The following is a 72,089-nucleotide window of genomic DNA, read 5'->3' as shown; positions in this document are numbered from 1 at the left end:
GCCGCCTTGTTGGCTTCACCTGGCCGGTCGGACCATCACTGGCATCAGGGTAAACAGGTGGGCTGCCATCATGAGGGACTATGGTGTCATCAGGGACGTAGTCCTCGGCAGCCCCAGCCTCAAGGCCTGGACCTGTATTCAATTTTTTTAGTTGAATCAGCGGACACTGACCCAGTGGTGAATTTTCCAGGTCTTAGATTGATCTTATTTGCACTGTGGACTATACAGGCTGAGTCCTAAGAGGCTGTGCTGCATTTTGTGTTACAGAACCAATGCCAGGAAGAAAAAGCAGGAACAGGATGTTCTGTGCCTGAGCGTTGGCCAGTCCAACACTCCGATGGTGGCCCCAGAACCCCTCCCTCCTGCACTGAGTAAGCTCCTGGAGCGTCCGACTGACGGGCACCCTGCTTTTGACTTTAACATCCAGCAGGATGTGTCTGGGCAGGCTTTTCAGCGTGTCCAAGGCCAGCCTCCTATTCTTCCTGGTGAGACCCTGACATGCTCTGGTCTAGAAGGCGACGTGGCTTGTGCCACCAATGCCACTCCTGTGCTGGCTGGGCCCCAGACCACAGCATGGCAGTGAAAGAAAAAGGCAGAGGCTGAGGCCTCTGCCGCTGCCCATGGACAGGCCGTCCCCACGAAGCGGTGCAAGCATGAACGCTATGCCTGCAAATTGTGTGGCCAACCCAAGACTAAAGAGTTTGGACACAGCAGGTTTCGTGGGGTGCACTTCTGCGCAGCAGCAACAGCAGGGAAGACAGTGGAGCAGTGGATGGAGGAGATGAAGAGAGGAGATGTTGGACAGGGTCAGTGATCTGTTGACCACCCCACTCACCCCATTGTAAATAGTTGTATATAGTTTTATATTTATTCCTATTTTCATGATTTGTTCTGTGTGTTGTGAATGAGCACTGTTCCATAATCATTTGTACTTTCAAAAATAAATGAGCACTGTTTAATACTATATTATACTTCACAAAGTGAATGAGCCCTGATTTACATTTACCTGACACTTTTGTCCAAAGTGACTTACAATTATGACTGAGTACAGCTCAAGCAATTAAGGGCCTTGCTCAGGGGCCCCAAGAGTGGCATTTTGGCAGTGGTGGGGCTTGAACCAGCAACCATCCCGTTATAAGTCAAGTACCTAAACTGAGCTACCACTACTCACTGATTTATTTGCCGTTGTAATTCACAAAGTGAATGGGCAATTATTTAAACTGCTTTGTTCTTTAATGAAGTGAATGAGTGTGTTTGTGGTAATTAGACACATTCTTACAAAAGTTGCACTTGTCATTTTGATTAAAGTTTATTGTTCATCAAATAAATAAGTACTATCTAAACACTTCAGTTTCACGTGTAAATTAACTTGATGTTGACTTAATTGATTGTTAATTTAATTCTATTCTTAAATTAACATACACTTTTAACAATATATAAAAATTGGTATATATTTTTTTAAAAATGCAGAAAAACAATGTGAAGACAAAATTGATGTTCGGTTGTATGCATGCAAAAATTAAACAATCATGATTACAAAAGTCCAGGAACAGTGCGGATGAGATGGGGCGCCTCAGGAAGGGCCACCAAGGGCCACCAAACAGCTCTGGAGGGGCCCTGGACTGGCCACAGAAGATTGGTCCAGAACCACTGGACTCAGTCTGTTCTATGCCTTGTTTTCCTGTATGTTTACCTTTCATTCATTGAATAAACCAATATGACTCGCATCTGTGTCCTGCCTCTGCTTTATGTAAAGTGCATGTCACAGATTAACTGACCCTAAAAAAAGATGTCAACTCACTGCCAGGTCATTTGATACCTGGCTGTGAGCTGACATGCCAGAAATTATTGAGGAAAGCAAAAACAAACAGCATGCAGCTCATTGGTTTGCAGACAGATTGGATCAGCCAATGGACTGAGATTTGCCTGTGCAGGTGGATTTGCAAGCCCCAATGGAGGGACAAGGCTCACCTCCTTCAGATTTGCTCATCGCCTCATTCCTTTCATGAGAAGGAACTGGACTACTACTCCCTCATGACAGATCCCCACCTGTCTACAGGAGGTGTCCCCTGCCTGCCTGATGTCCCTCTACAGAAGGTGTGCTAGGGGTAAAAATGAAAACACTTGCAAAATGCTGCCTGAGGAGTGTGTGAAATATTTGACCTTTGGAGTTACCAGAATACCCTTGCCCACTGTGGGAGAGGTGTAACACACAAACAAAAAAAAACCTTCAGACTGATTTTTCAGGCTGTCATATTCTCCATCTACAATCTGTAAAACAAGTTCCAGAGAAGACCCCACATTAGGGAGTGTACAATCTGCCCAGCTTCTTTTTTTAAGTCATAAAAATAAACAAGTACATAATGTTTCAGTGCATATGTTTTTATTTCTTATGAAATAAAACATTTGTGTGCACCTCTAATGTCAGAAAAACAAAAAAAACCAAAAAAAAAAAACAGCAACAGTGCTTCACTTTCTGCTTTATGTCAGTGAAATCATATCTGAAGCTTGGCTATACCTGTATCAGGTATTGTCACGGTTGGCCGGGCATCCAGAAGGAGGGACATGCCCATTCCTGCTAGGGATCGTATTACATACCTGCCTCATTCCCAGTCCCCTGCCTACTAATCACTTTCACCTGTCCCTTGTTTTCTACCTCTATTTAAACTCACAGGTCCCGAGAGAAAGTGCTGCACATTAGTGGAATGCCGGACTACTCACTTCCACCCTGTACATCGCTACACAGAGTGTTAGGACCGAGTTTCATTTATTATTTGTTGTGGTTTTGTCACATATTTTCAATGGAGAATAAAGAGCACTTTGTCTCAACCCTGCCTCTCGCTTCCCCTGTGCGGCCACTGTCACAGGTATCAGGTACAGTGGTACAGACTCCAAGATTGGAGGATGATACTGACCACAAAATTTTCTTCTATGCAGTGGAAAGAGTCAAGAAAATCTGGAGCTTGAGGCAAAGTGTTGTTGTGCTTGAGAGAATACAGTGTTCCCCCAGAGGAGGTGTCATGAGCACATCAAATGAGCCACACAAAGTATGAGAATCATCAGTATAAGGTGCTCTCTGAGGGAAGACAAAACAGCTGATGTCAAGTCCATTGAATGAGCTGAGCCTATCCTGCTGAAAAACCCTTAAAGTTTCTTCAGGACTAGTAAACCAAGAAACCAATCCTCTGTTTGTATTACACAATGTTAAAATAGAATGCATAAGGAAAGGAAAGGAAAGGAAAGGGGAGGGGAGTGGGGGGAGGGGTGTCTAGAGAGGTGTCATGAAAGGTTTATGTAGGTGTCACTTGGTCATGTTACCCTTCACTAAAGTGTTAATGAAAGTTTTGATTGTCAACATCTTATATACATACATGTCTCATACCTCTCATGTCTAATATTGGGCTACATCACAAACTGTCCAAGGTGACATTTCCAAATTCGCAGGTCCATGGTCTGTCCTGAACTCTAAATAGTATCAGCATTTTAGTAGCAACTGCAAACTGTTTTAAATAGGCCTATGCACATTTTTAAAGTGAAATGGCTTTTTTCACCTCATTAGGCTTAGGCCCATGCTCTCCAAACTAGATGCTGAGACACCGGTTCACGCCTTTGTCAAATACGGAACACTTTACCTCAATCTCTCCATCCCTGCTCTCCACTTTCCTCTTTCAAATCACAACTTAAAACATACCACTTGTCTCAACATTTCTTAAAACATCTCTTCCTATTCGTATTTGTTAATTAATTTGTTGATTGTCAATTAATGCCTTTTCATTCTCTCAGTCTTTTTGATTGTAAAGCGATCTTGAGTCTGTGAAAGGCACTGTATAAGTTAAACTTTTTTTTTTTTACTTGAAATTGCAAATTGTATCTAACATAATAATTGTGAAGCTCCTGAAACAAACCACCAAAATGCTTACACAAACACACACACACACACACACACACACACACACAAAAAAAAACAAAAAAAAACAAACAAAAAAAACCCCTACCACCATTCAGAACAGGAATTGCCAAAGGTGAGGTTATCCAAAGTCTCAGAACTGTCCATGCTGCAGAATAAAACTTCTTATATCTTACATAAATGCGTAATATTTAGGACAGTTGCGTCCACTTCAGAAAAAAACATATTAAACAGTCATAACTGATACATGGTACAAAAATTGACCACCTGCTAATACAGCTGTGGAATTCGTTGTCTAGTGACTGGAGGGCTATTTGACAATCAAGGCACCTTTAGAGGTCAAGACTAGTCTGTTTAGAGCTACCTGTTTGCTTCTAATTAATAATAAAAAATAATATAAATAAAATGTAAGTGCCTTTCAGGATACTCAAGGACACCTTACAGTATTAGAGCAAGTGAAAACATGTTAAGTGTTATAAGAAGAGAATATCAGAGTAAAAAACAAAAATAATAAAATTATAATGCAGTGGGGAAATAAAATCAAATACAATTACAGATTACAATTACATTTTAAAGGTTACAGTAAGAAAATGGCAATACAAAACAACTATGATAAAATAAAAAAGATGTGAGGCAATAAGAAGAAAATAAGTTTTACAAATTAGGACTAGCATTTGGAAAGAGACGTTTTTAAAAGCTTTGTGAAGATGGATAGTGATGGCTTTGGGGTTCCATATCTTTGGGCATGCAACACTAAATGCTCTTTCACCATTAGAGCATAATTTGGCAGGACTAACAGAAAGCAAATGAGCATCAGCAGTTGCTGTATGCGATAATGGACCAGGAGCCAGTGTAGGTTTTTTAACTTGGGGGTTATGTGTTTCCATCATCTAGTGCACATGAGAATTTTTACTGCTGAATTCTACACATATTGGAGCTTCTTGAAAAGACTAACAGGAAGCCCAACCAGAAGCAAGTTGCAGTAATCCAGTCTGGATGTAATAAAATAATGTATTAGAGTTTCAGACACAGAATCAAGGAGTGAGGGATGCAGTCTGGGAATATTTTTAAGATGAAAAAAGGCAATTATAATGATGTTATTAATGTGGGCCTCAAGAGAGTGTAGAGTCCATGATAACACCGAGGTAGTTAATTTGAGTCACAGAGAACATCATAAAACCTGGGTTAGATAGGTTGGGTTGACGAATTTTCATCAGTGTGGAAGGTAGATGCTATGAGAGGGGCTTCAGATTTAGTACTATTAAGTTTGAGGAAGTTCATAGCTGTCCGGTTTTTAATGTCAACCAGGCAACTGATCAGTGAGTCAGGGGGCACAAGGAGGTATCAGAGGGCTTGGTGCAGATGTAAACTTGTGCATCATCAGCATAAGATAGTAGATTATGAAAAGAAGGGGGGCAAGAACTGAACCCTGGGGACACCATGAGTGAGAGCAGAAGTATCTGACCTGAGGCTACCCCGAGTGATGAATTGTTGCCTGTCAGTGAGATAAGGCCTAAACCGAGCAATTGCTGTGTCAGTGACACCAGTCCAGGTCTCTAGCCTATGCAACAAAATGTCATGACAGACTGTATCAAATGGTGCAGTAAGATCTATGAGGACAAGGATGTTCACTAGGCCAGCAACAGCTGCCAATAACAGATCCTTAACCTCAATTGACTTCACATAATTTTCAATGTATTTTATTTTTAATATTACTTGATGTTTTAGCTTTTTTTGTAAAAGTTCATTATAAATAAAGGTTATTATTAATATACTGTGTGATGCACTCATGCATGATATGTATAACTAAGAAATGTACAAAATAACTTGCTCTCTGTTAGCAATCAAGTACTGGTCAACTCTCCACTGGCTATTCGACTTATCTAAGTACCCCACCAGCATTGCGGTCAATTACCCATTTAGCTTATTTTCCCTTCATTCACTCTCTATAGTTTAATACAAGCTCTGCTAGCAAGAGGGTCTTGTCAAGAATGGATTTGACTTTGTTTCCTTATTACCAAATAATGAATACAAACTCAGATTATTCAGCCTATCATTGGGAGAATCCTGAATGTTATGGTTTTATTTTCAAGTGTTGATTATAAATAGGACATTGGTGACTATGCAACGCTTGCTGACTGTGATGTGCAGAGAAAGTTGAAGTCCAAAGGTTTGCACTGAGCATGCAGATGCTCAAGCATGCAGATGCAAAAGCAACGTTAACTGCCAATTCAGCACCATGGACAGTGATTATCTCACCTTTGGCAATGATTAGAGTATTAGAACAGTGTCCCTGTGTGGTTCTTCTGTGGGCTTATCTGCTTAGGAATATTTGGCTGCATTTGTTCATAGACACACTGTGTATATGTGTTGTGTTTTGGTAGTTTACATCAATTATGTTTAGCACAATTTGCAATTAAGGCAAAGGTGCTGATATTGAAATTTCACTTTTATACAATTTACACTGTTAATACAATTTGTAATTAGTACAGAAGGGCAGAACTTCAGAACCATGGACAGTTCTGCATCTTTTGATGACATCACATTCGGATAAACTGCGACACAGCCTACTGCCAAGATTCAAAGTTATTTAATCTCATCTTTATCATAAAAATTGTGTATAATTCTTAATGCACCAGAACTCATTAGAAAGCTCAATTTTATATTTCAAAATAATAATAATAAAGTCTAATTTAAGAAATTGTATCCTGATTGAAAATTGTGAAAATTGAACTAATATTGCAGCAAAAGCTTTAAACTAGCTAAGAAATATTAAAACGGTTCCCATGGTGATGTTCACCTCATGGTCTTTGTTTATGTTTTTGGTTTCCTTTCCTTGTTTCCTTTTTTTGTTTATCTGCAGGTGTTTCTTGTTGTATTGTAACCCTTCGTGTATTTAAACCCTGTGTTTTCTAGTTTATTTTCGTCATTGTTCAATGTCGCAAGTATTTTTGCTTCTGTGTTCTTACTGCCTTGTTTGCCTGTTTCACTGTTAGCTGTACTACATCTGTACTATGCTTCGTTCCATCAGCCTGTTTAGTTTTCTGTGTTTAGCTTTTGTGTTTTGCTTCTTCTGTTTGTTATGTACTCTGCCTTTGTTTCTGTATCTGATGCTGCTGGCTTTCAATCTCGTTCTGTGTCACTACAACACTTATGGATTTGCCCTTAATTAATATCACTATACTTAGTCCTACCTCCGTTCACCCACTGTTATAGTCTTAGAGTGAGAAGAAAAAGAACCCCCAAACAAATAGCAACAACAACAAAACACTTTTACATGGACATACATATGCACAGCTTTAAATGTAACTGTCTACAGTACAGCTGTACTGTATTTACCTTTTCACTGATCTCATTCATTGACCTCAACAATGACATCCATACAGTGTGTCAATGTTTTATTTATTACAAATAACTCAATATGCATTTTTAAATTCACAGATTCCCTCTAATTAGATTTGAAAAAGATAAAAGGTATTATTAAACACACGGATGGACTATAGAGCTATGTATGTAGACATTTCCAAAGCTGTTTTTTCAGCTGGAGGACATGGTGCACCTGAATCAACCATAAGAAAATGGCATCTCTTGGATTGAGTAAAAGGGAAATGGTATCTGACCATCAGCTAGAAGTGGCAGTTGCCCATGATGTAAGATTGCATGGTTGTTAGTAGCCTAAAAACATGAGTCTTGAGTCTCGGAGGTCTCGTTTGTCTATGATACAATAATCTAATTTGTCCCATGATTATATAGCTCTGATATATAGATTCAAAATGCTGACTGGTTTTTTGGCAATAAATGGGATTTGTGCATCTGAAAACTGAATGGTGGCTATCCATCACAGAGCTACATAGCTAAAATTGTCTTTTTTAAAGTTGCAAAATGTAGCTAAGTAGGTATTATTGAGAAAAAGACTGAATTATTAGGAACCCAGACACCCAAACCCCATACTTTGCGTATGTCGGTAATAAATTAAATATTGATCAGAATGAGAAGCTATCTATGTTCAGTGTCTCAAATGTCATGCTTGTGCATGGGTTTAACAACAAAAGGGTTGCTCATGCTACAGTGCTACAGGTCTGTATCATCACAGATAATAAGGTACTATACTACTAACATGAGGCTAAGTTTCAAACATGTTTAGGGATGCAGATGTAGCCCATAGAATGTGGGATCAGGTGAGGATGGACCACATGGACATTCTTGTGCAGGATGGACTAGACATTAATTGCTGGTTTTTTTAAATTATTTATTTATTTTTCTATTTCACTACTTATTCCGCTCCTTATTGTCTATATTGTTACTATTGTGGTGACTGTTGTCGGCCAGAGGAGGATGGGCCCCGCCTTTGAGTCTCGGTTCCTCTCAAGGTTTATTCCTCATGCTTTAGGGAGTTTTTCCTTGCTACTGGTGGCCTTGGCTTGCTCAATGGGGGCTTGTACTCAAACATTTGTAAAGCTGCTTTATGAAAACAAAGTTGTAAAAAGCACTATGTAAATAAATTTCACATGACTTTGACTTGACTATTTTGGCCTTGTGCCAAGAAAACAGCAGCACTTCATGCCAAATTATTACAGAATTGTGATCTAGATTAAGGTGTGAGACAGTATTTAGCTGGTTGTCTTTTTGGGAAGGCCAGCAATTAATCAGATATGAAATCGAACACTAAATGTTTTAATCATAAACATTCTACTTGCATTTTGCACAATATGTGAGTTCTTTATGAGCATAGGACATTGAAATGCACAGAAATGAAATGTAAACATTCAAACCTGTAACACTGGTGAGTTTGTTACACTGGTGAACAAGAGTGTTGAGTAACTACAGAGAGTTAAAAATAGCAAGTAAAGAAGCAAGAAAGGGCTGTAAATAAACCATGGAATGAATTAACTTAGATATTGTGATGGAAATTATTATTCGATCATGTATTATCATGTGATTCATATTTAATCATGTTAATCCTTTCTCTATGTAATCCTATATGAATAATTTAGTCTGCACATTCTGTCTTTGTATATTGTGTGAACAAAACGACTGCTGAATCAGCTGTTTCGTGATCTTGCATGTGTCATGCGACTAATGCTGTTAAAGAAGAACTAGCAAACTGTGTCTGTCCTGGTATGTGCAAAAGTGTTTAGCGTGATAAGGAGCAGGAAATGGGTAAACAGGATGACAGGACATCCCTTCCGGGATGTGAAGTTTAGATATAAGGAGCAGAGCGAGTCTACCCCTTTAGAGCTTTGCTTCAAAGTATTAGCTCTCACACAGCTGTGTTTTGTATGTCTTATTTTCTTTATTAAATTACTCTTTTAATCACGTCTGACTTGCTGTTTATTCAAAATTCCACAATATGCTACCACATTCAACATTATGTATGTAATATATGCACATAAAAGGGTTACTATTGTATTTCTATGATGCTTCCATGCTTATAATGATTTTGACAAATGTCTTCTTTTACACAGCAGGACACTGAGCAAAAGCACTCTCATTCTTCTCTGATTGAAGCCTTTCCTTTGTGTCTTACAGGTTATCATAGACTGTAAGTAAAAACAAGAGGAAATGCACCAATTTAGATTTGCAAATTGAGGACAAAAAAATATTTTATTGGGTAATAGTCCTATATGGTCTAATTACAGTATGCTATACAATGTAATAAAACACTGCTAAACAGAGGGTATAATATAGTTAAAGTTATTTTTAACATACATTATTGGTGCTTTTTAAATTGGCTGAATCTCAGGACACAGAACACATATCTAGAATGTTTTAGAATGTTTTAGGTCAGTATTCTCATAGCACAAATTAAGGAAATTTCAGTAATTTATTAGAGGATTCGGCATATCGAAACCTTCTAGGACATCAGCCAACATTGAAAGGACAATATTGTGACAGTAATAAACCATTACAATACTGTTATTCGGCTGTAATCAAATGTTTTATCATATGCAAAACCACTTTGAAGGACCCAGTTTGGTACAGTATTTACTATTGTTCAGTAAGTGGTGATTCCCTTAAACACCCAGAACATTCTTCAAAATTTACATCAGCATTATCATTACACAATAATACATCAAACATCAGATGCTACTGAGAGGCCAGTCATTAAATAATAAGCAATGCAGTTAGAACGGATAGGTAAAGAGAAACATAAACTTGTTATAATGGGCTCCACCTAAATTGCATTCTCACCTGTACCACCTCCTGAGTCCTGTCCAGGGGAGATGACATCATCATAGTCCTCTGGCATAAGAGCTACACCAGCACATGTAAACAAGTTTTAATGCCCATGAGCAACAAGTCTGACATTATAAACCTGTTGGTTCTTGTGCCTAGAATTTCATTATCACTTAGCGGATCCTTTTATCCAAAGCAACTTACAATTATGACTGAATACATCTTGAGCAATTGAGGGTTAAGAGCCTTGCTCAGGGGACAACAGTGGCAACTTGGCAGTGGTGGGGCTTGTAAATGTAATGTAATATAAAAATGTAATATAAATGCCATCAGACATTAGTGTCATTGAGTGTTATTAATGTGTTTAAAACTGACAGTGCAAATTAATGCAAAAATCAATAAAAATATCTTAAGAAAAATCATTGATAGCAGGTTGAAGTCATATCAGTCTTGCAGAAAAAGCTGCAAAACTTTGACTGCAAATTACAGTTACCTATTTGGGCAGTAGTGTGAGTAATGAAGTTATTAGTAGAATACATTTTCCAGAAGTATCAGGTGTCTGTCCATGTGTGATGTCATTATAATTATCCTGTAGGTTTTCTGTGCCTAGGTCACCTAAATCAAATACAATGAGCTGATAGAGTACTTTCAGTCATCATCTCTTTCATTTTAATGAAGTGAGGAATTAAACAAACTTACTTGTCGGACCACTACTGGTGATGGCATCATCATAATATTCAGTCTTTTCTTCATTGACAGATTTTGCTGTAACCAAAAGAAAAAAGTGAATTTCTTGTAAATCACTTAAAATAAATGTTACACCAAAAGAGAATTCTCTATGAGAATAAGCTCCAAAACTGCACAAGTCCACAAGGTAGTACACGTGGCTCACAGTAGAAGCTGTGGTATATTCAAACATGACAAATGTAAACTCGTCTATGATGAAGTTTAGAAATGAGATCAATCATGATGGATACTGTCATTAATGTAAACATGCATCATTTCACTAATTGTCGACAGGTAATTTACAGTACCTTCAGATGAACTGAACCTAACAGAGCAACAGTATTAAAGAGAATCTCATACTGAGATAACAAATATCAGGATATGTTTCCAGTCAGTTACCTATAGCAGACTGATTAATTAATACTATAACCTCTATAATTTTCAGTATTTCTCTGCGGGTTGTACCTGCCTCCCTTTCCTGACAGAAGCTCTTCACCAACATCTTCATAACCAGAATGTTGTACTTCAGAGCTGATACGTTCTGTCAGAGGTGAACAGAGTAATCATGAGATGTTTGAAATGTTAAATCATGAGTATCTATGTCTACAGATAATAATGAAGCTGGGTAGCTGTGAGAAATATAGAATATTTGACTAGCTGACTGCAGTCTTACAGAGGATACAGAAACATAAATTAGTCTGGTAAGTTACCAATGGACAACATTCTTGTTTTTGTGTGCCTTTATATTGTAATTGTTTTTACTTTAACATTTTTTTTTTAAATCCTCTCTAGGTTGATAGTTCTCAGCATATAAATAGTCTATTATTCAACACTTTATTCCATTCATTGTTTCTATATATTCTTGTAAAACTCCTTGATTTCCTATTGTGCATGAAATATACCATACATATAAACTTGCTGTAAGGGTTGGCACCAGGCCGAGGCCCCCTCTGGCCACCAGAGGGAGGCCTCGAGTCAACTACACCACTAATCAGGCTTAACACCCAACAGCTGGGCTATATCTTATATAAGCCCACTGATCAGGTCATTCAGTTTTGGAGCTTTGCTAAAGTTCTGAGCCAAGCTCCTAGCTGTTAACTGGAGGTCTGTGAGCCCTTGTGCTACACCTCACTTCTTGTCTGCGAGTGTGTTTGTGGTTTTACACGTCCCTTTCCCTCTTGAGTCTGTCTCTCTCCTGAGGCTTCCCTTAGCCATTCAAGATCCTCCCTGTTTTCTGGTTTTGTTTCGGAAGTTTTAGTTTGGTTTTCCCCAGTGCATCAAGGTTGCCATTTCTTCCCATTGCATCCTTTGTTCTCCCTTTTTCCATGCTCGGCGTGGTGTTTAGTTTTTTCCTTTTGTTTTACCTGATCCAAGATCTAACTGTTCTGCACATGGCCCACCATTGTTACCTGACCTGGGCTCAAGTCCACCTTACACTTGCCTTACTTTACAGTGATAAGACAGACCTCTATCATGCTACTGCTCAAATCTCTTAATGTAGCAAGAAGTGTATAGTGATAGTCACAGCTTCAAATGAACAAACGCACAAGCGCTCTCTTTTCCTCTCAATCTGTCATTCTCTCTTTATCTCTTTATCCCTCCTCAATATGATTGCCTGGAATATTACCCTTCCATATCAATCACACTTTTGAGCTGAGATAGGTGTGCTTTTAGTGATGACTCTGTGGTCAATCTCCTCATAGATTACTTCAGGCAGAGTCTTAGGCCTCCTCTTAGAGATCACTGGAGGAGAAGACAGACAGAAACATGGTTCCAGAAGATTGATGAGAGACTGAAGGATTAAGGAAACAGTAGATGATGTTTGAATATGTCCCACCTCTCCTGAGTACTCTGTTCTGGTAAACCAGCCCAGCAAGAAGCACTAAGGCCAGGAAGAGCACCACTCCCAGTACCAGCAGGACCACTGTAGGGGTGGACAGAGCAGCTGCTGGTGGAGGTATTGGATGACTGGTTGTTATCATCTCTGACTGATCATCTGGGCACGGAATTGCAGAAGAGAAACTGTGCAACTCATAAGTTTAATTTAAAAGTTTTAGAAAAATGAGAGACAGAAATGAAAAGACGACCTGAGATGGAGTTGGTGGTTACTTTGCTTGTAATAATAGGGGCCAGAGAGATGTCTTGAAACAGAGAGCCACATCAGTCAAGCGAATACAGAACTCACACACATACAAAATCAAAGTCCTAATTAATTAAGTCCCTAATTAAATAAATCTGTAATTAGCTCCAGTCTCAAATTTTGATTGCCCCTAGCAATTGCATGTCTACAAATATGATTGAAGTTACATTTCTTACCAGTAATTATTGTTTTTTTAAATAATTTTTATTGATGATGGTAATTATAATAGTAATAATGATGATAAAAATTCAATAGAAAAATCCAGCATTTCTTAGGTTGTTAAAAAGTCATACTCTGCTTTACATTGTCACTGACCAAATGTGTGCTTTACCCTTCTGACAAGCCAAAAATGCATTTAATTAATAATGAAGCATTATATGATGATGACATTCGTATTTGCTCATTTTTTGAACAGATGTGTATCGTATACTACTTTGATGAATAAGAGGGAGTGTTTGTATATTCAAGGTTGTACATTAGTCAGAAAGGAAGAACTTAATTTCTATGTTCTTCTCATTTGGTTAATTGTTTTCTCAGTTCTTTGCACCTCTTCCTCATGACTTAGCTTCTCCCTCTAAGGACGTGACAAAGAGATGCAAGGATGAGATGTGCGGACAGAGGGCTCAGTGACAAAACCTCTGCCCAATGAGAGTCCTTGCTTACTGAAACACCAGTTTAAAGCAAAATCACTTATTGATGATGTGCTGCACAGGTGTTTCCCCCATCACCAAGTTCAGTATCCAAAGATGCATAACAAGGTAAAATTATCCTACACACTAAACAAACATTGATCAAAACATTAAATATACAATTTGTATTTTTTAGCTACTGAATTTATTAATGCAGTTATTTATTGAATCCAGAACCATGAGTACCATCTCCTCTGACCTGCACAGGTGACTCCAGCATCCTCTTTGTGGGAGCAGTCAGTGTAGTTCTTCAGTGAATAACTGCAGTCCCACAGGTGAATCTCATCACCTCTGCACTCCACTCTGTTCAGCCAAATCACCCCTTTACCAGCACCAAAGGCAGCACTGCCATCAGCCCTCAGTGCCTTCCCACAGCCCAGCTGTCTCCAGACGACCTCAGCATCCCTGATGTCCCACTGATCATCACAGATGGAACCCCATACAGCGTTATAATAAACCTCCAGCCTCTCAGAGCAGCTTCCCTCTGGTCCACTCAGCCTGAGAGGCAGGTGAACTACACCACAGATATATGACATGAGGAGAAACCATCGCACAGGACAGTGTAGTAACACAACTGTCTGGGTTCAACAGATACCACATTTCTTGTCAAGTCTCACTGCATAAAGTACTGATATGGAGTATTCCATTAATATATACAATGACTAGTAGGATAGTCGAAGTCTTTGATGGGGAAATAAAGAGCTTTTCACATGTTTTTGTAAAGATTGCTGCTCTGCTGTGAGTATGGCAAGATAAATTATTATATATTTAACATTCAAGAGTATTCAATTATGAAATTCTCTCCGCTACTTTTATTGCAACATCAGACCTTGATATCTGCAAGCATCTTCACATGCACTTTGAAACCAAATACATGAAGAGAGAATCTGCCTACCTGAGCAGGTAATGTCAGCCACCTCATTGTGATTATTATAGCTGTTCTGCCTCCAGGGGTCAGATGGGCAGTGCCATAGAGTGGAGACATGTTTCCTACATTTCACCTGATCCAGCCAATTAGGAGATTATTCCACTCTTGCTCTGGCCCCAGACTCCCTGCCTGTTCTTCCACAGTTCAGTTCTTGACAGACCAAATTTACTGTTTTTTCATTCATCCCATTCACACACATTTCTTTAAAATCTGTTGAGAAAAAGATGTGTAGGCAAAATTCATTTTGTAAGTCTCTCTAACATTCTCAACCATTAAAATACCATCTGATTCTTCCTTTTTTTTTCTAAGTGAGAGCTTACATTTCGCCTTCCATATATACACAGTTGCTTTCATTGTCTGTTAATAACTGTTAATTACTGGTTTGTATGTTGCTTTAAACCTATATGAAACTCAGCTTTGTTAATATAAAAAAATTGAAATAGTTAAAATCAAAATAAAATGAGTGTGACTACATTGCATACAGTTTTGTGCCATCTTCCTTCAGAATGACCATATATCATTCTTGTGTGCTTAAATTTCAAAAACGTTTAGATTTGACTTTTGTCTTTGAACTGAGCATTTGGCAATTTTTGATCTAGGTTTGAAACTTTTGTCTACTTATGTGTCTTACTTAAATTCTTAGTGATCACTATTCAATTTAATTAACAAAATGACAAACAGCTGCAGTGAGCACACTTCACATGAGCACATGACCCCTACATCCTCCTTGTGTCTGCACTCATGCTTTCCCACAGACTGATACTTGCAGTTCCACAGGGACGTCTCCCTCCCCTCACACTGCACCTCATTCAGCCATATGGGCCCAGTTCCAGGACCAAACCAAGCTGGTACGTGGGCACTGAGGGCCACTCCACACTGTAGCTGCCTGCACACCACATGGGTATCCTCAATATCCTATGAGTCATCACACACTGTCCCTCATGAGTCATTGAGGAAAATCTCCAGCCCTTTTGCACAGTCTCCCCCAGAACCAACCAGTCTGATAGAGCTGTGAGCTGAGTTAAACACGCACGCACGCACACACACACACACACACACAGACACACACACACACACACACACACACACACACACACACACACACACACACACACACACACACACACACACGCTGTGTGTAGATATACAATTACACCTTAGATATGCAAAATAGTAAATTCTGTTATTTTATCCATACAAAAAACTCCAGGTTCATAAATCATAAATCATCACAAAATAAATGCAAATTCTAGAGGAGATTATTTAAGAATGTTACATAAAACACATACCAGAGCAGGTAATTGACAGCTGTTCCCTGGAGTTGCAGGAGAGGTCGAGGAGGTTTGCAGGAGTCCAGGAGAACTCTCCTCCAGCCCGGGCTGAAGTAAACCTCCACCTGCCACTCACACTCACTCCCTCCAGACAACTGCACTCGGCCGTTGTGCGGGATGCTTGCTTAAAGGAGAAAGTAAGGAATATGTGACCTTTATGTGACCTTTGCCCTCATCTTGAACAGTCTGCAAGAAAGGCGAATAGAGAAGTGATGGAGTATGACAGTTATCGTTTAACTGTTGCTGGGCAGGGGTGCAGCAGCAGGGAGTAACAAACTTGCTTTTAGCAGGAAAGAATGTTCAAGGACAGTTGGGAGGCCTGGCACCTGGAGTCAAGAGATTAGCTCATGAGAGAACAATGGAGAATGGTGGTGGTATATGAACTTATGTGAGAGAGAAGTTTGAGGCTTCTCTCCCTTGATGCATAAGGGACAGAACCACTAAAGCTCACTCATCTGCACATCTGGCTCAAGTCCTATTGATTTTTCCTCCAAAAATAAGAGAGCTGAATTGACAGCATCATAACATCCCAATTTACCATAACTCTGAATGCCCAAGTACCCCTAGAGCTACACCTTTACCCAAGATAGAAAGTAGTTAATAAAATGCCTGTCTGTACAGCCTTAAATATTGAGACTGTGTCTGAGTCTTGAACATTTATAGGAAGGTCATTCCATAGTGTGGGAGCTTTACAGGAAAAGGCTCTGCCCCCCTGTGGTAGATTTTCTTATTCTCGCTACTAGTAAATAGCTTGCACCTTTTGATCTAAGCAGATGTGGTAGATTATAATGCACTAAGAGTCCTCTAAGAAACTGTAGGGCAAGACCATTCAGTGCTTTGTAGGTTTAGAAGAATTTTAATCTTTGTTGATTAGAAGAATTTTATAATCAATACAAAATTTTACTGGGAGCCAATGTAAAGTAGCTAAGATAGGAGTGATGTGATCAAATTTTCTAGTTCAAGTAAAAACTCTGGCTGCTGCATTTTGACCTAGCTGGATCTTGTTTAGGCACTTAATGGTAGAGCCAGACAGTAAGGCAATACAGTAGTCCAATCTTGAAGTAATAAATGCATGGACTAGCATTTCTGCATTATGAAGAGAGCATGTTCTTAATCTTTTAAATGTTCCTAAGGTGGAGAAAGGCAGTCCTAGAAATATTATTTACATGAGCTTCAAATGTGAGACTGGGACCCATAATAACTCCAACATGTGATTGGGAGATCATTGAGGTTCATTGAGTAATTAGAGAGTGAGTACCCAGCTGTCTCTGAGCCTAATAGAAGCACCTCTGTTGTCAGGATTAAGTGAGAGAAAGTTCCTCAACATCTGGTGTCTGAAGTCCTTTATGTATTCGTCAATAATACTAAGCTGATATATGTCCTCTGGTTTCGCTGAGACATACAGCTGAGCATCATCAGCGTAACAGTGGAAACTACCACAGTGTTCATGTAAAATGTCACCTAGAGGTCGCATATATAAAGAAGTCTATATAGTAAAATGTTGTGATCTATAGTGTCAAGTGCTGCACTCAGATCAATCAATATAAGCAAAGATACATAACCCTGGTCAGAAGCCAACAACATGTCATTAACTACTTTAATTAGTGCAGTTTCTGTACTGCAATTAGGCCTAAACCCTGACTGAAAGACTTCATCTATCTGGTTCTGATTCAGATAGGAGCTTAGCTGTTGAGATACAGCTTTTTCTAGGATCTTGGAAATAAATCTAAGGTTTGAGATCAGCCTGTAGACAGCTGACTTGGGTGTAAAAATTTCACAAGCAGATAAGTTGTAGACAAATGTGCCAGCATATCTCTCCCACTGGAAACTTTGTTTATACTCACATTATCCCATTCCATGAGCATCAACTGCAGCCCTAAACATATATGAAACAGTCTAAAGTTAGCAATATAGTCCTTTATTGTCTTTAAAAACTTTGCAAAGGGCAGCTATAACGTTTAAGGGTTAAAGAGGATGCAGGGACGAGGCACGTCAAACAAAAACATATGTTTTAATGTTGATTTAACACTCACGACTCAAAACATACATTAACACACTACTTGGGTCAAACACCGACAGCTTTGACAATACGATATGAGACTTATATACATGCATGACAATACATGTATATAATCACTGCACTCCCCTGTCTCTCCATAATCTGTGTAGCCCCATTGATCGTCCAGGCAGGGGTCGTAGGACCCAGCAGAGTCCATCTTTGAGTACTGTTCCCCCTGCTCCAGCTGTTCTCCGTAGGACTCCACAATGTCCGATCCCAGACAATGCACAGGGCCCCCCAAAATTGTTCAGTGGGTTCCTCCCTCCCTGTAGATCCTTGAAGCGAGGCCAGGAAGAGGGAAGGTCTCTCTGCTGGACAGTAGGAGTCCACAGATTCCGACTCCGAGAAATGGAAATCATTATACCAGTCCAGGTCGCCCGCCGGGGTTCCGTATGACTCCCTTTCTTCCGCACATGGACCTGCACCTGGAGTCAGGAGGGTGCCCAAGAACACTAAAGACTTCACTACACGTGCTGTGGGAGGGCGTTGACTTCCTTTCCTCCCCTTCTTCTTTTTGCCTTTCTCAGGCATCCTTGGTAGGTCGGTGTTTCTGTAACGTTTAAGGTTTAAAGAGGATGCGAGGATGAGGCATGTCAAACAAAGACATATGTTTCAATGTTGATTTAACACTCACGACTCAAAACACACTACTTGGGTCAAGCACCGACAGCTTTGACGATATAACACGAGACTTATATACACGTATGACAATTACACACAACAAGGATCAGGTGAACAACACGAGAGGGCATGGCAACACAAACACACACACACACATTCACACACACACTCACACACACACACACACACACACGCTTGAGGCGGGAGGGGCCATACCGTGACAGCAGCCCAAATCCTGTTTATTGCCAAATAGCCAGTAGGTATTTTGCATCCATATGTCAGACCTGTATAATCATGGGACACATGAGAACATTGTATCATAGACAAATTAGACCTCAGAGACTCATTATTTTAGGATATTCAGCTCTTGTGGGCAACTGCCATTTCTAGGTGATGTCATATACCACCCTCCTTTTACCCAATCCAAGACATACACAAAGTTTTTCTTATGGTTGATTCAGATGCACTATGCTGTTTTCCATAATACACAAATGGATTACAAGACATCAAGAAACACCAGGAGATAAATAAAACATGACAGAAAGGAAAACCAGGAACAAAACCAAAATCAGAAGTGAAATCAAGGAACAAAACAAAAACATAAACAAATGCCACAAGGAGACCATCAATACAGAAACCACAATCCCAGAGTAGAGAACTCATAACAAAAACATGGCTGATTATCAAAAATCGAATCTAAATGTTCAGCAGTCATAACACATGATATCTGGCTGTAATTTTTAGCATGTGAAAGTGTTTTCACATGGTATGGTATATAATTTCCTAAATCAGGTTTTTTTTTTAATAATCATTTAAAATTGATCATTGATATGAATTTTGCTACATTACAAATTCTAGACATAATTTATATGATGAAGATGATGATATGATTAAATTACCTTTGGTTATAAGAATAATAGTGTTAGGCTGTCCATGGTCTTGAACATGGTCACAGAACTGTCCATGGTCCTAACCTTCTGCACAGCCATAACTTCTGGCACAATTGCAATTTGTTTTAAAAGTGCAAATTTAGTAAGGTGACCTTTCAATATCAGCATAATTGCAAATTGTGCTAAACAAAATTGGTGTAAACCACCAAAACACAACACAAAATTGCAGTAAATATATGTATAAACAGACATTTTAATGAGCAGATAAGCCCACATAAAAACACAGATCAGGGACATTGTCTTATATTGTAATTATTTCCAAAGGTGAGATGATCTCAGAACTGTCCATGGTACTGAACAGTTATTGATGTTCTTTTTATATTTTCTGCATTATTCATAAATAATATATAGGATATTTTACATCTGTTTATGAAAAATACATACATAACGGAGAAACATGTTTGGCCACCTGTCTGCAGTCAGGCACTGGGCAAGTTTGCACTGGGGACTGTTCTGAGGTCTCCTGTGAACATACACTCCCCATACACATATCCACAGATTAATGCTGCTTCCTTAATTCAGCTATCTCTAGCTACTGGTTACATATTCATAGCATACTTAACACACATGCACCTCATAAATTAATTTAAAAAGGTACCTGATACTTCCCAATAATAATTTGATATGGGATTTTAACCAATGTCCTTCTAACCAAAGTGCATCACTGACCAGTGTGCTAACCTTTATGCTAAAAAAAAAAACAATAATTGTGACTGTGTTGTTATGGAACTGATACAAGTCTACAATTCAAATGTCTGCAGATTCATTGATAATAATCAGCAATTCAATATTGGTATACTGAGGTTGGTATTCTGTGTACTCTGCTTCCAATAAACTGAGGTTATATTCTAAACCAACAAATCTGCAGCCATGAAAACACTTTATAAAGCAAAAGTTTGAATCTATTGATTTGCACATCTTTAGTAAAGTTCTATGTCAAGTACAACTTTTGCAGTATTCCTATGCTCAATTTGAACTTTCCAATTCATCTTGTTCTGCACATCACAGTCAACAAATAACTGAAGTCCAGTTTATAATCAACACTTCGAAATAAAAGCATAAAATCAAGATTGAGGACTCTCCAGAAATGGGTATGTGTAACATGTGGTGGCCCGAGTGCCGCAGGGCGAGGGGCAGGACGCACAGACTCCAACGTCTGGGACGTACTTTTATTAACATTTAACATAGAGCACTAATGGCACTCACAAGAATCACAAACGATAAATACAAGCGAGAAACGATCAACATTAAACAAGAACAAACATAACGTTTAACATCACCATTGAACATTTACACACCACATTGACACATTATGGTAACAATGACCAGCTGCATTCACTGACCTGGGTTTACATACACACTAACAAACGAGGTGCAGGTATGTGCAGATGTGGCCACAAACAAAGGTCCTCCTACTGCACGTGGCTGGCCAAACCACGTGCCTCGCGGGAGGTGAGCATTCCGTGACAGTATGAGCTTGATGTATGAAGCCAGCTTCTTCCCTTAAAACATTATTAGTCACAGGTATTTAAATAAACTGTAGGTCAAAGACAGGCTTTTTCTTAGGTGTCTTCACATTTTTTACACAAATACTTATGAGAAGCGACCATACTCCCTCTCAAAACAAAACAAAAGCCAAACAGTTTGTACACGTCCTAATGTAGGGGCCTCCTCTGTAACTTCTTTTACAAATTGTAGATGGGAAATGTAACAAGATTGCAGTGGGAGATCAAACAGAGTGCGATACAGGTGGTATTTCTGAAAATGATGGGGATTTATTTTCCCAAAACTCCTGTGACAGAAATTAAATTTCAAAGAAAACTACCAAAGAAAGAAAATAAATTCAGTCAACAAAAAAATTAAAAAGCCCAAATAAATGTAGCTCAACATGCATTCCAGTTATAGTAGTATATCAGCGCATATCTACCATCTACCTCCAGATGCCTGTGTCTATACCTGTCACGTGCAGTGGGTCTTCATGTTTGCACACACCTGTACCTAGTTAGTGTTGTTCTGTGTTTATGTATTTAAACCCCTGTCATTGTGTGCATCACGGTAGGTCATTGTTTCTGTTCGTGTTCACTGTTCACATTATGTGTAAGTGCCACTGTTGTGTGCGGCTACCAATAAACGTCTGTCGCTGTCAAGAGAGTCTATGCGTCCTGCTCTGCACCCTGCGGCACTCGGGCCATTACAATACCTCGCTGCTTATATATACTCTTCACCCCTTGGACCGGACTATTTACAGGTAATTAAATTATTAAGTTTTTAATATTTCCCCCATATTGTCTTTGTCTTGATAAAGGCTTATCAAAAACATGTTCCAGTTATACAGCACTTCATTATTAAATAAATATATAAATATCTAAATATATAGAGCCATTTACCAAGATTTTGTCCTCCCCCATTCTGCTTGGAAAATTACCTGATCCGATAACGTGAACCAAAAATTTCAAATCCCTTCAATACTGTGCACCACTGGATAAAACAGGTAAATATACTCTTTGGACTCAAACTCCCTTTACATTATTGCAGTAAAGATATATTTATATATGCATATACATTAACTTTAGCAATTATCTACATAGTCATAGTACATAGCTGGTCACTCTGAACAATGAAGAGTTTAGTAAGAGCCCGTTTCTATGCTCTGCACCTGCTTTCTGATACAGGTTAGGTGCAGGTCAGACATGGGTTGTTCCTGGTTCACAAAATTCATTTTGTAAATAAAATCCTGTATTTTTCAGTGTCTGTCAAAATATATTAAATGCCACTTTACAGTATAGAGCTTCTGTAAATGATATTTTCTCAAGTTTTTTGGTATTCAAAATTCACTATTTACTGGGAAGTGCCTGCAGGTTGGTATGGTGTGGAGGATTAGTTGGCATGAGCACACAGGCACCCCCCAACCCCCCAGCCCAATAAATTTCAGGGGAGCTGTTTTATTCACCTGCTAAATTGAACAGAAATTGGAAAACAAAGCAGGGAACAGATTATGAAGGCAGGTGCATGTATAGTCAATAATGGGTGTACACAAACACAGTAAACTCCAAATGTAAATACTGACTGCCAAGAGAGACTAGGAGACGAGGGATATATACAGGTAAGAGAGAAAACACAAGTAGGACAGAGGGAAACCTGTATGAGGGGACAAAAAGGTTAAACAAAACACACATGGAAATGATAGGAGCAAAAAAAAAGAGGGAACCACGTGGAGAGCAACACAGGTAAGGGGTGTGGCATTACACCAAAGATGCAACAGCTCATTTATGAAAGCAGACAGTGGCTACAAACATGCTATTTATAAATGGAGAAGTCCTGGACCATTTTTATCAGAATCATTTACCTGAGGGGTGCAGTTCAGCTAGGGGGAACTCTTACACACGTTTGACAGCATGTGTGTGTATATATATAATAAATCATTTTTTCAATCATAAAAATAAGTCATTTGAACTTTTAACACATTTCAGGTTGTATAGCGGGTGACTACGAAACTACTACAACAGAAACATTAAATAAAAGGTACAATAGCAAGGATACAGTAATAAATTGGGGAAGGAAGCTCAAACTAACGCGGGGTAATATGTAACGCGAATTTTTACTTAACAGGTTCAAGCGGAACATGCTTATGTATGGAGGGTTTTTGGGACAAAATTAAATCAACAAATAAATAAATATTGTCACGGTGCCGGGCCCCCCTGTTGACGTCTAGCGTTATGCGACAGAAAACGTGGACTTCTGTTTGCGCTTATGTTTGCTTCACGTTTCGTTTGTTTGTCCACGCCTCCCTCAGGTGGTGGGTATTAAACATAAGTAGTCACACCATTTGGGGGTTATTATGTTTAGTTCTATTTAAGCCGTCTTTAATTTCATGACCGTTGTAGGTCATTTTTATATTACGTGGCTTCTTTTGTTGTAGTTGGTGCACCGTTTCTGTTCGTTACTTTCATTAAACGTTTCAGTTGGAGACGTGTACCTCTGCTTCCTCCTTTTTTGTCTGCACGGTCTGCGCCCGTGACAAATGTAGACCATCATGCAGCGGTACATAAATAATAGTAAAATGAGTGTAAATAATTATATTTGTCATAAAATGTGATTTTAACTATGTACATTTATTTAATTATTTATTTCAATGACGCTACCGACAATATAAAATAAGCCTTGAAATGTTACTTTCACTCTTCAGAGGACTGAGAGCTTGGTCAATGGTTGAGTAGGGTGAATGATCCACCTTTTGTAGCTGCAGGGTAAAAGAGTCGAACGATCCTTCCCAATACAAGCAAAAGCGCGCATGAAAAAGACTAGAATAGCGGACAGGATCCCAAGTTAGCCACCTAGCTATCTACCTAGATAGTTGGATAGCTAGTTATGTCCCTGTCGATTTGTTATTAATTCATTTACAGCTTCCATTTCTAACAAGAGTAGTAACACGATTGTTTCCACCACATGGTGCTTCCAGCAACACAAGCAGGCCTGAGCAAGGACTAGCTAGCTAGATGTCTCAGAAGCGCACTTTTTCAGGTACAGACCCCTGTGAAGATGTATTTAGAGCTTGCGTAGCCGCTTCAGGACTACTTTCAGGATAGCTTTTCGTCGATCTGTTCATTTCTGCTATTCTAGTTTTTTTTTTCAAGGTAAAAATCCTGTGGAAAATGAGTAGTGACTCTCTTAGATTGTACACCATTTCACTGCGAGTTATACTGTGTATGACTATGTATGTGACGAGTAAACCAAACTTGAACTATTCTTCAAAGTCACCACCCTACTATGATGCCAGCTCTGCAGTCTTGGTGTTCTTTTAAACAGCTTCATGAGGCACCACCTATAATGTCTTCAAGACATTTCACACATGCTGAGTACTTGTAGGGTGAGGAAGTAAAGTTCTGAATGAAGACTATTTGTTGAGGCATTGCATGTTTTTAGTTAATTTTTGAAATCTTATACTGTACTTTTTATTTTGTAAATCAATGAGTAAGTAGGCTATCATGTTTCATTATTTATAATTGTCTTGGAATCAAACAAATTTAAGTCTAAGTCTAAGTTAGGAATGGCGATTAGGAAAACTATAAATATTCTACAAAATTCTGTTATTGTGCTTTTGGGGAAAATGAAAGTTGTAGTGGGCTTGTAAAAAAACATTATTTTTACTAGTTATTTTACAGTTGTGTACGTTAACTAAAATAACAATAATAATTAAAAAAACAACAACAAAGAGCTCTTTTAGACAATTACATTTGTAGTAAAGTGGGGGCGCGTCTCTCTTCACGAAGGTCAATTTTGATACGGTCAATTATTTTGTTAGATAAATACGTGGAAAAAAACAGTATACGAAAATTTCCGCTTTTTGAACTGTTTAGACGGTTCCTTAATGACTCTCCTTAATTGAGGAAAGTTCAAGCGTTTCCCAGCATTTTCTCTTGAACGAAATTTATCGGGAGAACAGTTTAAAATACGTTTTACGCTAGAGGATTTGATAAATTTGGTACGTTTATTTTAGTGAGAACTTGACTCCAGAACATCACACGATACTTTATTTTATTCGTCAAGCGAATAAACAACTTTTCCGCAATAGTAATGAGCTTTTTACACGTATAGTGTGGGGTGAGTGAGTATATAATGCTTAGAATATTTATTTGACACAGTGGGATGCGCCTACTACAAAGACGATGCGCTATCATTATTCTCTTTATCGCAGACTGACAGGGTCAGAGAAAGCAAGTCTATCAAGTAAATTCATTTAAAAAAATAATAATAATTAAAAACCACATCAGTGGCGTTAGTTAGACATGGGCATTTTTTTTAAACCGAACTATTTTCCGCCACTTCTGCAGCATGACTAGACAGCAATGTCTAACTTACTGCAGCAGAACAAAACAGTGAATTTTTGGGGTGAGATTTAAAAATGCCTTCTTTGATTTGTCATTGAAGATGTTTGATGATTTCCCCTTCACTTTTCAATAAGGTAATAGTGAGTGTGACTGGCGGCTGCAAGGAGCTCTCTCTCTTTATATTGCGGGGTTGAGGGGACCCAGTTCCTTAAGTCTCTCTGGGGGAGTGGAGGTGAAGTTTGTGTTGCCTGCTGAGTCGAGTGTGTGCAGGGCAGAGGGAGATGGACAGCTGTCTGGCTCCTATTCTACTGACTTTTGCAGTCACACTCTTTACAGCTGGTATGTACTTACACATTGGAGTTCATAATAGTAATACTTATAATAATAATAATTATTATAGTAGTAATGATTATTAGTGTTATAATAATAATAATAATAATAATAATAATAATTATTATTATTATTATTATTATTATTATTATAACACTAATAATCATTACTACTATAATAATTATTATAATAATAATAATTGTTATTATTATTATAATTATAATAATAGTTATAATAATACTTATTATCATTGTTGTTGTTGTTATTATTATTATTATTATTATTTAAAATGTATTTATTTGTATCAGAACACATTTGTAAAAAATATATTTCTTGAATTAATTTCTACCTCTGCAACTAAACATAAAAGAAGAGACAGAATAACAGCAGTCCACTCTGGGAGAGTGGAGGTGCTTCATGGGAAGACCTGGACCACATTGTGTGATGTTGACTTTGACCAGCAGGATGCAGAGGTTGTGTGTAGAGAGCTGGGCTGTGGGCCTCTTGTGGAGGTGCTGGGAGCAGCTGCTTTTGGCAGAGGGGAGGGCCAGGTGTGGACAGAAGAGCTTCAGTGTAGAGGCAATGAATCAGATATTTACTCCTGTCCAACATCATCTGTAGTCAAACATAACTGTTCTCATGACAGTGATGTGGGACTGGTGTGTGCTGGTAAGAATTGTGTTTTTTAAATCTGATTTCACATTTTACATAAAACATATTTTGTGTGTTAAAAACCCACTGTACATGATGATCTGTCTGTCTCTCTTTGTTACTCTATCATGTTCTTCTTTTTGGTCACACACAGGCAGTGTGAGGCTGGTGGAAATCGCTGTGCTGGGAGAGTGGAGGTTCTTCATAGAGGACAGTGGGGAACAGTGTGTGCTGAGGGTGGAAATCCATTAGCTGCAGTAGTGGTGTGTAGAGAGCTGGGCTGTGGAGAGCTACTGAGTATTACCGCAGGTTACATACCAGGGTCAGGACCAATTTGGATGAGTCATGTGGACTGCAGTGGAACTAAGTCTACAGTGAAACACTGTGGATCATTGGGCTGGGGTGAACATAGCTGTCTTCATTATTATGATGCTGAATTAATCTGCTCAGGTATGTTGAAATCAGTGTGTATATTCAATCAGTCTATTTTCTATTAATCTCTTTTAGAATGATTTGTATAAACATCTGAGAAATATCATATTTGTGATTAATTCTAGACCCATCACCCAAAGAACATAGATGAGATGATTCTGACTTTAAATTTCATAGTATGTTTTAAGTAACTGAATGATTATAGACCATTCATTCTTATATGTGTCGTTCATGGTATTAATGATGTGACTCTACACAAAGGTTATAAAATGCCCATATTTACACATGGTCCTCACCTGTGTTCTGGGAGAGTAGAGGTGCTTCATGGGAAGACCTGGGCCACAGTGTGATGCTGACCTTGACCAACAGGATGCAGAGGTTGTTTGCAGAGAGCTGGGATGTGGGCATTCTATGAAGGTGCTGGGAGCAGCTGCTTTTGGCAGAAGGGAGGGCCAGGTGTGGACAGAGGAACTTCAGTATAGAGGCAACGAATCTGAGATTTCTCTCTGTCCAACATCTTCAGTCAAACAGAACTGCTCCCATTACAGTGAAGTGGGACTAATATGTTCAGGTTAAGTGTTTTTACTGCCAGAAATATATTGAGATATATATGAGATACTAAAATAAGCTTTGTTCTTGTCATTTTAGAGATCTGTAATCAGTTCTTTGTTTTACAGGTCACACAGCAGTGCGTCTCTTGAATGGCTGGGACTCCTGTTCTGGTCGAGTGGAGCTCCTGTACCTCAGTGACTGGGTCTCAGTTTGTGGTAGTAACTGGGATATGAGAGCTGCCAGTGTCCTCTGAGGACAGCTGAAGTGTGGGAGTGCTGTGGCTGTATTGGGGGTGGACTGGTTTGGGGAGAGGAGCGGCCGCACCTGGGCTGATGTGTTTGATTGTCATGGGAACGAGACACACCTCTCAGAAGGTCCCATCTGATCATGGAGTCGAGCAGCACACTCTCATAAAAAGGATGCTGGAGTCATCTGCAGTGGTGAGCATTTTTACACCACATTACTGAAAAATACATTTTATGGGAACATGCCCTCCTCTGGTAAACTGTGAAAATAAACATTAGATTATATCTACTGCATTCTCAGAAAAAATATATACACATAAGTATATAGCTATATACCCATATTTTTATGCATCTTTCTGTTTCAGTTTCCACTCAGGCCTTTCATGAGGGCCGAGTGCAGTTGTCTGGAGGGAGTGAGTGTGAGGGGCAGATGGAGGTTTACTTCAGCCCAGGCTGGAGGAAAGTTCTCCTGGACTCCTGGAGTGTATCTGATGCCTCTCTGGTGTGCAGACAGCTGGGCTGTGGCTCTGTGCTGAACTTCTCCAGCTCCTCTCCATCCAGTCCTGAACAACACAGCCACATCTGTGTGATGGGTTTCAATTGTTCTGGGAGTGAAGCTCATCTGAGTAACTGCAGCAGTGCAAACTTCCTCAACCTCTCCTGCAGCTCCAGGGAACAGCTGTCAATCACCAGCTCTGGTATGTGTTGCATTTAAAATTCTTAAATAATCTCCTCTAAAATTTGCATTTATTGTGTGATGATTTATGAACCTGTGTGTTGTACAGTGTGCTTTGGTTTGGTTTGTCTTGTTGGATTATCATCTCGTTGGTTAAGGTAGGCTCTGAGTTCACTTACTTTTGTCTTAGATTCTGTGAAATTCAAGGCTTGTTGTCTAAACCTAGTTGTTAGTTGCCTGGTAGCAGTAATTATTCACTACAGGTGTAGTTTCGCCCTGACCTTAAGTGTGAATTGACGGGCGGGCTCAGCACTTATTGAACTGAGTTAAATTAGGACGACTCAACATCTGGAGAAGGTTTGCTGGTGTTCTCAATCAGTTCATCTACATCTCACCTACAGGACTTCACAAACTGAGCTAAGTATCTTCTCATATTATCTCAATCCTTTATCTCATACATCCACAAATCAAGCATCTGAAATGTGCTTCACAATTCCTGTCCACTTATCCCACAGATCTCCTCGACACAATCATAGACGTCGTAATCTCAGCAACCTCACTGACTCACAATGCTTCACACCATCACATATTGTGGTGGCAGGAGGGCTCTGGAACTGCCAATCTGCTGTCCAGTAGGCTGACTTCATCTCAGCATTAGCATCCCTCCACTTCCTACACTTCCTGGCTCTGACAGAAACATGGATCACCCCTGAGAACTCGGCGACTCTGGCTGCCCTGTCCTCTGCCTTCTCATTTATGCATTCTCCAAGGCGTCTTGGCAGGGGTGGTGGCACAGGTTTACTAATGTCTCGAGAGTGGTGTTTCGCTCCACTTTGCTTCTCTACACTTTCCATCTCCTCTTTTGAATTTCATGCCAATACAGTGTCTTTCCCCACCAAACTTCTTATCATTGTCATCTACCACCCTCCAGGTTCCCTAGATCACTTCATTGATGAGCTCGACATCCTTCGAGTCATTTCCCCATTGAGGGAAATCCACTCATTCTCCTTGGTGACTTCAACCTTCCATTAGACAAGCTGCATTGCTCCTGCATCCTTCCACTGTTGACAGCATTTGACCTCACCCTGAACCACTCTCTTCCAACTCACAAAGCAGGCAATGTTCCGGACCTGATCTTCACCCGTACCACCACAACATCGGACATCGCAGTCACCCCCCTCCACCCCTAGGACCATCACTTTCTATCCTTCTCTCTCTCCCTTCCTTCTCTTTCCATCCAGTCCTCCCAAACATATCCCTCCTCCCTCCATCACAATCTGCACTCCATAACTCCCTCTTCCCTTACTTCTACTATTTTGTCCTCCCTTCCTCACACTGACTATCTATCTATCTTCTCTCTCTTTGGATACAGTTACAAATACTTTCATTTCTACACTATCCTCATCAATGAATCTTCTGTGCCTTCTTGCCTCTAGACCTCCTAAGTCCTCCCCACCTGCCCCCTGTCTAACAGAAACACATCACTGCCATAGGAGAGAACTAAGGACTGCAGAGAGGCAGTGGAGGAAATCTCGTGTAGATTCAGACCTCAGCTCATACAAGTCTCTCCTTTCTCACTGGAAGTAACATCTGCAAAGTCATCCTACTACAGAGAGAAATTTGAATCATCATCATCTGATCCATGCAAGCTCTTCACTATTTTTTCTTCTATCCTAAATCCTCTCCTCCCCCTCCTTCCTCATCTCTTACTCCAGAGGATTTTATTACCTTCTTTGAGGAGAAGGTTGCAGCAATCTGCCAGTCTTTTTCCTCTGTTCCCACTCCTCCAACCAATGTGCATTCAGCAACATCCAACTCTCTGACTTCTTTTTGACCTCTCTCCACAGATGAAATCAGCTCCTGACTTCCAGCAATCCGACTACGTGTCTGCTGGATCCAATTCCTTCTGCTCTGTTCCAGACAATCGCAAGAGATCTGCTTCCTTATCTTCTGGATATGTGCCTACTGCATTCAAAACTGCCAGGGTGGTACCAATCCTCAAGAAGGTTACACTTGACAGCTCCAACGTTACCAACTACAGACTGGTATCATTTCTCTCTTTCCTCTCAAAAGCCCTTGAACGAGCAATTAATAATCAATTGTCTCTTTTTCTCACCCAGAACCAGCTGCATGATCCCAATCAGCCTGGCTACAAACCGGCACATTCTACAGAAACAGCCCTCATAGCAGTGACTAAGAAACTTCATGCCACTAAAGCTGCCACTAAAACACTCATCTGTTTTGATTCTTCTAGACCTTTCAGCAGCCTTTGACACAGTGAACCACAACATTATTCTCTCTCTTCTTTCCAGGCTTGGTGTGACTGGCTCTGCTTGGAGATGGTTTTAGTTCTATCTGGAGGGATGGTCTTATCAGTTGACATGGAGAGGATCCACATACAAACCGTGTATACTCTCCACTGTTGTTCCACAAGGCTCAGTTTTGGGCCCCCTTCTCTTCTCTTTGTATACTCCTTCTCTTGGTGATGTAATATCTTCTCATGGTTTCTCCTATCACTGCTATGCTAATGACACTCTATTATTTCTTTCTTTTCCACCCTCTGACACGCAGGTCTCCAGACGTATCTCAGCATGCTTGACTGACATTGCGTCATGGATGACAGCCCACCACTTGAAGCTTAACCCCAGTAAAACCGAGCTTCTGTTCATCCCAGATACTCCCAACCCTTACCATGACCTCATTGTTTCCTTTGAGAACTACCTGGTATCACCATCCGAAGCTGCCCGTAGCCTAGGGGTAACTTTGGACAACCAGTTGTCGTTCTCAACTCATGTTTCTAATCTAACCCGGTCTTGCAGATTCCTCCTTTGTGACATACAAAGGATTCAACCCTTTCTTTCACAGGAAGCTACCCAGGTGCTTGTGTAGTCTCTTGTGATCTCAAAGCTAGACTACTGCAACTCGCAACTTGTTGATCGTCCTCTAAGAACCATCAAACCTCTACAACTTGTCCAGAATTCAGCAGCACGACTCGTCTTCAATCTTCCAAAGTTCACACATGTTACTCCACTGCTGCGCTCCCTTCATTGGCTCCCTGTAGCTGCATGCATCAGATTTAAAACCTTGATGCTTGCCTACAAAGCCAAAAATAGACCAGCCCCTTCATACATGAGGTCAATGGTCAAAGTCCGATCCGTACCTCGAGTACTTTGAACCTCATGTATGGCTCGACTTGAAATACGTTGTTTCAGTTCTCATGGATGACAAGCATCTGTCCTGGCTCCAAGATGGTGGAATGAACTCTCACTTGCTGTCTGGACAGTGGAGTCCCTTGCAGTCTTCAAACGCAGACTGAAGACCCACCCATTTGCTGAATATTTAAAGGACAACTGACACTGCTCCCTTATTGACTGACAAATTTAATACTTATTGTAGGGCACTGTTTATGTTTTTTAACAAACTCTAGCAATTATTGTTTATAGCACTTATCATTTTATAAGATAGACCTTATGTATTTTGCACTTCTAGGTCTCAGCATTCATCCCTGTATTCTACAGTATTCTAATTCATTGTTATGTTTAATTTTAACCTACTGTACTGTACTTGGATATATTCTATGAGTAAATGACAAAGCACTTTTGTAAGTCGCTCTGGATAAGAGCGTCTGCTAAATGCCATAACTTTTTTAAAAGGACAATTTTATCTATGTAACTTTGTGATGGATAGCCACCATTCAGTTTTCAGATCCCATTTATTGCTAAATAACCAGTCAGCATTTTGAATCCATATATCAGACCTGTATAATCATGGAACAAATTAGATCATTGTATCATAGACAAATGAGACCTCAGAGACTCGAGACTCATGTTTTTAGGCTAACAACCAGGCAGACTTACATCATGGGCAACTACAGTCTTACATCATGGGCAATTACCACTTCTAGGTGATGGTCAGATACCATCTCCCTTTTACTCAATCCAGGAGATGCCATTTTCTTATGTTTGATTCAGGTGCACCATGTTCTCCAGCTGAAATAACAGCTTTGGAAATGTCTACATACATAGCTCTACAGTCCATCCATGTGTTTAATAATACCTTTTATCTTATTCAAATCTAATTAGAGGGAATCTAATTTCAAAAATGCATATTGAGTTATTTGTAATGAAAAAACATTGACACACTGTCTTTATGGATGTCATTGTTAAGGTCAATGAATGAGATCAGTGAAAATGTAAGTAATGCACAGTACAGCTATACTGTAAACAGTTACATTTAAAGCATATGTATGTCCATGTAAAAGTGTTTTGTTGCTGTTGCTATTTGTTTGAGGGTTCTTTTTCTTTTCAGTCTAAGACTAATGGTGGGCAGACAGAGGTAGGACTAAGTAGACTGATATTAATTAAGGGCAAATCCATTATTGTTGTAGTCACATAGAATGAGGGCAAAAAGCCAGCAGTGTCAGATACAGAAAAAAAGGCAGAGTACAAACATAAGAAGCAAAACATAAAAGCTAAACACAGAAAACTAAACAGGCTGACGGAATGAAGCATAGTACAGATGTAGTACAGCTAACAGTGAAACAGGCAAACAAGGCAGTAAAAACACAGAAGCAAAAACACTTGCGACATTGAACAATGATTAAATACACGGTTTAAATATGTAGAAGAGGATCCAGTTGCAGAGGTTTTATTTTAACAACTAAACTAATACGTGCAGTAAGACAGGTAAGCGTGGTCGGGTCGGTCCGGGGTCGAAGCATGGGGTAGCGTACAGGAGGTGTCTGAGGGCCAGGCAAGAGTCAATAACCGGGAAACCACACATGTTCAGGAAACCCTTGGTACACCACATAGTTAAGCAATACTTCGCGATTAGTATACGGGGAGGAGAAGCTTATAAAGGGACTGGTAATGAGGGGAATAGGAATCAGGTGTGTGCTAGAATTCGGGGTGTGTGCGAGAGGGCGTGGCTGTGCGGGGCTGAGGGTAGTTCCTGGGGTTCGTATCAAAAACACAGAAGCTAACCAGAAAATTAAACAGGCTGACAGAACGAAGCATAGTACAGATATCGTACAGCTAACAGTGAAACAGACCAACAAGGCACTAAGAACACAGAAGCAAAAACACTGGCAATGACGAACATAAACTAGAAAACAGGGTTTAAATACACAAAGACAACAAGAAACACCTGCAGATAAACAAAAAGGGAAACAAGGAAAGAAACCAAAAACAAACAAAGACCATGAGATGAACATCACCATGGGAACTATGGTAATATTTCTTAGCTAGTTTAGAGCTTTCCCTGGAATATTAGATCAATTTTCAATCAAGATACAATTTCTTAAATTAGACTTTATTATGATTCACTTGAAATGTAAAGTTGAGCATTCTAATGAGTTCTTGTGCATTAAGAATTATACACATAATTTTTATGATAAAGATGAGATTAAATAACTTTGAATCTTGGCAGTAGGCTACATCCCAGTTTATCCGAATGTGATGTCATCAAAAATCGCGGAGCTGTCCATGGTTCTGAACTTCTGCCCTTCTGTACTAATTACAAATTGTATTAACAGTGTAAACTGTATAAAAGTGAAATTTCAATGTTAGCATCTTTACCTTCATTGTAAATTGTGCTAGACATAATTGATGTGAACTACCAAAACACAACACATATACACAGTGTGTCTATGAACAAATGCAGCCAAATATTCCTAAGCAGATAAGCCTGTAGAATAACTACACAGTGACACTGGCCTAATACTCTAATGATTGCCAGAGGTGGGGTGATCACTGTCCATAGAGCTGAACTGGCAGTAACATTGCTTTTGGAGTATGTGCATGCTCAGTGCGAACTTTTGGACTTCAACTTGCTCTGCACATCACAGTCAACACAAGTCCTGTTTATAATCAACAATTGAAAATAAAAGCATAACATTCAGGATTCTCCCAATGATAGACTGAATAATCTGAGTTTATATTCATCATTTGGTAATTAGGAAACAAAGTCGAATCCATTCTTGACAAGACCCTCTTGCTACCAGAGCCTGTATTAAACTATAGAGAGTGAATGAAGGGACAATAAGCTAAATGGGTATTTGACTGCACTGCTGATGCGGTACTTAGATAAGATGAATAGCCAGTGTAGAGTTGACCAGTACTTGATTGCTAACAGAGAGCAAGTTATTTTGTACATTTCTTAGTTATGCTTATCATGTATGAGTGCGTCACACAGTATATTAATAATAACCTTTATTTATAATGAACTTTTACAAACAAGCTAAAACATAAAGTAATATTAAAAATAAAATACATAGAAAATAAAGTGAAGTCAATTGATCTTAAGGATCTGTTATTGGCAGGTGATGCTGGTCTAGTGAAAATCCTTGTCCTCCTAGATCTTGCTGTGGCAGTTGATAGAGTCTGTCATAACATTTTATTGCATAGGCTAGAGACCTGGACTGGTGTCACTGACACAGCACTGACACATTGCTTGGTTTAGGCCTTATCTCACTGAAAGGCAACAATTCATCACTCTTGGCAGCCTCAGGTCAGATACTTCTGCTCTCACTCATGGTGTCCCCAGGGTTCAGTTCTTGACCCCCTTCTTTTCATAATCGACTTGCTTCCACGTGGTGATATTAAGGTTCACTGTTATGCTGATGATGCTCAAGTTTACATCTGCACCAAGCCCTCTGATACACTGCCCCCTGACTCACTGATCAGTTGCCTGGTTGACATTAAAAACTGGATGGCTATGAACTTCTTCAAACTTAATAGTACTAAATCTGAAGCTACTCTAATAGCATCTACCTTCCACACTGAGGAAATGTTGTCAACCCAACCTATGTAACCCAGGTTTTATGACATTCTCTGTGACTCAGATTCACTACCTCAGTGTTATCATGGACTCTACAATCTCTTGAGGCCAACATTAATAACTATAATAATAATAATAATAAATATAATTATAATTTATAATAATAATTATAATTGCCTTTTTTCATCTTAAAAATATTGCCAGACTGCATACCTTACTCCCTGATTCTGTGTGTGAAACTCTAATTCATTATTTTATTACATCCAGACTGGATTACTGCAACTTAGTTCTGGTTGGGCTCTCTGTTAGTCTTTTCAAGAAGCTCCAATATGTGTAGAATTCAGCAGTAAAAATTCTCATGTGCACTAGATGATGGAAACACATAACCCCCAAGTTAAAAAAACCTACACTGGCTCCTGGTCCATTATCGCATACAGCAACTGCTGATGCTCATATGCTCTCTGTTACTCCTGCCAAATTATGCTCTAATGGTGAAAGAGCATTTAGCGTTGCATGCCCAAAGATATGGAACCCCAACGCCATCACTATCCACCTTCACAAAGCTTTTAAAAACATATGTCTTTTCAATTGCTTTTCCTAATTTGTACATCTTATTTTCTTATTGCCTCACTGCTTTATTTTATCATAGTTATGTTTTGTATTGCAAGTCTCTTACTGTAACTTTTACCATGTTTTAATTTGTAATTGTATTTTTTTATTTCCCCACTGTATTATCATTTTATTATTCTTGTTTCACCCTGATATTCTCAGTTAGCTCTAAACAGATATGTCTAAACAGACTAGTCTTGACCCCTAAAGGTGCCTTGATTGTCAAATAGCCCTCAAGTCACTAGACAGCAAATTCCAAAACTGTATTAACAGGTGGTCCATTTTTGTACCATGCCTGTTTAAAATGTTTTTTTCAGAAGTGGATGCAACTGTCCTAAATATTATGCATTTATGTAAGATATCAAAAGAAGTTTTATTCTGCAGCATGGACAGTTCTGAGACTTTGGATAACCTCACTTTTAGCAAAAATTTGAATTCCTGTTCTGAATGGTGTTGGGGATTTAAAATTTTGGGGTTTTTTTTGTGTGTGTCTGTGAAAGAACATGCTGCATTTTGTTGGTGTTTCAGAGGCTTCATAATGATTATGTTAGGTACAATTGGCAATTTCAAGTAAAAAAAAAAAGTTTAATTTATACAGTGATTTTCACAGATTTACAATAACAAAGATGGAGAGAATAAAAAGACATTGACACAATCGTCAAATTAACAAATACGAAGAGGAAGAGATATTATATCTCTTGTCTCAACTTCTCTCATGTTTTAAGCTGTGAGCTGAAAGAGGAAAGTGAAGAGCAGAGATGGAGAGATTGAGGTAAAGTGTTCCATATTTGAAAAAGGCGTGAACCAGGGTCTCAGCATCTTGTTTGGAGAGCATGGGCCTAAGCCTAGTGAGGTGAAAAATGGCATTTCACTTTAAACATTTAAATGGGCCTATTCAGTTATTGCTGAAATGCTGATACTATTTGGCATTTGGCACCATGGATCTGCGAATTTGGAAATATCACCTTGGACAATTTATGATGTAGCCCAATATTAGACATGAGAGGTATAAGACATGTATGTTTATAAGATGCTGACAATCAAAATTTTCAGTAACACTTTACTGAAGGGTAAAGTTTAGATGGCCACATGACACCTTCATAAAACCTTCACCTGTCTAGAGACCCCTCCCCCTCTGTCTAGAACTGGACAGATATTTGAAGACGACTCATTTGGTGGATTGTCTCACATTCTGTGAATGTCTTCTTTCTGATTAGCATTTAGAGACCTCACTCTGTAGTTGTCATTAATTTGCTCTATAAGAGAAGCTCTTCTGCATGTGTTTGAATAGAAGCACCTGTGTCATGCGCCCAGACTGATTACCGGTGTCTTTTTGTCTTGGTTGCTTGTCTATATTACGTAGCCCGGTTCCGTGTATTCCCCGCTTATGCCAGTTTTATACCTCATCATTGTTCTCCGTTAGTCTTTCCTTAGTGTTTATTTCCTTTGTTGCCTAGTTCTCAGCCTCACCCCATTAGCCTGTATTCTAATTTGTATTGTTAGTCTGTTTCTGTTATTAAACATTTATTCTCTCCAATCTGTCTACTTCATTATGGCTTCCCTAGTTAGTGGTATTGTCACTTCGCAAGTGTGTTCGCTCTCCACCTCCCCCACGTAACAACCTGCTTTAAGCATCTGCTTATCTGCAGTGGCTTTTCTCTTCACACTGCTAAATAAAAGCTTAGCAATGAGAGAAATTCAATGGACATTAATACTGTGGGATTTTTTATTAATTGTTCCTACATGCTTCCCTTTTCTTTATGTATTCTATTTTATCATTGGGTAATACAAGCAGAGGATTTGGCTTCTTAGTTTACCAGTCCTGATACTTTACCAGTCCTGAAACTTGGGATTTTCAGCAGAATAGGCTCAGATCATTGAAACTTGTTTTACACATTGTAGATGGAGAACATGACAGCCTGAGAAATCAGTCTGAAGGGTTTTTGTTTGTGTGATAGACCTCTCCCACACTGGGAGATTGAATTGGTTAGGAATTGTGTTGTACTGTACATGTGAACACAAAGTGAATAGAAAGAACTACAATGTACTTACATCCTCCTCATCCCCAGACAAAGCCTGAGTCTGGGTAGCAACTGGGCCATCAGGGACAGTCTCCTTGGTCGGCCCGGATGCAGAGGACTTGGTTCAGTATGACTGGGTCCGCGACGAGGCAGCCAGAGAACGAGGTCCCATTGCTGTGCGATGGAGAGGCAGCAGTGATTTGATACTCATTCAACCCCAAATCCACATCCTCGAATCCCTCGTCTTCCAGTTCTGGAAGGTCCTCATTGCTAAGCCCATCGGGAGCGTCTGTATCCCTGCCGACGTCCTAATGCAGCACTAGACCGGTCTGAGAGTACAGGTACTCCACCCTGATGAGTTCACCTAAACAAGTGTGTTGAATACATCCCAGAGGGGAAAAAAGGGCTATGTGTGTGTGTGCGTGTGTATGTGAATATGAGAGAGAGAGAGAGAGAGAGAGAGCAAGAGAGATTGAGAGGATGTATACTCTCCAGGCCTAGTGTAGTCCATCTGGAGCCTAAGGAAATGCTTGCTCAGCTGGTGCTCAGCATAGTACTGCAGCTGGCTGCTGTAGCAGACCTGAGTAGGATCACTTCCCTCCACTGCTGCTGCTATGCGGTCTTCATTCCACCTCACCAACCGTTCAAGCAGGTATGACTGAAAGTGCAGGGCACTCGCACTTGTACCTGCAGCAGTCGAGGAAAGGAGGCTTTTAGTAAACAGTGCTGACATGCATACAGAGAGCGAGAGCGAGAGAGAGGGACTTACCAGGTATGAATGGGTTCAGGTGCAGGTGGAACGACTCCAGGGAAGTGGAACTGCATGCACAGAGATACACGGGCAGGACGAGCCCTCCCCTGGTCACCTGCCGCACCCTCCTGTACAGCTGTACACCAGGAGGATCCTGAATGCAGTGGAGGTGGTGCCTCTGGGTCTGCCAGATGTCCTCCATCTTCTTGCGGTCCAGAAGCCTGATGCCCATGGTGTCCGTCAGCTCCTGGATGAGCAGCTCAGTCTCCTGGGCCCCACGTTTGCGGCGGAGACGACAGTGCCAAGCCAGCTCCTTGACAGTGGGTCTGCTGCAAGACCCGGCATCAGTCAGGCCTCCTGTAGATGGGCCACATCCTCCACGTCCCACTTGAAGACGCAGAAGGAGAGGCGGCCGTACAGCTGGTGACTGTCCGTGGTGACACCTGCCACAAACCGTCGCATGAAGTGCCACATGTTCAGCCTGACTACCAGCTGGACCCACTCGTGGAACATGGCAGCTGCCTTGCCCTTGCCCACGCTGAAACAGCAGTCACAGTCCACGTAGAGGAGCTGAGGAGGGGCCTCTGTGGCTTGCTGGTTCCACTCCATCAGCTTGACAAACATGGGCAGCAGGCCCTCACCCTCTGCCACCATGAGGACGCTGATGAGGACCTGACCAAACTCGTTCCCGACGTTTTTAGCCCATGCTGGCAGCAACACCAGCAAGTTTCTTAGTTACCTGAAGGGACAAACGGCACACAACACATCACACATGTGACAATCAAGCATATTGTAGAGGTTAGTTTTCAGCGGCGTGCATGCATGCGTGTTGCACCCTAGCTTACCTTCTTTGGAAGGTGGAGGTGATGGAGGTGACCCTGGCCTTCGACTGCTCAAGCTGTGACAGCACATCTTGCGCGTATATTGTCAGCAGCCATTTTGGAGTGGGCACTGGAACCATCGGAGGCAGCTGGTGGGTGATGGTGCTGGGGTCGGTGCCCAGGGACAGAAACTTCTTGAGCATGGAGAGGTACTCAGAGGACTTAGCCAGCCACTGCTGTCTGTGCCTGATGCACAGATGCCTGTGCAGCGAGGTTACACTGTTCCCCAGAGTGCGACCCCGCATCAGGCAAACGACCCCCTTGTCGCAGGACAGCCTAAAGAATGGCAACACAAAATCACACAGAGGAACCAACAGGTCACACATTAATCCATCACAAAATCTCTCTCTCTCTCTCTCACACACACACACACACACGTATGTCAGGACCGTTGGGAACTTCTCTCAATAGACAGGGTTCAGCTGATCCAAAATGTCCTGCGACCAGCCCGCCACCTTCTTCTTGCAGCGGCGGCACTACAGGTTCACAGTGGCCATGAAGTACCAGCCGCTGAAGTCCAAGACCCTCCGGACAGTCTCGTACAGCCCACAGGCCGTCATCTTATGGCCCAGCCGATGGCACTCGGGTTGTGTGTACAGCAGCTTGAATGCCCACATGCGGTACGGCCTCCTCCGTCATCCTCTCGGCGCTCCAAACCCAAGACGGGGCCGGCCGACGCTTGTAGGCGTTGGACAGCTCCGCGGTCTCGGGCGAAGGCTGGAGGGTGGGCTCGCTAAAGGTCTCTCGCCTGAATGCGGGCTTGTAATCCATTCTGTCCAAAATGAAACAAGAGAGGAAAAGACACAAGCGTCGTGCGCACGCACGCACGTCTGCGGAGACAAAAGACGACGTGCACACGTAAATCTTTGACAGGCTACTTACTTGAATCGCTAGTCAGTACCCAAACTGTAGAATGAAGAACACACACAAATCAGTGTCACATACAGAATATCACCAAAACGGTCGCGTTTTGCTTAGTGAACACTTCCAAGGAAAGCAGTACACCGCTGCGCGTCTGCAATACATGAAATACTTAGAATACAGCAGTATAGTCGATCTCGAGTTGTAAAGCACCACTCCAGACGCGCATGCAAGCTACCTGGGTCCGTTTAATCAGTCATTTTAATGTCATCTAGCCAGATAGTCAGACACCCTGTATTTCGCACATAAACGAACTAAACGAGCGAGCTAGTTCGGTCGGTCGGTTCTGGCTGCTAATTTCGCCCATTAAGTCTCACTTTTACAGTACATTCTTGACGTAGACGTAGAGAATAAAAGCCATGTAAAGAAAAAGAGCGTAGAATTGACAGAGAAAACGATTCGAAGAGCTAAACTTCAAACAATAGAAGAACCCGGCGTTACTTACCGCACGCTGTGAGAAGTGACAGCAGTGTTGTGACAGCTACGAGACGGCAACGGGATAGCAACGGGAGAGCCGATGAAAAATCGAGAATCACATTAAAACAGGCCAATGGCGTTCTGCTGACTTTGGAAAATAATTTGTAACAGACCAATGAGAGGACGCTAGCCTTTTACAACCACTTGGAACAACATTGGAACAAAAGATTGTTGCAAATCCATCCAGAATCATAATCGTTGGAACAGTCCTGGGCTATGCGGAGAGACCGGGAATACATGATAACCCAAAAAGAAACAAAACACATGATGAAAAAAGAGGAAGCAGGCTATAGCAAAGGCATAAACAACGATAATAACAATTAACTAACACTAGCGATAACAAACAAGAAAACACGAGGCTGGAATAACACACAGAGACTGGGATTGGCGTGAAGGATGCCACCCAGGACCCCACCCAGTCGTTTCCTGTGGCTACGCTTCCGGACCTCCCAGACCTTCTTCTGAACGCCGCAGCCACGCCCCCGGATCTCCCGCCGCTGAATACCGTGGCCGCGCTCCCGGACCTACCGCTTAACAAGAGAGAATATATATAAAGAATCAAGATCTCTATATAACTTTGATGATTTAATTTTTTCTCTTTTAAAAAATATGTGACTTGGCCAGTTTAAGACTATGAATCTCACCATGAACTTTTTATTTCTTGTACTTTCCTGCACTGTCCCACATTCCTATTACTGCTCCATCAGTAGTCCATGTATCTGATTAGGAATCTTTGCAGGCAATAAGAAATTATTTTCTTCCAATTCAAGTCTTCATTTAACAATATACTTTCTTTCTCCACAACAGTTAATAATAGTTAATAATGCGTAGAAGCTGCCGGTACTACATGCCACCAGTCAAATCAGGTGAATCGCAACAGAAGTTTGGCTTTTTAAAACACCCTTCGGAGCAATGTTTCGAAACACTGCGCTTCAGAAACTCGACACAAGAGTCGATACATACGTACCAAAGGTAGCATTCCTACTGTGAAGTAGTGGTGATTAAAACAGGAATACATATTAATCGGAATTCTACTGTTGTGTATTTGTGGAAAAATTGAAGTGGGCTTGGAAAAAAACATTATTTTTCCAAATGATTTTATACTTGTGTGTGTAACAGGCATGGTACAGACTACACTAAAAATTCAACAATGAGGTCTTTTAGAAAAATGGAACTGTAGTGGTATAAACGGTGTTTCTCTCTTTACTACGCTCAATTTTTGTGTTTTAACAATTTTATAGTATATGTAAAAACAGCTTACGAAACATTCCGCTTTTGCACTTTTTAGACTGCTCCTTAATGATTCGCTTCTGGAAAGCGTCAGTTGTCAGCGTTTCCGAACTTTTTCTCTTGAACGCAGTTTCGCGGGAGAACGATGGGAAGTAGCTTATACTTTGTATTTTACAGGGCTGATAATTACGTTTATTTTACTGAAAATTCGACGAAAGAACATAATGCTACACTGAATCAAGCGAATAACAAATTCGCAATAGTGCAGCAATAGTAATGACCGCTTTCCACGTGTAGCGTGGGCTGAGTGCTTTCAATATTCATTTGACACTGTGGGGCAATCCTACAAGTGAAAGACGATACGCTTACATTATTCACTTTATCGCTAACTCAGAGGTTCAGAGAAAAAAAGTCTATAAAGTAAATTCCGCTTTAAATAATTTGATGGCTGCCTGCAAAATTCTGAGTGGCGTTTGCCATGACGCTTTTTTTTTTTTCCTAAAAGTAGAACTATTTTTAAATCCCAGTCTGTCTACAGCATGATTACACCAATGTCTAACTTTCTGTACCAGAAAAAAAAACTGACTCTTTTGGTTGGGGATAATACCTTAATATGTGAATATGACGGATGTTTCACATGTATGTTTCCTTTGCTCCCTGATTCAGGTAAATAAATAAATAAATAAATATATATATATATATATATATATGTTTTAACTCATTTCTACGCATGTATAGAGGAATCGCGTTTGGCACCGATTATTTATCAGTGCTTAGATCAGCTCTGTGCAGGTGGCATTAAAGCTGTATCTACACTGAGTGCTTCCTCTCTTTGAAATCAGTCTCCTGTATGCTGGTGACTTTCTCACCACACTCTCCTCAGTCAGACGCCTCTAGAGACGGGAGGTGGAGTTCTGTTCGTCAGCCCTGACGTTCTTTTGATATATATGGAGAAATAAAAAAAATACCTTTTTGATTTGTCACTGAAGATGTTTGATGATTATACTTCTCTGTCTAATAAGGTAATAGTGATTGTGATTGGTGGCTGTTAGAAACTCTCTCTCTCTCTCTCTCTCTCTCTGTCTAGGGGGCTAGTTTTTTCAATCTCTCTGAGATAGTGGAGTTAAAGATTGTCTTGCCTGCTGAGTTTATTGCCTGCTGTGTTTAACAAAGAGTGTGTGCAGAGCAGAGGGAGATGGACAGCTATCGGACTTTAATTCTTCTGATGTCCACAGTCACACTCACTACTGCTGGTAAGTCCTCATGTCAAAAACATATTTGAGCACATAGTCATATTATTATTATTATTATTATTATTATTATTATTATTATTATTATTATTATTATTATTATTATTAATGTGTTTGCTTATATCTTAACACTATTGTAAGTTAATTATTCCTTGACATTTTTGCATCTGTAGCTACACATAAAAGAAGGGACAGAATAGACAGGCAGGCATACATAGCCATACATAACTCATGTGCAGTTAATATTATCTGTCTCTCTGTCTCTCTCTTTCTATCTCCATCTGGTATCTTCTATTTGGTATGCAGGCATCGTGAGACTGGTGGATGGTGGTCACTCCTGTGCTGGGAGAGTGGAGGTTCTTGAAATGGGACAGTGGGGAACAGTGTGTGATGCTGAATGGGATATGAAAAATGCTGCAGTGGTATGTAGAGATATTGGCTGTGGGGAGGCTGTAGATGTACTGGGTAATGCTCACTTTGGACCAGGATCAGGACCAATCTGGATTAATCAAAGGAAGTGTACTGGATCAGAGCCTACGTGGGAAACATGTGGACCTCCTAAAATTTTGAGACAACTTGCATGTAATCATGATAAAGATGCTGGAATGATCTGCTCAGGTAAACTGTGCTAATTCTCATTCTCAAATATAATTATTTTTTTCAGTGGTCCACTGTAAAACTTTGTTTAATTGTAACATACATTTCACATTTTAAACATCACACTTCCTAAAATATTTTTGACAACTATCTTATTTATTTATTTATAAAAAAAAACAAATGCTAAATGATGAAAAAAGTCTTTAGAAGAAACAATATTAGATGAAATGGAGATACAAAATTACTGAGGCAAATGGAGTCAAACTTTGTTTGGGAAACATATTAGACCAGGGAAATATCTAATCTTGTCTTGTGTTAATCTCTTTCAAGGTTTACTATTATCTGATAGTGAACAATATCATTCAATTAAATACACAAGAATGTATCATACAACATTATATTTATATAATATGTATATCGTGTTATTGCTATAGTATTCTATTTTGGTCACACTAGGGAACAACACAACTTATTAAAAGACTATGTTGATGTTATAATATTTGCAATCTGATGTATTTGTCCATTTCTGTAGTATGTGTATAATACACTATATAGTAATTATGCTAGGTTAGAGTATATAAATTCAGAGTCTATTAAAAAAAACCCACAAAGGTGTATAATTAATAATATAAAAAAGTAGTTTATTTGTGCAAAGTACATAACAGTCCAAAACTTTGGAATGACTTGAAGATTCAATATAACTAGTAAAGGGGTTTGTTTCCATATGTAGTGTTGTAGTATATGGAACCATACATTAATTGTCTTTGTTTTAGGGTAGGAGGACTGAAATTTGTAAGCTTCACATTTTCACATGATCATCAGCAAATATGACCAGAGCAAGTAAATGATGTTCATAACTGTCACTGTGGTATAGTGTTTTGAAAGATGTAGCATTTCCAAAGACAATTGCTTCCAAATTTACAGTTTTAACAGACTAAGACAATATGCCTTCTCAATGGATACAGGCTAAAAGTTAAAAAGTTTCATTTCATGAAACTTAAGTGATAGTGTTCGTATTTGCTTGCTGGTGCATGGTTATGTGTCCTCAACAAACATAGATGGCAACTTTGTAAAATTATTATTATTATTATTATTATTATTATTATTATTATTATTATTAATAGTAGTAGTAGTAGTAGTAGTAGCAGTAGTAGTACTAGTGGTAGTTAGTAGTCGTGGTGTTGGTGGTGTTGGTAGTAGTAATATAGCTGCATAATTTTATTATATATTTTATATATTTGTAGGTTTTATGTATTATCATTATTATTATATCTATGATGATATTGCTCAATCTTCCACTTTATCAAGACATGTGGAATTGTACGTAACAGAATCCATGTAATTGATCCTTTCCATAACAATTTGATTTTTTTTCTGGGTTTTTTTTTTCTGTTCATTCATTCATATTACTCCTGTTTTCATTTAATAATACATTTGAGTATATGAACCTCTTTGTTTGGTTTAAACTTAGCTGACCTAAATTGAGTATACGTGAATAACATTTATAAAAGTACAGTAGGGACAGAAATGTCTTAATTGTATCATTTGCCTCCATAAATTTCAATACAGTTGGACAGAAAATATAATATTTGACTATATTTTACTATTTATAAATTATTTAATGTTACACAACATACAATATATAATATACACACATTTGATATTTAGTATATTTGAAGTATAACTAATGTAAAACGTTTTATTTTTATATTATGCAAAAATATCGAACTGGTCGTGGTGTCGTCTCGGTCTTGAATCGATGTCTGTCTAATGCCATTGACCACGGTACTGTTCAAATATATATACTATGTCGGAGAAAGAAAACCTCACATGCCCCGCTGCACTCGTAGAAGACGGCTGAGAGAGATCAGCGCATGCTCAGTTTTATTTTGTCAAAGGAGAAACCTAGTCTTGTAACTGAGTTAACACGTTGTTTATTACCGTGGCCTATGCGTATTTTTAGCAGGAGAACGTATCCATCCTTTTAGAAATCACAACACGCAATGTTGGCAGATGTGTTCCCTTTTTACTGTCAAGCATGCTCTGTTTATCTATAAACTATTTAGCTATGTTTCATTAAATAGTATTTTCAACAGTTCTTATGGAGGATTAAATTAAAAAAAATCTAAATCAATCAATAAACAAAACCCTACATAAATAAGTGAATAAATGGGCAACATAAAAGCAATGTATTTATCGATTTATGGATTTCTTTCTTCACTACGGTAAACCAACATAGTAGAGAAAGCAGTGTGTTCGATTATTCTTGTCTTGCTTTTGAATCACGTTGAAATATTAAACATTTCACACCAGAAGTTGTGCGGCGAGGCGAGAAAGACATGTCACAGCTTGTCACAACGTTTACCGTTTAACGCCGGCTTTTATCCCCAATCTATGTATGCAGATTTGTATGCCGTGTCGATTCTAACGTCTGTTGGGGCCCTAGGCAAAAATTCTAAGAGGCCCCCCCAAGCAGTGTTCATCGCCATTATCTTATAAATAACCTAACACCAACAAGAAACTGCAAAATGTTAACTTTTTATTTCAAAAGTTAACAGTACTATTATTTTCAGAATATAAATATAAATAAAATTTTAATGAAAATTTATAGTCTTCATTATATCAAAACGACTACAGATATGGGAAATACAATAAAATACACAAACCACACTGCACATATAGCACAATAATGTATAACAATAAACCTCAGTAATTCAGAGTACACTCTTACAAGCTTCTTTCCATCTAAAGTTCATAAATTAGCATAAATTAGCTTGACATTTAGCTCAGTTAGACACAGCTTTCATCAGTTAGCTAGAGAAAAATTAATGTTTAAATAATCTAATTCCCCCCTCCAAATCACTCCATTACCTGTGTTCTATAAAACTACAGGTAAAACATTACCTACTCTAGAACAAGAACAAGTTGACTGGTTATGAAGTGTTAATACTGTAACTACTAGCGTCTACGTTCTGACAGCCTGATAGGCTAGCTACACTACTGAGTCAACTGCCTGTATACTGACTCTGACTCATGTCATGGAAAACTGAGCTGGACACACTAGGATGCTTTGCAAGCTAGGCTAACTAATATTAAATGTCAAGGTAAACAAATGAAATAATGTAATTCTCGTGGATGTTATGTTATTCAAGTGTGTCTCCCACACATTTAAGGCTAGACTTGCAGGAATTAGTTATTAATCATTATATTTAATTGGTATTATCTGCCCCGCTCACTAGTAATGTTTTTTCTCCTCATCCTCTTTTTTCTTCTTTCTCTTTTCACTGCCAGCGGGATAACTACTCTTCATTTTTGTTGACTGACTTGTGTTGGTGACAACTTCTTGTCATTATTAAACAAATCTTGAACAATACTTGCAACAGGAGGGAGTGGAGTCAGACAGGGCTCGCTTAGAGAACTGAGGTCACAAACTGTCATTGCAAACTTTGCACATTGTCACTGACGTAGTATAAAGTTCGTCAGTTTACAGCATTTAATGATTTTTGCTACAATTTCTCAGCTGTTTTAAGCTGTTACAATATTATGAGAGCAATATTATGAGAGCAAAGAAGCACCGAAAGATAAAAAGCTTATTTTTTGTTTTTCTTTTTGTGACCGTTTAGTTTTGTCAATAAACACACAAATTCACTTTGCAACCTGTTACAATATTAAAAATCACAAATCCATTTGGTTTGTGGAGGTTTATAAACCCACTGGTATACCAGTCTGTTGTCTGTGGAATAGGATTAATATCATGCATGCTCTGCAGTGAGACCCCTCTCAAAGGGTTGGAACCAGCCGAGGGAGAGAGAGAAACAAAAAAAAACAACCAAAAAAAAAGAGAATACATGAAAAAGAAAGTCAGGAAGAAAAGGAATAAAAACATGGTTAAAATGAATCAAAAGTTAACATGGTTTTGTGAAATCTGTTTTAGCATTTCTTAGTCATTACATTAAGTTACATTTGTGTCTATTCCTTATACTAATATTTTAGGAGTGAGGCTGGTCGGTGGTCCTCGCTGCTCTGGGAGAGTGGAGGTACTTCATGGGAAGACCTGGGCCACAGTGTGTGATGCTGACTTTGACCAGCAGGATGCAGAGGTTGTGTGTAGAGAGCTGGGCTGTGGGGCTCCTGTGAAGGTGCTGGGAGCAGCTGCTTTTGGCAGAGTGGAGGGCCAGGTGTGGTCAGAAGAGCTTCAGTGTAGAGGCAACGAATCTCAGATTCACCTCTGTCCCTCATCATCTACACTTAAACACAACTGCTTTCATGAGCATGGTGTGGCACTAGTGTGTGGGGGTAAGATTTGGGGTAATTCATATATAAACATGTATTTATCAAACTATAATCATAAGTTATGTAAGATTTTAACTTCCTTTTTGTATCTCTTCCACAACTGTCTTTTTCTACCGAGTTGTTTCCATACCTCTCTACCTCTTTCTTTCTTCCTAATTTTCATTTTGCACAGACAGTGTAAGGCTGATGGATGGTGGTGGTCGCTGTAGTGGGAGAGTGGAGGTTCTTCATAGAGGACAGTGGGGAACAGTGTGTGATGATGACTGGGATATGAGAGATGCTGCAGTGGTGTGTAGAGAGCTGGGCTGTGGGGAGGCTGTAGATGTACTGGGTAATTCTCACTTTGGACCAGGATCAGGACCAATCTGGATGGATGATGTGGACTGTAGTGGATCAGAGTCTACACTGAAGAACTGTACATCAGCAGGTTGGGGTAAACATGACTGTAATCAAACCAAAAATGCTGGAGTCATCTGCTCAGGTAAGATGCTCTAAATCTCAATATAAAACTCAAATAATACAGTTTACTACTGAACATTTATTAATATCCTTGCCTTTGTCATTTATGAATCTAAAAATATAATGCATATTATTGTATTTTTCCCACCTCCAACTCAAGATTTTCCATGACTTTTAAGGGTTGAGACTTTAATGGCCCAACAAATACATTCATATTTCAACATGTGAATAATAATCATTAGAAAGCACTGAATTTTCTTTGTTCTTTTATGATAATACTTTAGGGGTCAGATTGGTTGGTGGTCCTCGCTGCTCTGGGAGAGTGGAGGTGCTTCATGAGAACACCTGGGCCACAGTATGTTTTGAAGACTTTGACCAGCAAGATGCAGAGGTTGTGTGTAGAGAGCTGGGTTGTGGGCCTTCTATGGAGTTGCTGGGAGCAGCTGCTTTTGGCAGAGGGGAGGGCCAGGTGTGGACAGAGGAGCTTCAGTGTAGAGGCAACGAATCCCAGATTAACCTCTGTCCAAAATCATCTACTCTCACACATGACTGCTCTCATGACAATGATGTGGGACTGTTGTGTGCTGGTAAGAAATGCATCATTCACAGTTAATCTTGTATTTTCTGACACTAATCATGTAAGTTATTTACAATTTAAACCCATTCTGTTATATAATTTTATCTATATATGAATTATATATAATTTTAGCATTTTCTTTTTGTAATGGTGATGCTGAAGCTCAAGAAGTATTAGGATTAATTTACAGATTTCTTGCTTTGGAAATAGTTAAAGAAGACAGAGCAACAATAAGTGTAGTCTTAACAAGTATAGAGGCAGAAAACCAGGGCATTATTCTATATCAGGCAGCAGTGCCAAAACACAAATGGCGAAGATCACAAACCATTAAAAAAGGAGGGTCAGAAACAAAAAGATCCAAATGCATCAGATAAATAGTTCAGAAATAAAGACAGAGAAAAGTGGCAAGACTTCAGAATAAAACAAGCGAGTTTAAATAATACAGTTAAAGAGTTCCAAACATTTCTTAGTGTGCAGAGTTAAGAACCATGGCAAACAGTCAGTATTCTGGAGCAGGTGAGCTCTGGTGGTGGATGTGGGAATTGTCTGAGTCCTCCATCTGGTGGCCTGTGTGTAACAACAGTGACTTACATGACAATTACGCATACACCCCTCCCCCAACTTAATCACTCTCTCTCACTCTCTCTCTCTCTCTCTCTCTCTCTCTCTCTCTCTCTCTCTCTCTCTCTGTCTCTCTCTCTCTCTCTCTCTCTCTCACTCTTGCTCTCGCTCTCTCTCTCCCTGACAAACAGACATGGTGAGGCTGGTGAATAGCAGCAGGCCTTGTACTGGGAGAGTGGAGATTCTTCATCAAGGACAGTGGGGAACAGTTTGTGATGATGACTGGGATATGAGAGATGCTGCAGTGGTGTGTAGAGAGCTGGGCTGTGGGGAGGCTGTAGATGTAATGGGTAAAGCTCACTTTGGACCAGGATCAGGACCAATTTGGATGAATAAAGTGGCCTGTAGTGGATCAGAGTCTACACTGAAGAACTGTGGTTCAAGTAGAAGGGTTAGTGACTGTCATCTTGCAGGAGTTATCTGCTCAGGTAAATTATATTAATCTTTAGAATGGATATATTTACCTCGACTGGCATTTCTGCATATTTGCTAGCTTTCAGACTTTATTATACCAGTTATGACATTACAAATTTTGTGCATCTCAGTTTTATATTTGTTTAATAAAAGGAAAGCATGGAATCATTATCATTAGAAGCTTCTATGGACATGAACCTATGAATGTGACATGCTATGATAGATCAGTTTTTAACAATTCTTGTGGACTTCCTTTTTCAGAGAGAATAGCTGTGCTTTCTTTCTTCAGCTTTTGTAAAGGAAATTAAATTATCCTTTGTCACTTAATAGACCACCCACAAAATCTATTTTCTAATAATATATTTCTTATTTGCTGCCATTAATGAAGAACCATGCATGAACTAGATAGATAGATAGATAGATCCACCACCATTTCCTTAGTCTTGTCCACATTGAGGAGCAGATGGTTCCTCTCACACCACTCTACAAAACTGTTAACCACATTTCTGTGTTCTCCCTCCTGACCATCCTTGATACATCCAACCACCGCAGAATCATCAGAAAACTTCTGAAGATAGCATAGGTCAGACCCGTACTGGAAGTCAGTAGTGTACAGGGTGAATAGGAAAGGTGAGAGTACAGTTCCCTGTGGTGTGCCAATGTTACTGACCAAGCCTTCAGATCAGTTTGCTCCCGACTGCACATACTGGGGTCTGTCAGACAGGTAGTCCTTGAACCAGGCAATCATGGACACATCCACCTGCAGTCTCTCTATCTTCTCCCCCAGTCTGACAGGTTGGATGGTGTTGAATATGATTGAGAAATCAAAAAAGGTGATTCTTACAGTGGTGTTGATCTGATCCAGATGTGTGTGTGCCTTCTGCAGTAGGTAGATAACAGCATCATCCACACCTACCTGCTGCTGGTAAGCAAACTGCAGAGGGTCCAGGAAATGGCTGACTATAGGTCTAAGATATGACAGCACTAGTCTTTCTAGGACCTTCATGACGTGAGATGTGAGCGCCACTGGTCTGTAGTCATTTAAGGAAGATGTAGACTTCTTTTGAACAGGAACTAGGCAGGAGGTTTTCCACCGCCTTGGCAGTCTCCTGCTTAAGGCTCAGGTTATAGAGCTGCTGAAGGATCCCACACAACTGGGTTGCACAAACCTTCAGTACCCTTGGGCTGATTCCATCTGGTCCTGCAGCTTTGCTGACTCTATGCTTTTACAGCTGTCTTTTCACCTGGCTGGTTGTTACTTCTGGGTGGGGGAGTTGTGAAAGTTGTGAATCAACAGATAATGACTGTAGGGCAAGAGGGGGTGGGTGCTGATGTTTAAGAGGTGTTGATGTTGAAGAAGTGGGGGAGATGCCCCTGCAGGTGTGGGGGGAGGGTGTTGTGCTGAACCTGTTAAAAAGCACATTCAACTCATTGGCCTTGTCTTGACTGCCCTCAACAGTCTGTTGCCTTATTTTGAAGCCAGTGATCTGCTTCATGCCTGTCCACACCTCCTTTGTATTCTGCTGAAGCTTCATCTCCAGATTCCTTCTATGGGCTTCCTTGTTCTCCTGGAGTCTCACATTAAGCTCTTTCTGCACCCCCTTCAATAGTTCTTTGTCCTTAAGTCTGAAAGGCTGTTTTTTCCTATTAAGAAGTTCCTTCAGGTTTTTGGTGACCCATGGCTTGTTTTTAAGGAAACAACATACCCACCTGACAGGAACAATGAAGTCAAAAGTTCATATAGTCGGTGATGCAGTCTGTGATACTGTTAATGTCCTTGCCAGCTGATTCATAGAGCACCTCCCAGTCTGTAGTCTCAAAGCAAACCTGCAGAGCCTCTTCTGCCTGGTGAAACCTTATTAACTTCTTTGTCACAGGTTGTTTTAAGACAACAGACCAGTATGAGGGTGACAACAGAACCAGGTTATGGTCTGATATAGTTTGAACTTGTGCAATATTATAAAAAATCAATAATGTAAGTAATTTTTCTATCACTAGAATGTGTTACATGGTCTCTATTCCCCATACTAATATTTTAGGAGTAAGGCTGGTTGGTGGTCCTCGCTGCTCTGGAAGAGTGGAGGTACTTCATGGGAAGACCTGGACCACAGTGTGTGATGCTGACTTTGACCAGCAGGATGCAGAGGTTGTGTGTAGAGAGCTGGGCTGTGGGCCTCTTGTGGAGGTGCTAGGAGCAGCTGCTTTTGGCAGAGGGAAGGGTCAGGTGTGGACAGAAGAGCTTCAGTGTAGAGGCAACGAATCGGATATTTACTCCTGTCCAAGATCATCTGCAGTCAAACATGACTGTTCTCATGACAGTGATGTGGGACTGGTGTGTGCTGGTAAGAAATGTGTTTTTTAAAACTGATTTCACATTTTACATAAAACACATTTTCTGTGTTAAAAACCCATTGTACATGATGATCTGTCTGTCTCTCTTTGTTACTCTATCATGTTCTTCTTCTTGGTCATACACAGGCAGTGTGAGGCTGGTGGATGGTGGAAGTCGCTGTGCTGGGAGAGTGGAGGTTCTTCATAGAGGACAGTGGGGAACAGTGTGTGTTTTTGGTATGAGCACAATAGCTGCAGTAGTGGTGTGTAGAGAGCTGGGCTGTGGAGAGATACTGAGTGGTACTGCGGGTTAGATACCAGGATCAGGACCAATTTGGATGAGTCATGTGGACTGCAGTGGAACTGAGTCTACAGTGAAACACTGTGGATACTTGGGCTGGGGTAAACATAGCTGTCTTCATTATTATGATGCTGAATTAATCTGCTCAGGTATGTTGAAATCAGTGTGTATATTCAATCAGTCTATTTTCTATTAATCTCTTTTAGTATGATTTGTATAAACATCTGAGAAATATCATATTTGTGATTAATTCTAGACTCATCACCCACAGAACATAGATGAGATGAATCTGACTTTAAATTTCATAGTATGTTTTAAGTAACTGAATGATTGTCGACAATTCATTCTTATATGTGTTGTCCATGGTATTAATGATGTTACTTTACACACAGGTCACAAAATACCCAGACTTACAGATGGTCCTCACCTGTGTTCTGGGAGAGTAGAGGTGTTTCATGAGAATACCTTGGCCAGAGTGTGTGATGCTAACTTTGACCAACAGGATGCAGAGGTTGTTTGTAGAGAGCTAGGATGTGGGCGTCCTATGAAGTTGCTGGGAGCAGCTGCTTTTGGCAGAGGGGAGGGTCAGGTGTGGACAGAGGAACTTCAGTGTAGAGGCACCGAATCTGAGGTTTCTCTCTGTCCAACATCTTCAGTCAAACAGAACTGCTCCCATTACAGTGATGTGGGACTAATATGTTCAGGTTAAGTCTTTGCCATTTTTCTGCCTGAAATATATTGTAACTATGAGATACTAAGATAAGCTTTGTTCTTTTGATTTTACATATCTGTAATTAGTTCTATGTTTTACAGGTCACACTGCAGTGCGTCTGTTGAATGGCTGGGACTCCTGTTCTGGTCGAGTGGAGCTCCTGTACCTCAGTGACTGGGGCTCAGTTTGTGGGGCTAGCTGGGATATGAAAGCTGCCAGTGTCCTCTGTGGACAGCTGAAGTGTGGGAGTGCTGTGGCTTTGTTGGCAGCGGACTGGTTTGGGGAGGGGAGTGGCCACATCTGGGCTGATGTGTTTGATTGTCATGGCAACGAGACGCACCTATCAGAATGCCCCATCTCATCATGGAGTCGAGCAGAATGCTCTCATAAACAGGATGCTGGAGTCATCTGCAATGGTGAGCTCTTCCATTCATGTTCACCACATTAGTGAAATTAGTGATGTTTTGCATGCTAAAATAAGCTTATTAATTTACATGTTTAATTAAATTCCCATTCAGGTTCCTCTCAGGCCTTTCATGAGGGGCAAGTGCGGTTGTCTGGAGGGAGGGAGTGTGAGGGGCAGGTTGAGGTTTACTTCAGTCAGGACTGGAGGAGAGTTCTCCTGGACTCCTGGAGTGTGCCTGAGGCCTCTGTGGTCTGCAGACAGCTGGGCTGTGGCTCTGTGCTAAACTTCTCCAGCTCCTCTCCATCCAGTCCTGATCAACACAGGCACATGTGTGTGAGGGGTTTCAATTGTTCTGGGAGTGAAGCTCATCTGGGGAACTGCAGCAGTGCAAACCTCCTCAACCTCTCCTGCAGCTCCATGGAACAGCTGTCAATCACCTGCTCTGGTAAGTGTTACAGTAACCCAAAAACTGGTAATTGTTAACAAAATTAATAACATGCTTGCTAATCTACTCTAAAATGTAAACCAGTTGTGTCAGGATGATGTTTATGACCTTTATGTCACATTAACAAAAATAATAACCTGGTGTTCTTATTTTGGTGGAACAATTCTATGTAAATCAAAACCAGAGTTTAAACTGTCTGAACTGTTCTGGACAATTAAGGTGTGACTGTGTGTGTATACACACATTGTTTGTGTGTGTATACACACATTGTTTGTGTGTGTGTGTGTGTGTGTGTGTGTGTGTGTGTGTTTCAGCCCACTCCTCCATCAGGCTGGTTGGCGCGGGGGGAGACTGTGCAGGAAGGCTGGAGGTTTTCATCAGTGGATCGTGGGGGACAGTGTGTGATGACTCATGGGATATTGAGGATGCCCAGGTGGTGTGCAGGCAGCTGCAGTGTGGAGTGGCCCTCAGTGCCTACGTACCAGCCTGGTTTGGTCCAGGAACCGGGCCCATATGGCTGAATGAGGTGCAGTGTGAGGGGAACGAGACATCCCTGTGGAACTGCAGGTATCAATCTGGGGGAAAGCATGACTGCAGACACAAGGAGGATATAGGGGTCGTGTGCTCAGGTGAAGTATGCTGACTGCAGCTGTTCTTGAATTTGATTTACTTGTATTTTGTTCTTTAAAGTGTATAGTGATAACATAAAATGTAACACATTTGCACAGTTCAAAGGCAAGTGTCAAATGTAAAACTCTATGACATTAAGCATACAAGAATGATATCTAATAATTCTGATAGAAGAGAATCCCAAACTGCACCAAAGCAGTGTCATATTTAATAATGCTCATTGTAATTTGCTTTTAGCTATTTAAGTTTTGTTTTTTAAGAAAGCTAAGTTTCATATGGGTTTAAAGAAACATAAATAACGGTAATTAACAGACACTGATGGCAACTGTGCATTTATACTGTGGGTAGAGTGAGCTCTCATGTAGAAACATTTAAGAATCATAGAAAGATTGACAAAATAGTTGCCTGCATATTTTCTCTCACCAGAGTTTAAAGAGATCAGACTCACTGAGGGGTGTAAAGGGAATCTGGAAGTGTTCTACAATGGAACCTGGGGGAATGTGTGTGTGAATGGGATGAATGAAGACACAGCAAGTTTGATCTGTCAAGAGCTGAACTGTGGAAAAACAGGCAGGGAGTCTGGGGCCAGAGCAAGAGTGGAATCATCTCCTAACTGGCTGGATCAGGTGAAATGTAGGAAACATGACTCCACTCTATGGCACTGCCCATCTGACCCCTGGGGACACAATAAGTGTGATAATGACAAAGAGGTGGCTCAGATTACTTGTTCAGGTAAGCAGATTCGCCCTGCATGTAAAGATTCTTGCAGATATCAAGTAGCTGAGAAGTTAAGAATTAAATGCTCATGAATGTTAAATCTGCAATCATAATTTATATTACCATACTCACAGGAGTGCAGAAACAATTACAAAAACATGTGAAATGCTCTTCATTTCCCCATCAAAGACAGTGCTCAGGTAAGGATGCATTAATTAATGAGAGCATGAATCAAAATTCTTCCAATATCTTACTCTAGTCATTGTAAATTTTAATGGATTACTCAACATCAATACTTCACACAATCAAAGCTGACAAGAAATGTGGTATCTGCTGAACCCAGACAGTTATGTTACTACCCTAACTGTCCTGTGCAGTATATTCTCCTCATGTTATATGTCTGTGGTATAGTTCCGCTGCCTCTCAGGCTGAGTGGACCAGAGGGAAGCTGCTCTGGGAGGCTGGAGGTTTATCATAATGCTGCGTGGGGCTCCATCTGTGATGATCAGTGGGACATCAGGGATGCTGAGGTGGTCTGCAGGCAGCTGGGCTGTGGGAAGGCACTGAGTGCTAATGGGAGTGCTGCCTTTGGTCCTGGTGAAGGGGTGATCTGGTTGAACAGAGTGGAGTGTAGAGGGGATGAGATTCACCTGTGGGACTGCAGTTATTCACTGAAGAACCACACTGATTGCTCCCACAAAGAGCATGCTGGCGTCACTTGTGCAGGTCAGAGGATACCTCAGACAGGGTTTTGGATTCAATAATTCAATAAATTCAATAAATAACTACCTTGACAAATTCAGTAGCTGAAAAATAGAAATTGTGCTTGCAATGTTTTGATGTTTTTTTAGTTTGTAGTCTAATTACACCTTGTTATGCATCTCTGGGTGTTGAACCTGGTGATGAGGGACAAACCTGTGCAACACATCATCAGTTGCTTTAAACTTGTGCTTCAGTAAGCAAGGACTCTGGTTGGAAGTTTTGTCACTGAGCCCTCTGTCCTCACATCTCATCCTTGCATCATTTTGTCATGTCCCCAGAGGGAGGAGCTAAGTCACGAGAAAGAGGTGCAAAGAAGTGAGATATCAGTTAAAGAAATGAGAAGAAACTAGTAATTAAGTTCTTCCCTCCTAACTAATGTATAGCCCTGAAAATACATGTCCTTATACATTGATGTAGCATTAGTATACAGTCAAATCTGAATAAAAAATGTCATCCGCAGCTTCATTATTCATGAATTGCTTTTTGGCTTACCAGAACTGCCAACCTTACAATTAAATATTGACATTTGGTCCGTGACAATGTAAATTAGTGACAATGATATATTTTTTTAATAACCTTAGAAATGCTGGATTTTACAGGTAAATCTTTATCATCATTATGAGTGTCAACATCAATAACAACAATAATAATAATAATATCAAAAATGTCTAGAAAGAAATGTGATTTAAATGATAACAAACATATACTTGCTAGGATCAATTAGAGAATAGAGCTAATTATGGCTTTGATTTTGTATGTGTGTGTGAGTTCTGTGTCCACCTAACTGATTTGGTTCTCTATTTCTAGACATCTCCCTGACCCCTGTGATTACAAGCAAAGTAACCACCAACTCCATCTCAGGTCCTCTTTTCATTCCTCTCCCTCATTTTTCTAAAATGTTCAAATGGAAAATACTGTTTATACATGTTCTATTTTGCAATTTCCTGTCCAGTTGGTAAATCTGAGATAACAACCAGTCGACCTCTACCTCAACCAGCTACCTCTCCTGTGGTCCTGCTGGTACTGGGAGTGCTGCTCTTCCTGGCCTTAGTGCTTCTCTCTGGGCTGGTTTACCAGAACCGAGTGCTCATGAGAGGTAGAGTAAATTCACACATAATCTTTGGTTTCAGACATCTTACATCATTAATCCTTCAGTCTGTCATTAATTTGCTGGAGCCACGTTTCCTCCTGTCTTCACACCCAGTGCTCTCTAAGAGGAGGCATAAGACTTTGCCTGAAGTAATCTATGAGGAGATTGACCACAGAATCACCAATGAAAGAACTCCCATCTCAGCTCAAAAGGGTGAGTAATATGGAAGGGTAATATTGCAGGCAATCCTAGTGTGTATGACACAGAGATAAAAAAAAAAAAAAAACATTATAGAGTGAGAGAAAAATGAGAGCTTGTGTTTTATATTTGTTATTTTGAAGCTGTGTGACTGTATCACACTCTTTTCATACCTTATGACATTTCACATCTTGCTGCTCACTACATTAAGAGATCTGAGCAGTATCATGATAAATATCTGCCTTATCACTGTAAGGCAAGGCAAGTTTTAATATGTAGTACCTTTCATGCACAATAGGAATTCAAAGTACTTTACTCAAATTTATAGAAACATTGAGTGGAAAAAGGTTTTAAATAATAAAGGCTGAGATCTGTCACCTCAGAAAGGGCTTTAAAAAATAGGAGTAGATTTAAAGTAAAGTAAAATTACATGTTAAAAGATAAAGGCACAAGAAAACAAGAACATTGTCAATCTAAACAATAACATTTGGGGTATATCTAACATCAGGAAGGTTGTGATTGCATTTAGCATCATACTGTCTAAAAGCTGCCTCACCATATTTGGTTCTGATTCTAGGCCGCATTAGCTGACTAGCCCGGCTGGCCTATTGGGTTTGTACTCTTCAAGTAGAGATCTATTTTGGTTCTAGGCGATTCAGTGATTTATATACAATTGTTTGTATATAATTATATTTAGAAATACCAAAAATGAGGAACTTTGAAATGAATTGGTAGTGTATGTAAGAATGTGAAAACTGGAATCAGTGTGCTCAACTCTATTTGTTTTGGTAAGATTTCTGGCAGCTGCCTTTTGAATAAGATGTAACAGTTTAATTGTGAACTTGTTTAGGCCAGTATAAAGACTAGTGCAGTAATCTTGTCTGTAGGACAAGACATACTTCATTGTTGGACTCTATCCTACTGTACTGTACTAGGATATTCTATGAGTAAATGACAAAGCACTTTTGTCACTCGCTCTGGATAAGAGTGTCTGCTAAATGTCATAAATGTAAATTTCTATGTTCTGTTTAGACATGAGATTTTTACCCTTTGATATATTCTTTAGATAGTTAAAAGTCATTCTGATCTGAAACAACATTCTGATTTCTGACTTTGTCTTTAGTCTTCAGGGCTCTGATGTACGAGAACTGACCTCAAGTCAGTCATTGCTATTAATGGCCAAATGTTGCCTTTTCTTTGTTCAATTTGGTGCCTTTCCAGTTGTTTATCTCTAGGCCCTTTTTTTACATCCTGAATATGTAAATGTGATGTAAAGTAATATATTTAAAGAATTATATAGTTGAGAGGGCAAGTGGTAATTGTGGGAATACTGCTGAGAAGTATCTGGTTAGGCAAAGTTGGAGTGTGTAATTATTTTAAGTTTTGAAGAAATGTATGCTTACACCTTTTGCTTTTTGTCTCAAGTGTATGCTTGAGTGTGTTACTATGTGTGAGGGAGAGAGACAGAGAGTGAAATAAATAACAAGAAGGGGAAAGAGAGATAAGGTGAGTGTGTGCATGATTGTTTGAGTTGGCTTGAGTGTGTGAGAGGAGCAGAGATACATAGAAAGAGCAATAGGAAGAGGTAAGGGGTTAAATCTTTGTGTGACTTTGTGTAGCTCCGACAGACAGAAAGACTAAGAGGATAAAGGTTACACAGAGTGTGTGGACATGTTTGTGTGTTTTTATTTGCATGTGTGGTGCAGGGGTACTTCAAGACTCTTGTCTAAACTGAGACACACACAGAATGAAGGAGGGTATAGCTCAGCCCCTTTGTTTGCCAGTCAGTAGGAGGGGCAGGACTGTGCATATGCTTTACATTTAATTTTAATACTATTTTCACATGTGCTCATCAAATAATCTTATGAAATGTTTCCTTTGAGAGATGAAACTACATGTGAATTGTGATTTTGTTTTTGCATTACCAGTTCATGCTAACTTAATAACACAAATGTACAAAATGAAGTTTACTGGTTATATTTCTCATTTTATAAGTTTGTGTTATCTAGTTAGAAGTGCCCCCTTGTTAACTTAACCAGTGCCTTCATTTTAATGGTTCAATATGTGTTTTTTGGAAAGTGAAATGGTTATATGTGAGTAGATTTTAAATGATCATTACCTTGTCTTCTGGTCTTGCATCACTATTATTATTAGCTGCTCAAGCGTTTGGAAAGATACTGGGTCATTATGTGACATATAGTCCCTGTAGTGAATTTATATGGTATAGTTCTACTCAACAAGGTTAAAATGTAAAGCATTATGGATTTTGTACTGAATTTTAGCTCAGTGACTTTTACCAGTGATTATAGTGGGGCATGGAAACATTTCAGTGGGGCACATGCTCCATTAAATTGGGTCTAGTGACACCCCTGGATTATTGTATTTGTAGGATTATTGTATTTGTATTGTATGGAGACATGGCAGTCAACTGGACAAATATTCTGTTTTTCTCACAGCTCATTATTATCCCTGAAGGAAGATGCTCATTAGTTCCTGTTTCAAGCATGTTTCATGATTGCTCTGTTCTCTTCTGACAGAATATGTCGACTCAGAGGCTCAGCATTCTGGTTATGAAGATGTTGGTAAAGAGCTTCTCTCAGGTAAGGGTGGGATTACATCTCACAGAGAAATATTAGAATTGATAGAAATCATAGTGTTCTTTAATAATCTTATACTTCCAATCAATGCTGTTTTGTCGTAAACATACTTTTTAAAAACTCCTTAGTCAGTGTGCTGTGGGTGCCAGATGTAGTACCTTGTGGATGTGTTACCTTGTAGAGTTTTGGCGACTGTTCTCATAGACAATTCTCTTTGGATGCAACATATATCTTAATATAATTTACAAAAAATTCACTTTTCTTTCGGTTACAGCAAAATCTGTCAGTGAAGAAAAGACTGAGTATTATGATGATGCTGTCACCAGTAGTGGTCTGTCAATTAAATTTGTTTAATTCCTCACTTCATTGAAATGAAAGAGATGATGACTGAAATTACTCCATCAGCTCATTTTATTTGATTTAGGTGATCTAGGGACAGAAAATCCACAGGATAATTACAATGACATCACACATGGACAGACACCTGATACTGTAGCAAGTATGCTTGAATAAAACCCCCTTACTTTTGGAAAATGTAGGCTCTACTAATCATTTCATTACTCACACTACTACCCAAATAGGTAACTGTAATTTGCTGTCAATTTGCAACATTGATACAACTTCAAACTTGTGCAGCTTTGTCTTGTAACATTGACAGTGATACATATACTATCAATTATTTTTCTTAAGATATTTTTGTTCATTTTTACATCAATTTGCGCTGTCAGTTTTAAACACATTAATAACACTCAATGACACTGATGTCTTATGGTATTTACCTTACATTTTGATAGAGGATGTCGTAGAGATCTATGATGATGCCGTTACTGTTGGACCAAACTCGCATCTTACAACAGGTTGGTTTCTCTTAAAATGATAATGGGATTCTAAGCACAAGAATCAGCACATTAATAATGTCAGACTTGTTGCTCAGTGGCATTAAAACTTATTTACATGTGCTGGTGTGGCTCTCACTCCAGAGTACTATGATGATGTCATCTCCCCTGGACAGGACTCAGGAGGTGGTACAGGTGAGAATACAGATGCAGTTTAGGTGGAGCCCATTATAACAGGTTTTTCTCTTTACTTGCACATTCCAACTTCACTGTATTGTTAAAGATGGACTAACATGATATTATCATCAAGTGTAGAATCTGACACTTGATTATAATATGTAATGATAATGCTGATGTTTTCAAGAATGTTCTGAGTGTATTGTAGTGTAATGATAATGTGTGCTGTGAGAATACTGACCAGTCTAATACATTATAGACATGTGATCTGTGTGCTTTGAAGAATCACCAAATCTAAAAAGCATCTATAATGTATGTTTTAAAAAATATTTGACTGTATTATATTATCTGTTTTTATTATATCAACACTTTGTTTTGTTACATTGCAAAGCATCCTGTATTTGGAACTTATAGAAATATTAATTTGCAAAACTAAATTGGTATATTTACTCTTGTTCTTTTACTTGCAGACTATGATAACCTGTAAGACACAGAGGAAAGGCTTCAGTCAGAGAAAACCTCATGAATGAGAGTGCTTTTGCTCAGGAAATGACATTTGACCTCTTGAAACTCAAACAGTGTTTAGATCACAAATGGTTCAATGTCTTGCTTTACCCTTTTGCCAGAACACATTTTTGAAAATCATTTTAAACATAGAAGCATCATAGAAATACAATATTAACCCTTTTATATACATATATTACATGCATAATGTTGAATTTGGTAGCTTGAAATGGCTGATATTTTATTTGTTGCAAGGGCTCATTTATCAGTATTCAGTGCATGTGCTCCCTGGGAATCAAACCCATGACCATGGTGATATTAGCAGCATGTTCATAAGATTATTATGGTTTTATAAACAGTTAGCTAGCATTTAGATTCTGTTTTGTCCTGTATAAAGATGCACACCTTATTCTGTATAGGCCTACAACAAAGTCACCGGTGTTAAAGGTTTGATTCACTACTGAATCTTATAAATGTGAGCAATAGATGCTTTATTTGTCTTGACAACGTTGTGAGTAAAAACGTTGTAATGAATAAAATATTATTACACAATTACAAATGGCTTTCATTTCTGTGCATTTTGTCCTGTGCTCATAAAGAACTCACATATTGTACAAGCTAAAAGTAGAATGTTTATGATTAAAACAACTAATGTTCCATTTAATGTCTTTTATTACTGGCCTCCCCATAAAGACAGTGTGACGATTGGTCACCCTCCTAGCGTCTCTGTTTTATGATTTCCCTCTCGTGTCTTTGTTTTCCTTTACTTCCTGCTCCTTGTTCTGCTCCTTGGTTTCATTTTCTCCGCCCCTCGTCTGTTCCTTTATTCCAGTCCATGTTTTGGTTACCCCTGTCCCATGTTTACCTGAGTCTGTTTAGTGCCTGATTGTCTTGGTTATTTAAGCCCTGTGTTTTGTCTTCTAGTTTGTTGGTTATTTTGGTAAGTTAGGTTGGTTGTATTGTGTGTTGATTATGCTTTACTGTTTGCTGAGTTCGTGTATTACCTGCCTCAGTGTTTTCCTCTTGCCTCTGTTTATTTTGCTCTTCTTGTTTGTGTTTTCCTCGTTTACTAAACCACCTCATGCATATGCATTCTGCCTCTTGCCTGTTCCTGGTGGGATCATTACAGACAGCCAACAAATGACTGTTTCACATCCTTAGACTAGATGTCACTTTATAACAGAATTATTAATGAATAATGTTGTACTTTCACAGACTATGCTGTATTGTCATAAACATGCAACTTTTTAAATTCTTTTTCAGGGCAGTGAAGGGGAATAGATCAGAATGTCGTCAAGATAAACATTCTGTCTTACACATTACTTTGTATAGGCCTCCAACAAAATCACTAGCGTTAAAGGTTTGACTCATTACTGAGTCCTATAAGTGTGAGCAATAGATGCCTTGACTTGCATTGTTGACAGCTTTGTGAGTAAAAACCTTGGAATTAATAAAGGGTTATTAGTTGAATGTGTTTCTTTTCTGTGCATTTTGTCCTGTGCTCATAAAGAACTCACATACTGTACAATATAAAAGTAGAACGTTTATGATTAAAACAACTAATGTTCCATTTAATGTCTGTTTTATTACTGGCCTCCCCATAAAGACAGCCAACTAGTGACTGTTCCACATCCTTAAACTAGATGTCACTTTATAACAGAATTATTAATTAATAATGTTGTACTTTCACAGTCAATGCTGTATTGTCGTAAACATACAACTTTTAAAATTATTTTTCAGCAAAATATGTCGATGAAGAAAAGACTGAGTATTATGATGATGCTGTTACCAGTAGTGGCCTGACAAGTAAGTTTGTTTAATTCATCACTTCATTAAAATTAAAGAGATGATTACAGAAATTACTTCATCAGATCATTGTATTTGATTTACGTGGCCTAGGGACAGAAAACACATCAGATGATTATGATATCACACCTTCATAGGCTCCTGATAGTGTAGAAAGTATGTTTAAATATAACCACCCTGTTTCTGGAAAATTCAGTACTTCTAATAACTTTATTTACCCACACTACTGCCCAAATATGCTTCTATCTGCAACCAACGTTTGTATGATTAACTTTGTGCAGCTTTTTTCTGACAGTGTTACATATGCAAAGCTGATCCTGTCAGAATCTTGCATCAACAATTTTGTTAAACTGCTCTTTCTTTTGATTTTTACATTATATTGCACTGTCAGTCTTTAACACATGAATGACATTCAATGACACTGATGTCTGATGGCATTTATATCTACATTTTGACAGGAGGATGTTCTTATGGTTGATTCAGATGCACAATAAGAGAAACAATGAGAAAAAAATGAGAAATAAATATAGAAAGACCACATTAACTGCTCAGGAGTTAGAAATAGCTATGTTTGCCTGCAGACATATGTTTAATCTTTTATGTTTCTGTTACGCAGAGCAGGATGCGGGAACGAGTTGCGGAACACAGAACACATGTTTATTAAAACACAATAACGAATACGTGGCATCATGGTTCAAACATCAACAACATTCACACTTAAACACGAGACTTATATACACGCACACTAACGAAACGCAACAAGAAGCAGGTGTGAAACACAGGGAGGGCGTGGCCATATGGACGAACGAGCACACACACACACACACACACACACACACACACACACACACACACACAGGGAGACATTTGGGAGGAGGAGCAGTACCGTGACAGAGCCTCTACCCAACTGCATGAATCCTGGCGCGCCAGCCTATCAGGCTACGGCCCCGAAACCAATGCCAAATGGCATGGCTGGAGGACCAAGCGACCTGACATGCGCTAGCTCGAGCAGGACAGAGGGGAGGAAGACAGGGACCAGGACAACAACAGACACAGGGACGTACACACTGATGGGCACAGGTACAGACGCAAAGGGGGACAAAGCAACTGGCACAGTAATCAAGACAGGGATAGGTACAGTGATTGGGACAGGTATATGAACAGGACTATATAAAGAACTATTAAACAGTCTGGGGAAGGTAGCAGGAGACCCAGCCAGTCCTCCTATCATTGGTTGCGTCGGAGTCCACCCTGGCTGGACGGGACCCTCCTTCACCAGCTTGTGTGGTGGCGGCGGCTCCGGCTTCGGCACACGCATATACAGAGATGCACCAGCTGATTTGTCCATCTCAGGTGCAGGCACTGGTGACGCTGCCCTCTTGCCTTTATGAGGCTTAGGGGTAGGCGCTTGAGCTCTGGGACTGTGAGCCTTCGCGGAGGGAGTGTCCTCATTGGATGATGACGCCTCCCTGAAAGCCCCACTGAGCAGCCTACTTCTTCCGGAGCGGTGCCTGCTGGGCGGAGCCTTGGGTGGTACCTTGGGCGCCGGAGGTCCTTCATTCTCGGAATCCGCCGCCGCAGTGTCCATCACCGAGGGAGAATCCCTGCGGAGTTATATTTTAGTTTGAGCCTCCTGCTCCTCCACTGTATTACTGTATACATGCTGTTGTACCTTTATGTAATATTTCAATTGTAGTAGTTTTTTAGAGGTCCATCATACAACCAAGGTGTAAAAACTCGACCATCATTGCTGTTACCTTATAAGCTCATAGCAGCACAGCACTCACTACCATAGCATGATTATTGCAGTCTCATTGTCCGCAGTGGTCCTGTGGTCACAGACTAGGCAGTGGCAAAAGGATTAAAACAATATCTATCTATATATAACAGCTAAGGTGTTTACACCACCAGAGGGCAGCGTAGAGTCTATGCCACATTTCACCCTAAAAGCACTTTGGTAGATTTCTGCTAAATGCCATACATGTAGATGCAAATATAATGGAACGACAACAACAAAAAAGGTTAATAGAGAAATTCTAAAAACATATTTGGATTCAGCATACAGAAATTCTTACAAACAGGTTTTTCTTTGCTCTGGGTCTTTGTCCTACTTAGTTCATGTGTTATGTTTAACCTACATAAGGTTTTTCATATCGGCTAAACATTGTGTATATGACATAACACACAAGCATCACACTGAAATTGGTAATCACTTTGTGATTAGTACAGTTTCTGGGAATATTGCTAGCTCTTGCCAAATGTCACTTACTAGACATTTTACTTTTCATATTTATACTTTTCATATTTACATTGCAATAAGGTAACCAATTAGTCAGACTGGCTGGCTATGTAGCTATGCTTCATTGCCCAGCTAAAAACTGCACCTGTATGTGGTCAAAAGAAATATCAATATGTAAAATCAATAATAAACCTTAATTTTTATAACCTCAAAACCTTTAGAATCTTGAAAATATGCCATAATATAGGGCATGCCTTCCTGCACGCCATGAGTTCAGTTCAGCTGCTGCATTTATTTTTCTACTGATTGTAGTAGAAAAAAATTTCTTAGAATATAATTTATATCTAACCACATTTTACTTTTTTTTATCAATAATTAATAATGCACATATTAGAAGAGCAAACTGATTTCACAGTTTGTGTGATCTATGAATCTCACAGAAAAGTATATATTGCAAGCTACTTTTCATAAATGTAGTAATTTGAGTCCCACGCCAAAAAATGTTCGCTGTTCATTATGTAGGTCAACTGAAGCAAAGCAGAGGTACTCAGTGATCATCTTTTTGGAATTCACTAACCATCCCACACTTGACAGCTTGTGGCAAAATGTACAAAATGTAATTTTGTAATAAATGTATCTGCTATTTTTTACTTCTCTTCATACAGCATAGAATCTCAGCAGACTGTGGCAGTTGTCCATCATAAAGTTAATGAGAGGACACAATATATATATATATATATATATATATATATATATATATATATATATATATATATATATATATATATATATATATATATATATATTTATTTATTTATTTATTTATTTTTTATTGTGTCCTCTCATTAACTTTATCGTTGTTATTACATGGTATTAATAAAATGTTATTACATTGTTATCGCTATATGTAATTACAATGTGCTGATACTAAAAAGGCCACTTTCATACAATTTATCAGTCCAAGTTAAATATTTAGATGTTTGACGATCAGTAAGTTAGCGACTAAAATAACAACAGCAACATAAAAAGTATTTAAATGTACATGCATATGCACAGTAACTGTTTACAGTAGAGCTGTATGGGCCCTGTCTCATTCAACTATTCACTGATCTGATACATTGGACAATGAAATCCACACAGACTGTGTGAAATATGCTTTTATTAATTCCAAATATGTCAGTGTGCATTTATATTTGTTTTTAGTGCAAATTCCCTCTAAAAAGATTGAAATGAAAGAAAGAAAAATGTTAAAAATTATGGATTATAGAGCTACATATTTAGACATTTACAAAGCTGTTACTTCAGATGGAGGACAACATGGTGCATCTGAATCAACCATAAGAACATTTTGTTTTAGGTAAAAGCGGGATTCTATCTGAATATCAGGTAGAAGTGACATTTGCCCATGCTGTTCAAGAGATAAGTAGCCTAGCAACATAAGTCTCTGAGGTCTAAATTGTTTGTCCCGTGATTATACAGGTTTGAAAATGGTGACTGGGTATTTGGCAATAAAATGGATTTGTGCACCTAAGGATGGAAAGGGGACTGCTGCTCATGAAGCAAGGTAAATAAAATTGTCTTTAAGTTGTAATGTGTAGCTAAATATGTATTATTGAAAGAGAGACTGAATTATTAATATAGCCACAACAATTTACTATATTTTAGGAGCACAGAAACGAGAACCCCTTACCTTACATATATTGGTGATAAATTACATATTAACCAGAATGAGATGTTAGTTATTTTCAGTGTGTATGCTAATGGATAAATTGTATGTTAGTGGATGGGTTGAACAACAAAATAGTTGCTCATATTACAATGCCTGTGGAATTCAGGTCAGTATCATCTCAGCTAATAAGGTACTATACTACTAACCTGAGACCAAGTTTCAAACATGTTTAGGAATGTGGAATCATGTGAGGATGGAAAAGGGCCAGGTAGTTTGGCCTTGGGCCCACAATATAGAAGCACATCATTACAATTCTGTAATGAAATAACATCTAGTTTAAGGATGTGAAACAGTAATTAGAGGGTTCTGTTTATGGGAAGGCATTTAATAAACCAGACATGAATTGTAACACTAGTTGCTTTAATCACAAACTAGTTATTTTAATCATTCATAATTGTGCAATAATCTTTTATTCATTACAAAGTTTTTACTCACAAGGCTATCATCAAGACAAATCAAAGCATCTATTGCTCACATTTACAGGATTCAGTAGTGAATCAAACATTTAACACTAGTGATTCTGTTGTAGGCCTCTACAGAATAATGTGTACATCTTTATACAATACAAGACCAGGATAAAACAGAATAATCTAAATCCTGGTTAATTATGTATAAGAAAGCGATGCAATAATGTTAGGAGCATGGTGCTAATAACACCAAGCTCATGGGTTTGATTCTCAGGGAGCACACATTCTGTAATACTGATAAATGTATAAATTCCTCTTGATTAGAGTGTCTACTATAAAATACAAAGTGCTAAACAATTAAGCAAGCACAGAAGCTAGAAATGGGCTGTAAATAAACCATAGAATGAATTCACTTACACATGCTACCAAATTCAACATTATGTATGTAATATATGCATATAAAAGGGTTAATATAAGTATTTCTAGGATGCTTCCATGCTTAGAAATGATTTTAGGGGTACTGCAGGACCATTGAACCATTATATACTATCACTAATCACTGTTTGAGTTTCAAGACATGAAATGTAATTTCCTGAGCATAAGAAACCTCATTCATGAGGTCTTCGCTGTCTGAAGCCTTTCCTTTGTGTCGTACAGTTTATCATACTCTGTAAGTAAAAGAGTACACCAATGTAGATTTGCAAGGTGATGTCACAAAATATTGTATTGGATAACATTCCGGTATGTTCCTATTACTGTATATTCCTATTACTGGATGACTAGCAATGCAACAAAACATATAGTTAAAGAGAAGGTATAATATGGTTAGATATTTTTTAACATACATTATTGATTATTATTAGATCTGGTGAATGTCAAGAGTCTTCAAAACACACACAGAGCACATGTCTATAATGTTTTAGATTGGTCTGCATTCTCTTAGCACACATTAAGAAAAATCCCGTGATTTATTAGCGGGCCTATTGGCGTATTGATGCCTTCTGGGATGTCAGCACTAGAAAGGCCAATATTGTGACAATAACAAGCCATTATAATAATGTTGTGCAGCTATAGTCAAATGCACCATATTCCAAAGATCACTTTGAAGGACCCGCATTGATATTGCATTTTCTATTGTTCAGTAAGTGGTGATCCCCCTAAACACCCAGAACAATCTTCTAAATTTACATCAGCATTATAATTACACATTATCATTAAGTGTCAGACGCTACATAGAGGCCAGTCCATCTTTAATTAACAATACGCAGTGAAGTTGGAATGTGCAAGTAAAGAGAAAACAAACCTGTTATAATGGGCTCCACCTAAACTGCATCTGTATTCTCACCTGTACCACCTCCTGAGTCCTGTCCAGGGGAGATGACATCATCATAGTCCTCTGGAGTGAGAGCCACACCAGCACATGTAAACAAGTTTTAATGGCAATGAGCAACAAGTCTGACATTATAAATGTGTTGATTCTTGTGCTTAGAATTCCTTTATTATTTTAAGAGAACCCAACCTGTTGTAACATCTGAGTTTGGTGCAAGAGTAACGGCATCATCATACATCTCTACTACATCCTCTATCAAAATGTAAGATAAATGCCATCAGACATCAGTGTCATTGAGTGTCATTCATGTGTTAAAGACTGATGGTGCAATATAATGTTAAAATCAAAAGAAAGAACAGTTTAACAAAAATTGTTGATGCAAGATTCTGACAGGATCAGCTTTGCATATGCTACACTGTCAGGACAAAGCTGCACAAAGTTAAAATCATACAAAAGTTGGCTACAGATAGAAGTTGGCAGTAGTGTGGATAAATGAAGTTATTAGCAGTACTGTATTCTCCAGAAGCAAATTCGGGATATTCAAACATACTTTCTACACCATCAGGAGCCTGTGAAGGTGTGATATCATAATCATCTGATGTTTTTTCTGTCCCTAGGCCACGTAAATCAAATACAATGATCTGACACAGTAATTTCTGTAATCATCTCTTTAATTTTAATGAAGTGACAAATTAAACAAACTTACTTGTCAGGCCACTGCTGGTAACAGCATCATCATAATACTCAGTCTTTTCTTCATTGACATATTTTGCTGAAAAATAATTTTAAAAGTTATATGTTTACAACAATACAGCATTGACTGTGAAAGTACAACATTATTAATTAATAATTCTGTTACAAAGTGACATCTAGTTTAAGGATGTGAAACAGTCATTAGTTGGCTGTCTTTATGGGGAGGCCAGTAATAAAACAGACATTAAATGAAACATTAGTTGTTTTAATCATAAACATTCTACTTTTATATTGTACAGTATGTGAGTTCTTTATGAGCACAGGACAAAATGCACAGAAATGAAACACATTCAACTAATAACCCTTTATTAATTCCAAAGTTTTTACTCACAAAGCTGTCAACAATGCAAGTCAAGGCATCTATTGCTCACACTTATAGGATTCAGTAGTGAGTCAAACGTTTAACACTAGTGATTTTGTTGGAGGCCTATACAAAGTAATGTGTAAGACAGAATGTTTATCTTGATGACATCCTGATCTATTCCCCTTCACTGCCCCAACACATTTGCGACATAACCCAAGTACTCTGTACTCTCCTGCTGAACCACCTGTACTGCAAATTGGAGATGTGTGGAGTTTCACCTGTGTGAGGTCAGCTACCTAGGCTCATAAATGCAACTGGTGTATGTATTCAGGTGACCAAGGTGAAGGCAGTAACCAACTGGCCTTGTCCCCAGATGCACCATGATTTAAAGCCCTTTGTGTGTTTTGCCAATTTCTATCACATTTTATTAGGGGGTTTAGGGCTAAGCCCTATCTGCTCACCAACTTTGTGGGGGAAATACCAATTTAGAGTGGTGCTCTGTGGTACAGCAGACTTTTGCAGCTCTAAAAAAGGCATTCACCACAGCCCTAGTCCTACAACATCCAGATCCCTCAAGGCCATTTGTCATGGAAGTGAATGCTTCCAATGTGGAAGCCCCAAACTTAAAGTAGTAGCATTCTTTTCTAAAAAAGATCGAGAGCTTTTTCCAGTAAAAGTTGGAGTGGAGGCATTAGTTGGAGGGTGCTCAGCATCCCTTTGTGGTAATAACTGACCACAAAAACCTCCAATACCTTCAAACAGCCAGACAACTTAACTCCAACCAAGCCAGGTGGTCTGTTTTTCCTTCAGGTTCAATATTACCATCACTTATCAAGCTGCATTGAAGGATACCAAAGCAGATGCCTTGTCAAGGCAGCCACACCCACTAGCCAGAAACACATCCTATTTCCTTCCTGTTTCCTGGGGGGGGGGCATCAGATGGGACCTGGACAGAGTTATTCTGCTGGCAAACCCTCACCAAGCTGTCCGGATCACCAGTTGTATGTACCACATAAGTGCCACTATATTCTCATCATATGGGCCCTTAACTCACTAGGAACGGGCCATCCAGGCTCAACACGAACAGAAAAGTTGCTTGCCGCCAGATAATCATGGCTTTCAATGCAGCAAGATATCATCAACCATGCAGCCTCCTGTACAATTGGTGCTAGAAGCAAGACCCCTTGCACACCCCCTGCAAGCAAGCTGCTGCCTCTGCCTGTACCTGATAGGCCATGGTCTTACATATTATTTGACTTTGTCACCAATCTCTAAGTTTCAGATGGTAACACCACCATTATTTCCAGTGCCAATCTCTTTTCTAAAATGGTCCATTTCATCCCTCTTCCAGTTCTCTATACAGCTCTACAGATGGCCAACCTCCTCTTCCAACATGTCTTCCATCAGTTCAGACTGCAGGAGGACATAGTGTCAGACTGAGGGGTACAATTTATATTGCGAGTCTGGCAGGAGCTTTTGGACAAACTCAGTGTCACAGTGAGACTGACCTCTGAATACCACCTGCAGGCTACTGGTGGGGCAGTTAAACCAGGATTTAGGGAAGTTCTTGTGACTATACTACCAAGAACATCCTGAGACATGGAGTGCTTTCCTGCCCTAGGCTGAACATTCCCAGAAATCGATACATCACTACTCCACAGGGCTCACTCCATTTGAGTGCATCCTGGGGTTTCA

General features: G+C 39.4%; 2 protein-coding genes and 3 long non-coding RNA genes across 6 annotated transcripts in view; 2 read left to right on the top strand and 3 right to left on the bottom strand.

Annotated features, from left to right (window-relative positions):
* Positions 1-37,767: 37,767 nt before the first annotated feature.
* On the bottom strand, positions 37,768-39,054 carry LOC118241707. The gene is made up of 3 exons (XM_035528172.1): positions 38,903-39,054; positions 38,419-38,843; positions 37,768-38,336 (listed from the first exon to the last, which is right to left on the bottom strand). Exons 1-3 carry the CDS (start codon positions 39,052-39,054, stop codon positions 38,056-38,058), a joined length of 858 nt encoding a protein of 285 aa, XP_035384065.1. The 3' UTR covers positions 37,768-38,055.
* A 659-nt stretch (positions 39,055-39,713) lies between these two features.
* LOC118241706 (scavenger receptor cysteine-rich type 1 protein M130-like) lies at positions 39,714-57,650 on the top strand. The gene is made up of 15 exons (XM_035528171.1): positions 39,714-40,005; positions 48,222-48,530; positions 49,838-50,134; positions 52,160-52,230; positions 52,766-52,903; positions 53,150-53,456; positions 53,566-53,880; positions 53,983-54,342; positions 54,630-54,944; positions 55,372-55,677; positions 55,800-55,862; positions 56,074-56,388; positions 57,232-57,285; positions 57,377-57,520; positions 57,640-57,650. Exons 1-15 carry the CDS (start codon positions 39,714-39,716, stop codon positions 57,648-57,650), a joined length of 3,297 nt encoding a protein of 1,098 aa, XP_035384064.1.
* A 29-nt stretch (positions 57,651-57,679) lies between these two features.
* Positions 57,680-60,808, top strand: LOC113569244. Its single transcript, XR_004776292.1, has 4 exons — positions 57,680-57,727; positions 60,250-60,312; positions 60,584-60,640; positions 60,734-60,808. It is a non-coding gene; the product is annotated as an uncharacterized LOC113569244 (long non-coding RNA).
* A 7,820-nt stretch (positions 60,809-68,628) lies between these two features.
* On the bottom strand, positions 68,629-69,571 carry LOC118241669. The gene is made up of 3 exons (XR_004776296.1): positions 69,527-69,571; positions 69,311-69,403; positions 68,629-68,675 (listed from the first exon to the last, which is right to left on the bottom strand). It is a non-coding gene; the product is annotated as an uncharacterized LOC118241669 (long non-coding RNA).
* Positions 69,572-70,074: 503 nt separating this feature from the next.
* The window catches only part of LOC118241663, a 6,583-nt gene continuing 4,568 nt past the window's right edge, over positions 70,075-72,089 (bottom strand). Inside the window, exon 6 of one of the 2 annotated variants that reach the window (XR_004776286.1) lies at positions 70,075-70,109. This is a non-coding gene — a long non-coding RNA (uncharacterized LOC118241663). The remainder of the gene's footprint in view (positions 70,110-72,089) is intronic. The other variant, XR_004776287.1, reaches the window with a different exon arrangement.

The sequence above is a fragment of the Electrophorus electricus genome, chromosome 7, assembly GCF_013358815.1.
Source record: "Electrophorus electricus isolate fEleEle1 chromosome 7, fEleEle1.pri, whole genome shotgun sequence".
In the NCBI taxonomy this organism is placed as follows: domain Eukaryota; kingdom Metazoa; phylum Chordata; class Actinopteri; order Gymnotiformes; family Gymnotidae; genus Electrophorus; species Electrophorus electricus.
Note: the sequence above shows the minus strand (reverse complement) of the source record. Positions and strands in the feature narration are given on the sequence as shown.

Excerpts from the sequence above, each read along its gene's own strand:
- LOC118241706 (XM_035528171.1), top strand. The coding sequence starts at position 39,714 with ATGTCCTGCGACCAGCCCGCCACCTTCTTCTTGCAGCGGCGGCACTAC. Across the intron at positions 40,006-48,221 it reads TCTCGGGCGAAGGCTGGAGG|ACAGTGTAAGGCTGATGGAT; the intron begins GTGGGCTCGCTA and ends CATTTTGCACAG. Across the intron at positions 52,231-52,765 it reads ATGGGAAGACCTGGACCACA|ATACCAGGATCAGGACCAAT; the intron begins GTGTGTGATGCT and ends ACTGCGGGTTAG.
- LOC118241707 (XM_035528172.1), bottom strand. The coding sequence starts at position 39,054 with ATGGTGGCAGAGGGTGAGGGCCTGCTGCCCATGTTTGTCAAGCTGATG. Across the intron at positions 38,844-38,902 it reads GCAGCTGCCATGTTCCACGA|GTGTCACCACGGACAGTCAC; the intron begins GTGGGTCCAGCT and ends GGTTTGTGGCAG. Across the intron at positions 38,337-38,418 it reads CCTGAACCCATTCATACCTG|GTACAAGTGCGAGTGCCCTG; the intron begins GTAAGTCCCTCT and ends CGACTGCTGCAG.